Source organism: Botryllus schlosseri, chromosome 2 (assembly GCF_051294905.1).
Source record: "Botryllus schlosseri isolate E-star chromosome 2, Bs_hap1, whole genome shotgun sequence".
Taxonomy (NCBI): domain Eukaryota; kingdom Metazoa; phylum Chordata; class Ascidiacea; order Stolidobranchia; family Styelidae; genus Botryllus; species Botryllus schlosseri.
The window spans coordinates 10,207,256-10,260,697 of record NC_137237.1 but is presented as its reverse complement, the minus strand read 5'-3'; the positions used below and the strand labels follow the sequence as shown (position 1 = coordinate 10,260,697).

The following is a 53,442-nucleotide window of genomic DNA, read 5'->3' as shown; positions in this document are numbered from 1 at the left end:
AGTAACCGGGAAAGTTCACAAACTCTGCAATCGAAATCTGGCTGCATACAAGAAAAAGGTTTCTTTCTTCTTATTCAAATTCAATGGTTATTTATGCGATCCACCACACACATACACTAGTATTGTAATTCATAATCAAAGATATCTTCTCCATATCTTAGGGTGGACTGAAAAAGAGAAAAATTTGAATTTCGAAAAATGCCTTTGATATTTGGTCCCAAATCTCGAATGAATTACTTCTTATCATAATTTCATGTTCCTGCACCCTCTAGTGGCCGTGCAATTTCACCGAACGATCCGAAAACAGCTAATTTTGCCATATCTTGATATACGCTTATGCTAGAGAGCTAGTTTTGGGCTTAAAAGCTGCGGAAGCATCATGTTTCTATCTCACTACCATAGAACTTTCTCTTGAAAATGTACAGAAAAAAAGTTAAAAGCAAATCACTGATTTCTTGGCCGCCATTAAAATGTCGGTTGGTTTTACCAATTTTGCAATGCCAATTTGCATGTTACAATTTGTTACATTGTAGGCTTAGCAACGAAATCTTGTTTGGCGGACCTACGGGGTGATTTATATATCAACCTAGCATAATTTTGATGAGGAAAAGAGAATGATTGAACTTTCATCATATTGCATCATCACAAACCTTTGTCATGAACTTGGTGAAACGGGTATCTTCCTGTTCAACTCTACAACAAACAATGGGCCTAGATTGTTCAAAAAGTGAATCAGTTACAGTAAATCAGATATATAATTTATTTATACCTAATACCTGTATGATTTGTTGAAAATGACGATTTTCATATCAATTGAGACATTGGTAAACTGTTTTATATATTATGCATATTGTACAAGCTGCTGTACTCATCCTTGGAATATTCTGGAACTTTGATAGTCAACCTTAAGTCTCCCAGTAGGAGCGATGATAACTCATTTTTAAAGTGTTCTGGTTTCTGGTGTATATTGGAGTTGAAAATGATCATATAATACTCTGGTGTATTGGTTTCAAAACTGACTTCTCCATGTGCAGTGTCATAGGCCGCTGGCTGTATGAATAGGTCGCTGTATTATACTCTGCTATGTGTATGAATTGAACTGATATTGTCTAGTATAAGTAGGGATTCGGAATTTCATCATGTTGGACTTATAGCAGATTGTGGTTTATCATAGTACAAGTAATTGACATAATGTTAACAAGAAAAAGATTCAAGTCCGTTGTTGCTTGCAATAAGTTGCACAGTGGATAAACTTTTCAAAGTGTTGATGGTTTTCCTTTTGGAATACCGGTACTCCCAACTAAAAGACAAGAGATTGAGGGTATGCTCAACTTTGATCACTTTAGTTGTGATCAAACAACTGTCTCTTAGCTGGGAGTATTCCGGAAGGAAGACCATCAACACTTTGAAAAGTTTATCCACCGCTCAACTTATTGCAAGCACCGACAGACTTGGGATCTTTTTCCTGTTAACAGTATGTCAAATACTTGTACATATGATAAACCACAATCTGCTATAAGTCGAACATGATGAAATTCTGAATCTGTACATATTCTAGACAATGTCAGTTCAATTCACACACATGGCAGAGTATATTACAACGACCTGTTAATACAGCCAGCGGCCTATGATACTACACATGGAGGAGTCAGTTTTAACACCATTATACCAGAGTATTATATGATCAACTCCAAGGTACACCAGAAACCAGAACACTTTCAAAATGAATTATCATCACTCCTACTGGGAGACTTGTGGTTGACTATCAAAGTTCCAGAATATTCCAAAGATGAGTACAACAGCTTGTATAATATGTATAATATATAAAACAGTTTACCAATGTCTCAAATGATATGAAAATCGTCATTTTCAACAAAACATACAGGTATTAGGTATATAGAAATTATATAGCTGATTTACTGTAACTGATTCACTTTTTGAACAATCTACGCTAGGCCTATCGTTTTTTGTAGAGTTGAACAGGAAGATACCCTTTTAACCAAGTTCATATCATAAAGGTTTGTGATGATGTAATATGATGAAAGTTCGTGATTCAATCATTCTCTCTACTAATCAAAATTATGCTGGGTTGATCTATAAATGAACTCGTAGGTCCTCCAATCAATATTTTGTTGTTAAAGCAGCAATGTAATAAATTGTAACATGCAAATTGGCATTGCACACTTGGTAAAACCAACAGACATTTTATTGGAGGCCTAAAAATCAATAATTCGCTTGTAACTTTTCTCTGTACATTTTCAAGACAAAGTTCTATGGAAGTGAAATAGAAACATGTTGCTTCCGCAGCTTTTGAGCCCAAAACTAGCTTTCTAGCATAAGCGAGTAGGAAGATGTGGCAAAATTAGCTATTTTCGGCTCGTTCGGTGAAATTGCACGGCCACTAGAGGGTGCAAGAACCTGAAAGTATGATAGAAGTAATTCATTCGAGATTTGGGACCAAATATCAAAGGCACTTTTTTAAATTCAAATTTTTCTTTTTTTGACTCCACCCTTTATCTATATCTATATATACTCACAGTTGTTCCATTTTGAGTGAGTATCGTATTCCTCGTTCAGTATGATTTCAACATCCAGTAGAACTATCTTGATGGATTGCAGGTGTTGATTGTCATATTCGACCTTGGTTGGTATTAGGCGAGACCTTAAACCATTGTCATTTCATGTTCGACTTGCGTCGGTATTAGACTAGAGCTCAAAAAGTTAATTCCACCCCATATCATTTTAATTGCTTTTGCACACATACTTGCAATGGCCATGGTTTCTTTCTGATTCTCCTGTTACGGTAATCATTCGATCAATCCATCATTGATTGCCATTTTCGCCAATTCAAAATAGCACAGAATTGAAATAGAATGAAAAGATAGCAAGGGGCCGAAACAATTCTATCAATCTAAAACCTCCGATTTCTTTTTTATATCAATTACAATAATTTGACTGCGTTGCCGTTCATTTTTCCAGTTAACGGAGGGAAGAATCAACGCTTTCCAGGAAATCGAAGAGAGTAGAAAGAGAAAAGCTCCAACGAAACCTAAACTGCACACCGATGAGGATACGCTACTCTGTCGACATTGCAGCACGCCGATTTGCTATGTATCGAATATTGTCAAGTAAGTCATTTAACGGGCACTGCACTCTACATATGACATGGTCTTAAATTGAAGTTGAAGGTGCATCATCCTCAGAAATCCACGGTGTTCGGACTGCAGCTACACAATTTTCCACGAATTTTACCATTCCCATCTGGTTATCTCTTTGGTCACTTGTTATCGCTTCTTAATGCACTCAAGGCAGAGATGTAGCCAATATTTCAAAGGGACTCTGTTTTACGAATCACGGCGGTTTAGCTCTTCTTCTACTTGTAATTCATTTGGCATATACAACATCATATCAACGATGACTGATTTGACCACTTCTGGCTTTAACTGTGGACGACTCTGTAATAATAGTTCACCGTTACCAAATTTGAAACAAATTGGTGTGACTGATTGGCACACAAATTCTTCACAAAATAATTGCACTGAATCGAGTATTGTTCCAATGCGTATGTTATATTTCTGACATAACACTAGGTCAGGAGTGACCAACCTTTTTGCAAGTTGTAAATGATGATGCATATTCGGGTGGGCTAATTGTTATTATTTACTTTGTTGCATGCTGTTATTTCTTGACCTCGCATCAGGATTGTCGGTATAGTGGTCAGATATTGGAATCTACCAAACGTACCACAAATAAATTTCTTTCGTGAGGAGCACACGGTTCCAAGTTTGTATTTCTATATGGGGCGAATCATTTTCCTCCGCTGCTCGCATCTGTACTATGCGGCTCAGATTGTAAAGAACGCTACTATGTTAAACTCGGAAAATGAAGTCGCATTGAATCGCTCATAGCGCAAAGAAAATTTTAAGATCAATTAAATCTCTAAAAAATTCGGATTCACTTCGGGAATTCAATTTTCATGTCGACAGCCTCCAGCACATACTAGTTGAATAACGCACAAATTTCCTTCCACGGCAGCAGGTTGCTCAAGCCTGCACTAGGTGAATAAAACCTTATTCGAGTCAACGATAGGAAGAAATATTACACTTAACCCGTTGTAGTTTCAACTAAACCGTGGTTCAAAATGTATACATTGGTTTCAGGATCAATGGCAACCATCACACTATCGATGACAATAACTTCCAAACCATGTACAAGTCCAATTCGCACAAGAAAAGCGGTGAGGAATTGTCAAAGACAGGCATGACCCACGTCAACAGAATATGTTGCGTCGAATGCCCGCAAGACTGGGGAAACGAAGTGGAGTGGAAGGGTAGATTGATTCCGATACTGGGAGTCAAAGGATTCAAAATCAAGGATCGCAGGGGGAAAATACATAGCCCAAGTCAATGGTGCAGGACCGGATTGAACATCGCCTCGGTCAAAGCGACGGTGGAAGTGGAACAATTTCTTGAAAAGTTTCCGAGGAGAACTGAAGACCTCAAATCGTCTGCAATTTGTGAAGGTTGATTTATAGAATCAAAAGTTCGTACAAGTTCGTTATATTCTAGCTTGTGTGCGGCCCAGAGATTTTTAACAGTAACATCACAGTTCCCTTGTCCGAATCAAATATTCCTACTCACGAAGAAGATTCAAACATGAATGAACGATGTCTATTTTTTACACTTGCTAGCACCTGATTTCGTTTAGCGCTTATTTGTAGATGCTTTGTATCGTACTGTAAACGCCTGATCGTAAACTAGTGCAAAAGCCATTATGAAATCTCATTAATGTGTCAGGGTCGTATTCAAAGCAGACAATTATGTTTGTTTACTCTAATTTATGTGACCAATCAAAATTCCAGATTCTAAAATCAAATGAATGATTGCGTTGTATGACTATTTTAGATTTTATCACTTGGCCTATAATACCCAATATGTCATATTGTGGCCCGCGAATCTATTGATGTTCTGAATGTGGCCCGCGAGGTAAAAACAATTGCCCACCCTTAGTCTTGCGTAGCATTTGTGTAATTTTAGGTTTTCAAAAGAATTATGCATTTCGTTACCCGCCAGTTTATGTCACTCGTCATTTTCCATTGCGATTTCGTTACTCAAGTTCTTCCCAGTAGTAGAGTGTAACTTGCTGATCGGTAATAAACATCTTATTCCATGCAAATAATAATAATTTTACAGGAATAATCAAGCGTAGTCAAGGTCACTGCGTTGAATCACGCTGTAATAATTCAGATAGTTCACAAAGCAGCAGATCGCCTGAACAGTGTTTGGGCATATGATTCAAGTCATTGCATTTTGCAAGATTATTAAATCACACATTAAACCACCATTACTTCCGAATCGAATATCGAGATGATTGTATCTTCAACGGGGCGTTGTAAGGCTCATATATATTAGGGTTACTATGTTTTGGAATCGGGAAAGGAGGACGTTTTTTTACCAAATCAGAAAAAGTTAGTTGAACAAGACTGAAAACAGCCGGACGTTCGTGTTACCGATTTCACGTCATTTAGGCCGATTATCAGTTGAACCTGTCCATTATTCTAGCAGTAAAAGCTGTAAAGGAGGACGATTTGCCAAAATGGACGACATTTAGGCGTCCTCGGAGGACATTTTCGAAAACCCGAAAAAGGAGGAAAAATCCTCCTGAAGGTTACATGTAGTGTCAGAAATATAGATGATAGATGATAGAATACGAACGTTTGAACAAATTACTACGACGCAATATCCGACACAATCCACCATCCATACGACAGAGTGTAGTGTAAGCCTGCACCAATTGTTGACGAGTGATATAAATGTATAAAATTACAGTAAGCCTATATTATTCATACAAGAGGTTCGTTAATGTGAATAGCGAGGACACTGCTAAGACTTCTGGTCTACGATAGTAAGCTTAAATCACTTTGTTTGTTGTCAATTTATTTGTGACATACCGTATGAGGTTCAGTAAATCCAGACTGCGCAATTTTTCGCAACTGGTTGCTCGAACAGCTCATATCAGCGTGTCGATCGTGTCAACGCCGATTTTAGATGACTTGTGATTGACTCGAAAATTTTGCTTCGAGTCACGAGTCAATCAACGTTTTTGATATGCCAAGTCAAGTCATTTTTGCAAAGTGGCGCGAGTAAATTCACGCCAATCGATCAATCAATTTATTATTAACAATGTCATCATTCCAATACACCACAAGACTGCGATCCAATGAAAAGATCAGAGTCATCTGACAAAGTTGACTCAAGTCTGACTCGAGTCATGACTCGAGGCGTCCCAACACAGTCTCTGAATATACGTTGGCGACTACCATTTTTCGTATTTGGCGAGAGTTGCATTCAGTCGAGAATTATCGATAGAAACGTGACTTTAACATTTGAATTCGAATAAGTGATAATGCTGCGTTACTGAGAAGTTCGACAAGAATTTCGCATAGTCGGTCGATTTTCCAGTTATCAGCAATATGAATCGTCCTTGGATTTATAACTTTTATATGCAATAAATTCTTCACTATCGTATTTATGTCGGTGAGACAGAGGAATATTTTACTCGACGAAATGTGGCGATATAGCGTAGTGGTATAATCCACAGCTGCAACAATAGGTTGTGGGTTCGAGTCCGACCGAGGTCGACTCCAGAACTGAAGGTTTGTTGAAGGTTTATCTTGGCTCCTTCTCGCCATTTCATCCGCGTAAGCGCTGTCTTAAAAGGTCTAGAAGTGGGCCGTGCTACAAGTCGGCAGCTACGGAATGAAAAATAAGGAATATCTGTCTGGTGCAAATCACCCAATGTAGTCGACAAACACCATGAATACCACAAACAACAACTCGACGAAATTGTCCATCACGCCATTCCGCTTTCCAATCGCAAGTTGGCGCAAGTAGATTACTGTTTCGCATTCTCAACTGTTCGGCATCTCTATTGAGGGGTCCTACCTTTTCAAATTCATCTCACTCAGCTCTATCGGTAAATCTGATTACATCAGCAGATAGGGGATAAAAATTGATAGCAATATGTATGCAATTCCCGATCATACGGACCGATTCAATAATGAATTCTTGAAAGTTTTCGCGCTTCGCGCGTCTAGGCCAGAATAGGTGGCCCACTAAACGAACACCCAATATTGATGACAAGAAGCGGCAAAGAGCGGGCAGACAAGGGAGGTCTGGGGGGCGAAGCCCCCCAGAAGTCCGGTTTATCACCCTATGGGGGGCCCAAAACCAACGTTTTGAGGGGGCTGACGAAGTGCTGTTACGGCCCTGGTAGTAACGATAAGCGCCTACTAAGCCGGGGACCGGGTTCGATTCCCATCGGAGGTTCATCTGGGCTCCTCTTCCCCCGCTGTCGCCGTTCTTACGGCGACAAAAAAAGCCCAGAAAAAAAGACCCGAAGAAAGAAAGTACTCACAGGGAATGGAAAGAACTAGTAGAAAGGACCGCGGCTTCAAGAAAGATCAAAATCGAAAAGAACTGTGACGGGCACTCTAGGCCGAGGTGGATGTTAGAGTAAAGGATCGCTACTGATGCGTGTCGTTCGACATCCTCCTATCTGTTCGTTACATCGCATTGTGTCTTATCGCATTGTACATTGTGTGTAACTTGTTCAGATGAAAATTATAACCCAATGATTGTTGCTGTGTTGTTGTTGTTGTTGTTGTTGTTGTTGTTGTTGTTTTTGTTGTTGTTGTTGTTGTTGTTGTTGTCGTTGTTGTTGTTGTTGTTGTAGAAACAACGTCAGTGGCAGTGGAACGCGAACTCGCACACGTATAGTAGTATTGGGGGAGGTGATAACTCAATGAAAGGTCATCACTCGGGTAATTCGATCACGCTTTTGGGGTTTGGCCGGCGAAGGTGTGACTATTTTTCTAGTCCCCCTCACCAGAGCATGGGGCTGAAAAGTGACAAGACGCAGGATGATGACCAGAGATGTTTTAACCCTGATACCTTGGTAGTATCTTACTACACCACAATCGTAGTTAGGCTAAGAGTTTTGCCCGGTGCATTGGAAACGTAAGTATCCATTCGAGATTTTATGCCGCCCTGCCACTATGTCGTAGCGTCGTAGGCCAGTGGCCAATGTGCTCGGCCAACCCAAATGTGTATTATATGACAAGATATAGCTACTAAATTACGGTAATAAAAGAAGTCGTGGTACGAATTACCATAAGCATTTATCGTCCCGTACTGCTGTACTCTGAGTCAAAAGAGAAGCAGAAAATACGTTGACGGGCCGAGCCAAAAGTTTACATTGTGTTAGTGCGATGAATAAATTGTATTTCTAGATTCTGAATTACATTGCGAAAACAAGCTGGTATAAGTGGGTGGTTTAATATAGGGTTACCATATTTTTGTGGCACGAATTCCGGAGGCTCGTTAGCGCCCCCTAGCGGATTCACAAAATCCGGTTACACCAGCAAAGCTTTGCCTATCGACTAGAGGTGGTCACGATCCGGCTCAGGAATATGTGGTTGTGTGTCGTAAGTTGTGACCAGGGCCGAAGCCACATGTTTTCAGCCCCTCCCGCCCAAATAAACACTGATCTTGGGCTCGCCGTAGGATAAACGATGCAACTTCTGGAGGCTTACTATGTGCATCTGGTCGTTAAATGATTTGAATGAATTCTGTCAATAATATTGGTTCTTCCATATATTACTATATAATTTTGATCCTCTCTCCGCCCACATGATTAGAGTTAGCGGTAGAGCTGGTGGAGAGAGCGTAATTATACATCATCAAGTCACGTTCATGTCACACCGATAAGATTATTACAGCCTAATGCTGGTGCGCATTGCGCACCACTGAGCCAAATAAACACCGCACACCCGGTGGTGTGCAACCTTTTATGGTCGCGACTCCATTCCAGTTTGAAAATGTTCTGTAGCCCAGTTCAAAACTTGATAAGCTGATTACTAATAAAACGTCGGAACCTTTGCCCAGACTTACTCACGGCATATTTTGGAAACTGATTACGTTCAACATCTTCGTGAACCCCAGCATAAAGGCAAACGACCCCCTGGATTAGAACCGCTATCTTTGAATAAAGCATCTAAACGGCCTAAACCGACTCTATAGGGATATACCGTTCCGTACCGATTAAAATTAGATTTATTTCTTTAAATGACGGGTATTTTATTTATTTTTGATCGCAATTTGTGCGAGGGTGGTAGTCCCTATATTAAAATCAACACATGTGATACTAAATCGCGCGCAGAGCGAAGAAAAATTTCATGTGGCATAAATCTGCCCAAAATAATATAGTTTATATTGATATACGAAAAAAAAATGAGCTTATTTCAAGCCTTCAAAATTGCGGACATTTTGGGATATTTTAGAAATTCCTCCCGGACGCAGTTTTAACAGTGAAATTCCGGACATGTCCGGAAAATTCCGGACGTATGGCAACCCTAGTTTAATATTATTTAAAAAAAGATTATTTATGAAGTGTCATTATACAACACAATGATAATCATGAAACATTTCAACTCGTTTCCAATCAGAATAATCCCAGAGACTTTTTTCTATTAAGACACCAAATGTGTTTAGGATATTACAAAGCTGGTCATGGTCGATGCATCCGGAGCAGTGTATAACTTTGTAATGTAGCTTTGTTGTTTTCGGCATTCCCCCTCCACCTTTCTTTTCTGACATTCCAGGTCGCCGTCTATGGGTGACGATGAACGCGAATCACATGAACTTATTAATTTGTTTTACAAAATAGGGATTTGGAAACGTATGACGTAACAAATTACAGGAAAGACCGTGTAATTCGTAATGTAACAATGGCAACAAACTAAGTTGAACCATACTAATGGAAAGAGTTACTTTCTACTTTTTATTTTAATTGCTACGTCAGACTTCGCTAAATAGGCTTCATTTTGAATCTGGATTACGCATACGACATAGGCTTGCGTAAGCTACAGAATTGCGGTACATAATTAAACACAAACAGGCTTAAAAAACTCATTTCCGGTCCAGTTTATACAGCATGGTTCACGCATTAACGTTCAAAAGTAGGTTTTATGTTCCAAATTGAAATTAACTAATTGCGGGTAGATCAGAATCGTGTCGTAAAATGCCGAGGTCTGTACTAGATAAGCACAAGCCAAAGACTATGATGTCGCCTACTTATGTTTACAAACAAATATGGCATTCATTATCTAAACATAGCATAACCGCATATTTTCTGTCCGAGAGACAATAAGTTCGTTGAATGATACGCTGAATGCTTTCGATGCCCGGACTAGCCTTCACGAATGTCTTCCGAGTAAGCAACAAAGTTTACTCGACTAAAGATGCTTCGGAACGTTGACAATCACGGTTACGTATTGACGAAGAACATGTGTTGAGTATTGTCACGGGGGCGCCATTATGACTCCTCCAGAAGTAGCCATCCATCTCACGGTTAGGTACATCTAATACGGTGATCCTAAACATTTGTCGTTGTACAAATCGATCACCCACAGTCACACAAACCGAAATTGGCGCTTCGTAGTAAGTACAGCAAACTCGAGGGCTCGAAGAAACAAACTAATATAAACGGTCATGTGAAACGGAAAACACGTTGTCAAATTGTTGGCGCCCACATTCCATCTCCATCGAGATTTTATGAATTTCCAAAACTACTTTTGTCTCGCGCGCTTCTCCGTTTGAGAGCAAGCCTGCCTGGTAGCATAAAACGTCCCACGTAATGGATATGAATCATCTGTCATCGTGACCAGTATGCATCACTGTAACCTAACGCGAATCAACTTTTCCACCCAATTCTCCTTAGACTATTGGTAATTGGCAAAGTACAACCCTTTTTCTGTGGTATAATGAAATGTAAACATTTCAAATCAGCACACTGGATCTAGGATTAATTGAACCTATACTATTTGGTGATAGTTTGAAATACAACTGTCTCAGCGAGTAGCTACATGTTTAGCAACTCCTACTTTAGTAATGTTCTGAGAATCGTAAGGCGATGAATCGTTCAAGAAGGCTGTAGCTCAACTCCGCATGATCCATCCGATGTAGGACTATTTCAAACGATTACAGTAAATACTGCAGACATTCATCCAGCAACTCCCTATATGCTATTTATCAAGTGTCACATCAAGCTAAATGAGGTCACCAAACGAGTTACAATCCAAAGTTTAGATTGTAAACGATTGCAATCTGCACAATTTGCTCGTTATAATAGCAAGACTAAATTTACGTCCAACCAACATGCACCGTTAGCGGAAAAAGTGCGCGTTACCACCCCAAAACGTGGTACGCGTAAACAGCGCCTACATCATTCCTGGGACGTATTCTCATATCCAATGGTGTATTTGGTTCGTTTTCACTTCATCTACCAGTGTGAGAGCGACATGTAATAGAAAGTGTCGTGTACCTCATTTGCACCATACCTACGGTGGACAACGGTGGAATACACGATTTTAGTAAACGGTAGGCTATATACATTCGGTTGTAAACTTGCAAACAAGCTTTCGGGCGTGTACTTCATTCAGATGATGATAATGATCATGATCAAATATACATGATTGCAAAGATCCCTGCCCTTGACTTTACTCTGAACCTATATTTCGATGGGGGTGTTTACGATTAGGCCTACATGATATAACTATAGTTCGACAGAAATGAACACACATTGTTTCTGGATGTAAAGATTGTACTGTAAAATGTTTGAATAAAGCAACGTTAATTTGCGCGGAAGAGGAATGATTTGATTGCAGATTATGATAGTCACGATATTAAGTCCCTCGTGGTACATAATTTACATATTGTAACGAACATTACATTTTTTCGCTCTTAGCATATCAGCTGACTCTCATCGGGAGGGAGCGACCGTCAGTAAATGCGTTATAGAGAACGGAGCATATAGTAATGAACATATAGGCTAGTACCAGTTCCACGCGTCACGATGATGTAGATAACCATGACATCACTTATGTGTCAAAACACACCACGTGATGAACCGCAAAGGGAAAGCGATGCGTTTAGATAACACAAAACGCCACAGATTTGTTTTATAAAACAACAGTTTTGTTACTGTAGAAAGATGTTGGAAATATTCCAAGGAGAAGAGCATTTGCTAATTGTTTCTGCAATTACGGCAATGAGTAGACAGTAGACGAAGGTGGGACAATTCGACTTTCGGATGCTGACATCCGGTATGGGTGACACGTACGCTACTTGAGCTATAACTCATCAGAGTCATCACTTAACCAACTTTTCGAATTCCACTTTCAGTTAATAGTTTCTACATCTTCGATAGAATCACAGTGCCTGATTATTGATGCAATGGGGTATTCTGTGCTATCAAGAAATAGCAATCTAATGACAAAGTGTGGGGACATTTCCGGTATTGCTTTGGAAGATTTCCACATCTAACTGTCAATCTTTTACAGGAGGATATGCGTTGCGTATGCATGAGCGTGAAGGGGAATGTGGCTTGCTCACACTTCGCCGATAGACAGTTAACCAAATATATGTACACCAAAAAGCTTTCGATATACATCTATCTTTTTGAGGTTACTGATCAATTTTCTGAACCTGAAAAGTCATGATGTCTTACTTGGATTTTCTATTTTAATTGATCGTATATGTCATTTAAGATATCACGAATGCTTTGTCTCGCGATTAGTTTGCTTTGTTTCTACATACAATACATTGTTAATCCTGTTAGTTTATTATTGTTATTTTACTCATATATGATTCAAACTGTATTAGATCTCGATCCCTTGATTACATTCCACAACCTTATTCATCCACACGCCTGTTTTGGATTAGATCCTTGCAGAATTTGTGCTGGGATTACGTGAATTTCATTTGCTCATGCATGGGGCACAATATCAGTAAACATTACAATGCAATGAATGATAAGTGAATTTACGGCTTCACCTTCAACGATGTTATGACGTCTGTCAAGCGTTCTGCTGCATCCGTTTTGCTTCCATATTCTGCTCGTAGTTCAGGCAGATTGACTAATAAAATGGTGTTTCTTAAAAATACATTCGTTGACGGAGGAGTTTAATGCCATAAGGGCAAAGCAACATCCACAAAAAGCAATACCTTATTTTGTCGTTGAACACTAACCGACTATAGCGGGTGCCGACTGCCGATATTAGAGAACAAACTTAAGCACTTGTCCATTGCGACATCTCCCCTAATCAGTCCAACTTGAGCAACAAAATTTCTGGCTTCGTGAAAAATACGGCGACCGTGTGATAACACCCAGTATTTGCCGTTGTGAATGGAGCTTAGTCGTCGAAGACGCGTGTCGCGTTATTCGATACGGATTAGCGAAGAAAACACTTTACGGTAAATAGAGAAAGAATGGGTTGAAACAGGGGTCAGCCCCCGATTGAATTTAAGTGATAGGGGTTGCGCTATGGACAGCGCGGACTCGCGGTGATTAATCTGCTGTCCCCTCGCGAGGAATTGTTACTTAATGGGGGCAAAACAAATCGTGATAGGCAATGTGATATCCAAAGCACCTCATTATGGAAAAGTGCAGGAATGTGTATAAATCAAATATATATTCCGCAGTAAGAATGCCTTGCTTTCAACCCCGCCCATTCGCGAGGGGTAACCTTCTGCAACCATTCGTTACATCGCAAGCGTAACATAAGGAGTCCATTCCTACCTCTTATACGGGTATGGACGTGGGGAATATGGAGGAGTCTCTGAAGGTCAAGACAAAATAGTTGTAAAGCCGCCCTCATCTATGAAATCCCTTTATCGCAACTTTCCACTTAGCGAAATTTACGCGTTAATCTGTTTGCTCTAACGATGTAACAAAAGAGGGTAGCAATACGATCCTACGTGGATGAAAATGGCCGAAGTAGTCACAGACCGGGGTTGTACATCGGTCACGCGTAAATGTAGTAACAACAATGCTACGTCACTCGTCCATACCACACCGATCGGTCTGTTGATGACAAAACGAAGATTTGGAAATCCTATTAATGGGGCGTGCAAAATTGATTAGACCATGTACCGTTTCGTCGAAAAATAAAGCGAGACTACTAATTTGCGGGAACCTCCCACTTGGTTGGTTTGCGGTTGCAATCTCTTGCATTCGCTGTTGCTGGGATTTAAGCTCTTGATAACATGATTACTCCTTACTGGAGAGGTTCTCATAGGATCCCTACTCGTGCTAATCCAGTATTATACCGCAAAATATCGGTATCTCAGTTTTTTTGCAAAACATTAGATAAGGCCTTGTCGCGCGAAACGCGTTGATTCCCGGAGTGTGTATCAGAAATTGTTACACGGTACACCGGGTTTGTGGTTCTGAGTAAAGACTCCGGCCGACTTTGCAAGCATGGATTTAACGCAATATTGTACCATAAGGTTATGTCAATCAAAATATGAATCCACCTTCTTCTGTATACTTGTAATAGTATAGCGTCGCGTTGTGCTTTCCATTTTACTGTGGTTTTATACAACAGTTTTGGTCAGTGGATTTTAATGTATTTTAATGGTAATATTAAGAATGCTTAGATTTACGGAGTAACGAAACCTCTGGATAATAAACACACGTGTTCTTTATAGTGCATCTTTGAACGACAGCTCGGGCGGAATTTTTCCGTGTATAATTAGGCCTATATAGGCTTGGTTAAATTTGAATTTCGCAGACACGACCTTTTATAATGGTTGATCGAAGTTTGTGGATTTCTGCTCCATGGATTTTGTGCTGCACAGGGAATGCATTTTGCACTTCAGAAAGGGTATTCTTGATTTCCACCAACTCAGTGAACATATAGGATTCGTATCAACAGACAAAGTTTTTACACTTAAACTATAGGACGTCATAATTTTATTTAATGTCATATAGCACTGATTGGGTGTACATCGATTTACCCGAGCGGTCAGTACCAATCCCTAATCAGTACCGAAGGCGATGGCATATAGGCCTACGGACCATAACAGACACATGATGCAGCAAAACATCTTCTATCAAATTTTCTAATATTATACGGAATCATTTACTTGGCGAGATAAGGTGAGTGGTGCAATCCACAGATGCAACACCAATGAGTTGCGTGTTCGAGTCCGACCGAGGTCGACTCCAGAATTCCTACCTAAGTGGCTAGGCTCCTCTTAACCATTTCATCCGTGAAAGCGGTGTCTTACAAAATGCCGAAGGCCGTGCTACACGTCGGCAGATATACGGAATCAAAATTGAGGAATATCGGCCTGGTGTGAATGACCATAGTATAGTTGACAAACACCATCAATACCACAAACATAATTGATCATTAACGATCTTCTCAGTATTCTTTTTAATGCTCCGTTTCAAAGTTTAAAAAATTCCCAATTCGAAAGACATTAATTAGGTTGTCTTTGGTGATGAGTAAAGACCATACGTTGGTCCCCAGCAATGTTGTTTTCGTAAGGAGACAACTATGTCGTCAACGAGTTGTTTTGGACGGGATAATGCCCATTTGTTACGTGAGAATGATGCAAAATGCACCTAATATAATGCGTCCGATTTCGCATTCTGCACAATGATTCGTGCAAGGACGCGTTGTCCTTATCTCAGTTAGTAGGAAAATAAACATTGGGAATGCGATCACTATCTTGGCGATCGTCATTGTAAAACGTAACACCAACAGAATCCAAGATACGGCAAACAGGCCGAAAACAATAAATTGTAGAAGTATGACGGATTTTGACACGCTACATTGTTGTATCAGTTAAACATAAGGTAGGGTCACAGTGACCACAATAGCGAAGCCCCTTGATCGTGATACGTTGTGGACAAACGACCTGATATTAGACATAATTATTGGTTCGGTAAATAATTACTTGTAGCTGGAACAAGGAGGGATTGAGTGCGGAAGTGTCGTGTCGCAGCACGTTGCCAGTAAAATATTCCCAATAAACAGGTTGTGTGGGAAACGGAACACATGTCTCGAGTATGATGTCACTATCTACACAAATTCAACCGCGATATGATGACTTAACTTACCTTGGTGAGCAAATGCGTAGCTCCCATTCTTACTCATGTCGAAGGCTTTCTCGCGAACGGAAACTTATTAATATTGACGCTAATATCGAAAAAATTGGGTCCATAGATTAATATTAAATCCCGCTCAATCGCATGACGCAACACTTGCTAAATAAGAATGAGGTAAGACTCCCAGAGAGACTATTAGCGACCTTTACGCAACCCCATCTCGATATTGTCATATCCTCTACAAGCAAGCGCACACTCACCAAAACAAAGAATACCTGTATGAAGTAGTGTAATTTTAATATCTATCACTAAGTATATTTAATCATTTTGGTATCCAGAATAAACGTGGGCTCGAGAAAAAAACATCGCAATAATACAATCGTCACAATAAATTGGACATGACTATATCTTGTAAATGAGTGTATAAGAGTACCCAACACATCCACGAGAATTTCTCACAGTTGATGGTACAAGCTTTCGCGATAAATATATTTAATACATAATGTCAAAATGTCAAATGTACGTGCAGCTCATTCATTCAAGTCTACTGTGGCGGAGGCCAGTGTTATGATGCTGAGTGATTTGTTATTGAGGATGCCACATACGTTGGTATCATTAGCAGTATTTTGACATGCGTATTTCCATTACACTTCGTACTTAACAACAATGGACAATGGGCATTGCGTAGCCCACTACATAACTCGCCGCCTCCATCGATATATATCATACCCGTATGATCTGTTACAAAGGTCAGGAATGTTGCCGAATGGTACTCGGACGCTCCGATATGCGAATTCAGCAAACACGCTCCCTCACATTACACAAAGCTGCGTTCAAGTACACAGTATAGTGGGGACAAGTCACAACTCGAACTCTATTACAAGCGTAACTCAGAACGGCGATGATCACGGGTAGATTGTTTGGGAGTGCAGCCAGAAGTAATTATTATCGAGTTATCTATTTGAAAATACTGTACATACGTCACGTTTCGAAATGAAACGTCGTAATCGCAAGGACTTTAAGCTATAGCCTGCATCTAGATTCTAGAACATGCATTGTGCGTATGATAACCATGTCCGTAACAACACTTCGTCAGCCACCCCCCCCCCACCCACCCCCATATAGTGATAAATTAAACCCCCTCTTTTTCATGTTATTGTTATCGGTGATGAGCGAACTATTGTTGTTTAGTTGAATTTGGTCAATGAAATTGGTGTTTTTGAAAGGTCTTGGTAAGTTCATAAACTTTTGGAAGTTAGCTGAAGGTTTACAACGATAGTGGTCAAGATCACCAATGAAAATTTATACAAATCAAGTTAATCATTTTAATCGAGCACATGCGTGTTACTACCTTACTGGGCACCCGCATTAGTGAGCCTATTGTAGTCCATGAGCTGAAATATTATTTTTTGTTGTTGACCATTATTTTTAAGACCGCCTCAGTCGTTTCGAAAACCGGTCCCCAAAGCAAAAAGGTTGCCAACTTCTAGCTTTCAAGACGAGCCTTCCCATATATGGTTAATTCAGTTTATCCAACGAAAGATCTATACAGCTCTATGATTATCTTCTCAAAATACGCCATACCACCACACTGTGTCGTGCTTTATTGGGGGTTCCTGTTCCCGTCTATAAGCTGCACTTCACACTATTTATCCATTATACACTCAAATCCTTCCATACAATAGCAAACCTACACCATAATCACTGCACAGATCCTCCAAAGTCTAAGTACTCCACATTCAGGCAAACGCCACCACTGAAACGTACCTAAACCAGGCATTTATTAAATAATATTTACATCAAAAGGGTCACACCATAGTCTTGTAGAAATCAAAACTCATAACGAGATGTAACAGCGTAAGGACAAGTAAAGTTTAAGGGATAAGACGACACTCAAAACATTACGATAGTCTAAGCTTGAAATTTGAAAATGCGTCTATGATTGCTAACATTATTTCAAACAGATGCAGGTAACAAACAGAAAGGAGAAGAAAAGTAAGCCTTTATATAATAAAGATCCCGAAAAATGCTTCTGTCACTCAAACACGACACTGCAAGTCCATATGGCTTTAGAGTTAGACGATTCTCTATTAATTTCATTATAGGTTTCGAAATAGGTTAACTTTACGACGTGTATTTGTGTGTGTGCTTTTGGGGAGTCGTGGCATAATGTGAAAATGTCAAACAAAAATTGGTGACTACAGGCCGAGAGGTCGATATAATCTTGACCGAGCGCAGTCCGACTGAGCTACACACAACTTGCCGAAAATATCCGAAAATATCATGTCATATAAATCTATTAGATATTGTGACATAACTGGCAAGAGATTCGGAGACAATCAACTTTTCGAATGAGATATGGTGGTAAGTTTATATCTTGGCGATCGAGCACAGAAAAAATGGCTGAATTCCCTTAGCATTCAGCGTTTCGAAGATTTATAATACTCGTGGAAATCCGTCGTCCACTTCTCCCAATTGTTTACCAACATAAGAGATATATGTATGTTCCAAACACCCACCAATTTGCAATAAACGAAATTATGTGACATTGTAACGGTCCAGCGAAACCTACGAATTTTGACGAATTATACCCGTGGAACATTAACTTATAGAGTATACGACAGTGGGGAACATGTGGTTGCGAACTAAAATAACGAACTATGAATTAGATGAGCTAGTCGTACATCATCAGAGAATTAGGGAGATATGTTGATATTCCAACTAAACATGTACATATACGAATCATCGAGCTGCATTGAAAAAGAATGAAAAACTGGCAAAACCGAACGATATTAGGGATCCACTTATCGCAAATATGTTATGTTTAGTCATTGGCCCGACATAACCCAACAGATAGACTCGATTTCATCAACACCGCGCAGACGACCCTTTCTTTGGATAATGAGCGCTGGCGTAAGATTGATGTTGCTGCATATCACGATACAAACTAGTTGGTGCGAGCGCAGCGACGTTACTACTCGCATACCCGCCCGATATCACCGCGCGATAATTTTCCGCGACCGATCTGGGTCTTTCGCTAAATGTCGCAGCAGAAAAAAAGTTAGTTTCGGATGGAATCTGCATATTTGTATTCGAGCTGTCCATGGGCTGTTGTTGCTGACAGACCAGCGGATATTGTCCGTACATCGGTGAGGAGTTCATATCGATATTAGGACGTGGCGTTACGCTGTCGCTGTAAGTATGCGCGTGGTATCCGGTTTGGTAAGGTTCATTTGGAATAGTACCGTTGTAGATGTTAGCCTCGCTGGTCCTGGCAGTTGGGCTAAAACTATCTTGGCGAGACGAACTGCCGAGTGACGAAGGCTCGATTGGTTGGATCGGACCTGGGGCATCTACAGCGCAAGCAGATTGCTCGCTGTGCGGGGACGAGTTTGACATGTCGCCTATTATGCGTTCTGTTTCTGGCGATGAAATTGCAGAGTGTTCCGTCATGTCGTCAATACCTTCACCGGATTGATACGTCATAATATTGTGATTGGTGTCGGTAGTCGCGAAGAAATTTGCTTTCGGAGAATTGCCGGATACACTGCCGCCCTTGCTGCGATTAGTTTGCTTGGAAGAGGGTGAAGATGCGGAACTGGATGACTGCGCCACATTGCTATATCCGTCAGGATGATGTGCGCTTGATAACGCTTGGCGTCGTTGCGTCTTTTTACCTTTTCCTTGACCTTTGGGCTTTCGCTTTCTTGTCTGTATGCTGTCTTTTTTCATGGATTGGGGCCGCGGGACCTGAAATTTCAAAATTCATTTTGAATGGATTTGTTCAGTATTATTATTATAGATTATAAAAAAGAAGTGGCGCTTGTCACCGCGAACGGTCTGATCACCGCGTGCAAGGTTTGTAGTGAGCAACTGCGTCATTTCAACGATAAAATCAGGAGTAATACAAATCGAAATGTTAAATTATTCGGAGCAATAAATGACATGAGTACAAGAATTCTGTCACGGACGTATAAGAAGTTGCGTGTTAACTAAAATGTTATAAGTTAATGAAAGATTTAATCATTCACAATACTGTTATAGTATCTGTCTGTGATGAACGTATTAACAAAACGATAAACGAAAATGATCAACGGTATGAGGCACAAAACAGAAATCATTAGGGCCATTTAAAGTCATTAAAGTCATATTTTTTACTATGCATCAGTAAGTTAGTTCTGATATCAATTTTAACGCAAAAACAGCATCCATATGAGGTGTATTAAGAAAGTTATGAAGTCGTATAAAGTCATGGTTGGCTGGTTAGGTCATAAATCAGCTTTTAAAGTTATATAGTCATATTTTTGAGTTATAAAGTCACATCATTGTATACTTTAAATTAAAAGTACCAATTTAAGCGGTGAGTTAAGCACTAAGAAACTAAGGCAGTTATTCGTAGGGGTATCGCTGGTTGTATACTGCTGAATATTATGTCGAGAGACTTCCACAAGTGAAAGAAATAATCAATGCATAGGAAGGTGAAGGAGTTGTTGTAAAGAGCGTCAAAAATTCAATCAACGATCCAATGTTGACTAGTCAGTTAACAGAAATATGCCTCGACTGTAAAAATATTTCAAACTTGATACTCAAAATGGAAAGTTGGTCGTACACCATCAAAGAGGTCCATGCTGATCTAAATGCCCTTGACTTCGGAAAAGATCCGCTTGAGCTCAAAAATTGCATTAATAAGTGATTGGACAAAAACAACGTGAAACAAATTATGGAGCTACAAAGACAAGACATTTCACAAGCGCTTTATGCAAAATTGCAGAAATGTCAACCCACGTCAGCGTCTATGGAGCGCTCATTTTCCTTACTGAAGTCATTTTACGTCCAAATCACAACTTCAAAGACTCTATTATTCCACACTACATGAAACTACAACAGTGGTTTAAAATAAAAATGCATGCGTTTTACTGTTATGTTGCGGATGTTTTACTCTTTAGTTCAGTGAGTGACGTTGTTCGCATGTAAAAATATACGATTTTCACATAAAGTCATATCAAAATGGCCCTAGAAATCCCACAGTATGATCACCAAGTAACTAAATATATACAGTTCCATAATCCAACTTTCTACCTTCACGCCACTCCTAGAAGTGCCGTAAGTTGATTATATGTCATGTTCTTGAAAACAGGCTTGTCGTCAATCCCAGCAAACTTACCCCATGCAGCTTCTGGTATAGACCGCACGCGTTACATACAGGACTGCCATCGGGACTTCGCCGCCAGAGTGTTGTTACTCCAGTTCTGCAATTGCTGCATATTTGACCGCTCCGGCTATTATTCTGAGAGCAAACACAAAATCCATTTAAGTCTCGCGACAATGTGGACGAAGTGATTTTTATACACGTACCAGTTTTCCTCGCGATTTTTGCGGCATCCGCATCTGCCCTGATCCGGGATACACGCAATTGGTGCAGCAGTATCGCCCCATGCCGTCCGTGCGGAGATAGCACACAGCGACAGATGACCCGCAAAGTGCGCAACAGTGTCGTCCGTCTGAAATTGAACTACAATTATCAACCGCGAAATAACGCAATGACAATCCATAACTTGGGCGCAAATCGCCTCGAACAAAATGCATAGCAGGTTCACGTAGATAAAGCAAGTAGTTTTGAGATGTCGCCATGCAAAGGTGGCCATAGTCGCCATCCTCGGCACTCAAGTAGAAGTAGAAGTAATGTCGTAAATTTCTACTCAAGTATAAGTAAAAGAAGCGACCAAGTAAATCAAGTTGAGTATTCTGGGCCTAGTTTTGCCTAAAAACTGCAAAGTACTGAGCAGAAGTAAAATTAGTCTTAACCACGTGAGTAAGTAGCCTAGTGCAAGTAAGCAAATCCTTTTTGAGTACTCCGAAAACAGTAGAAGTATTTCGTTACCGGGCCCCTTGTCGCAATTTGACACGACATAGTTGTGGATAAGGGTTGAAAAGAAATCTAGAGTAGACAAATCATCATCACCAATAATGCATTTTTGTTTGACAACAGTAAATCAATCCTCAATGTCCATCCATCGACCTAACGGCTGCTATGGCTTAATTCGTCGACATTATTGAGTTGTTATACACCGGGCTTGATTACTCCAGAGTGTCTACGCATAGGTCTGGGCAAAATCGAGTACCTGAGTTATTCGATTCTGAATCACGTATTACGATTCGGGTCGAGTCGTGGAGTCGAGTATCACTCATTATGACGTCCCAAAATAGTGTACTATGTCAAAGTTCAAATATGTACCTTTTATAGCACCACAAAGAACATAACGCCTGTTATCCGTCAATCCGTCACATTAAAGATACTTCGGTATTTTTTCGACCATACCGATTTCATTGGACTTTTTGACTATGTTGTGAGATGATCATGAATTCGGAAATGTGGTATTTCCAGTAACGTACCTTTATACTATGTCTCGTATGCTGCGACACGGCCAATCAGTTGCGAGGAGCGCATAATTTCAGTACTCGAAAAAAATCTTCTTTTACTATTCGACTCGAATCATTACAATTAATACTCGAATCATTGTGCCCAGCCCTATCTACGCGCAGGCCTACTTCAACAGTCAAAATAGATTTTCACCGAATCAAGTTCAAACGCGTATACTGACTGCAACCTTTCGCTGTTTGGTCGCCATTTTGACCTGAGCGGTATGAACAGTCAGCACGAACGTCGTACGCGCTTAACGCACTGACTCTCCCACTTCAATTTGTCGGTATTTACGCTATCACGCGTTTCGAGTGACGAGAACTTTTACACGTTTCGAAGCAAATTAGCCATTTTACAAACGTTAACACATATTCTAAACACGATTTGTGTGTGGTGGTGTATTTATCCTTCGGCAGAACATTTGACAGGCCCGTCAAGACAAGAATTGGTAATGGTGTATCTGATATGTTCTCCGTATAAATCACTCAGTTGTCAAAGACCGCAAACAATTACGCGAACGAGTATTTTGACTAAGCAGGAAGCAAGAGAGGAGTGAAGAAACAGTAGTATTACAACAGGTCCGCTTTGCACCTCCATTAGCAGGTTTAGTCGAAGTTTGATACATTCCTACGGGATAACGCAGGATTACAGTCAGGACTTCGGAAGCAAAGACTCGTATGCTATTTTTCATTGCCGGAAGCATAGCAACACTCCCCTAATTGGATCGGACATAGCAAAGGAAACAGCTGTGCTGCCGACAACGTCTTTTCCACTACGTTTCACGCAATCTATTATAACATCCTCGTAATTGCAACCTAGGTTGAGAAATCCGTGTGGCTGAACAGTGAACATGAACCTGTATACATAGGGTACACAACACATTCAACATTCACCGCATAGCTTTATGCAATATGAGTTACGTTGCAAAGCCTGCCATAGCATTGCGCCATTGCCTCACTTTGAAACACAACAGTAAAGAGCCCAAATGGATTTCACACATTGAAAAAGTCTGCATTCATTGTTTGATAATGGTAATAGTTGTCGAGCATCCGATCTATTGCCTATGCTGGATGTTGAGTTTTATGCAAAATAGATATCGTAACAATATAATCGCTATTCTCGAAGATAGGATGCTACCTATGGTTGAAATGTTACGCTTGAAACAGTCAAGCAATAGCCTATATCTGGAAACATGTACTCTGAAATGGGATATAAACATGTAGTTCGGTTGTCTAAAGCTTGTTGTGCGAAGGAGTTATAGATTAGTCAGAGCATACAGTGATGGCTGACATAGTAATTTACAGCAAGAGCCTCTCCATGTTAGCTTTCGGTAATAGATTGCACCAAAAGGTGTTCGGGGCGTGGAAAGAGTACTCTTTATTTGCTCTGCTACCTCTCTAATTATGATTTATACGAGCGCCATCAAGTTGCCTCGATCTTTGTTGTTGGAATTAGCTTATATTTTGTTCTGCGGTGACTTAAATTTGTGGACGTTTGTAAATAGATGTAACGTAGGTGAAGAACTTGTCAACTACTCTACGGCCCCTCCTTTGCTAAATATAAAATGACAGTAGGCAAGAATAATTGCAAACCATTCAATAGTTAGTATCTGAATGGCAAACACATGGGTTCCCAAGCTGGGAAGAATTTCACCATTTGGTTATACGGAGCCACGTGCGCAGGATAGATCTATTTTATAGCCCCAGCATTGAGCCAGCGCATGTGGGCGATATAACCTTTTAGTTCTTCGGGGGGAGTGCGTCGGCTAGAGTATCGGCCGAATGAGTCCACTTAGACCAAAAAGGTTTTAAATCAGTGAACTAACGACATACATTAAATGCAACCAGTCACTTGATTTATCACGGAAATATTCCCTCAATACTTATCGTTACCAATGATTCGTTGATGGTCACAAGTGAGCAAACGACTACTTTTGAGAGGTTGATTACTTGTAATCTATCGCAAACGCTAATGGCATTACCACGAAAAATCCTAATCGAATATGATTCTCACTAACCCCATATATTAATTCAAATATTTCGCGCGGTACAATGTAAGTCAATTGACCTCAAACTATGACCTGAGTGTTTCAACTTCATTCTGATATTTGCCATTATTTCATACGTGTGTAATGTCATTGATCGTGGTGCAAAACGCCGGCGATAAGTGCCAAATCGTTTTGTTTAAACGACGACGACGACCACAACAACAATAGCTACAAATAAATATGCTGACTGAGTATAAGCGTATTGAATGCTGGCCCTATCGTTAGGCCTCAAAATATGTAGCATTTGCTGATCAGTATGCATATCGATGTATCATAAAAATTCAGTGGGCATTATCAGCATTATTGCTTGAACATTTTATATTAATGCACGACCATTGGTGTTGTAGGCGTGGAAGGTAACAATACGCCAGTCGTCATCTCCCATAACCAACAGTGTATCTTGCAATCAAACTAATTTCCGTTTTGGTTAGCGTGTAAACGAAAAATACATACCTGGATATCCGTATGGAATCGATGCCGGGATGGACATCGCAAATCTGGAATAATCGAGAGCCCCGTAGCCGCCGGGGTGGCCGTTCCATCCTTCCGATGATCCAGAATACGTTCCCGGGTGGGACAGACTCGACATATCCGGATGCTCGGCACCCGGAATAATTCCGTTAGCCACAGCCGTTTGAGAGCTGGAGTAGGCTGTTATCGGCAATGGGTAAGGGTTGAAATGAGGATGACTAGCTGCTTGTCCTGGAACGGGGGAAGTAACCGGGTATCCGGCACTGTAAAATCCGGGGTAGGCGCTATCTCGAGACAACGACGCCAGTTGAGTGTGTGATGATCGAATACTGCTTTCCCTTCTAACCAGTTCGGCATTATAAGAATAGCTAGTATCATCGGAAATGTTCGCAGATGTCGCGTTCTCACTCGCCATCGGAGAATAGCGGGATGCCTGATACGGACCGGCGCTGGAACAGCTCACAGTATTGACCTCATACGACGACGGTCTTTGCTCCGTTGCAACCTGATTAGCTGTTGGCAGATAATGAAACAAGTCAGGACAAAGCAAGGCCCATGTGCGCGTTGTGTGATTACTTAGCGGCAAATATTGAACTACATCATTCGTCGTATCTGATTCGACTGGATATCAGCCATCGATTTAGATTCCAGGGGAATATGACGCTTTTATGCGATCTATTAAATTCGCTGCAAGTGAACAAGTAGCATCATTCACCGGACAGGCCAACAATGACGGATTCACAACGCGAAATCTTGTATTACATTCCATCGTTGTGATTTCATAATCCGCAATGTACATTTATTACTTTCACCCGGGATGACTTCTAGTAATGGGAGTTGATATCGTGTGATACTAGTATATCACGGTAACGCATAGTCGCATACCCCTCCTACAAAATAAATGCATACACTGAAGACATGGACCGATTATAAACATTATATTGCTTCGTATGGAAGCCTACGCATTTGGGTTCAATCGATACGATCGTAGGTCCCGATTCAATAATAAATTCCAACCAAGCAATCGTGTCATCAGATTGCATTTACTGAAATGAGCCATGGCTATAGACTTGTCCCTTCATTTAGGGCACATTTCATTTTGTAATACTAACGTAATACTTACGATATCACATCGCTGGATTCAGTCAGATTATTTTATTGAGTACGTATCTAGATACGTATTTACTGAAAATATGCATCTCATGTATAGCAACTAGTCATGGTACATTTAACATCATTGTTGGTTAGCCGATGCTGCATCACAAACCAATCACATATTGTTAATTATTGCGATGAGAATAATAAAATAAAAATACTCAAATCTCCTGAATCATACCCTTGCTTTTGAGTTGATATTATTTGACTGCCGATTTCCTTACGTATGTGGATTACTGAATATCAACTTATAATATAACAGGATTGAATAGGACGCTGTTTATTGATTGTTGTCCTTGGTGTTTTTGCGGCATATACACCGACTCATGACTTGACATACACACGATCTGTGCATGTGCAGTGCATACCATGAGTGTATGATGTGCATATGTCGCTGGACGAGGATGGTGCAGAAATAACCGTGTAAGGCTTTCTAAGTCTTACACCACCACCACCCATCCATGCTATCCCGGTAATGCTGAGGTCCAAGCGGGGAAGTCATGGGTACCAGTGTTACTAATCATGTCTTTGGTCTGACCCGCCCGGGTATCGAAACCGCAACCTACCGATTAAGAATTACTCTATCTTGCGTGAAATAATATAATAATATTAATAATGCCTATACAGTTTCTGGGATCTGGATATTTTGATTGACAAGTAAATACTCTCGGACACCATACTTATAATTAGTATTAAAGTTACATATTACTCATACCGACCGAAGCATTTCATTTGATGGATCAAAAAATGATCTATTCTCACCGCTGACAGCAATGCTTGATATCGCTCCGGTAGGAATATGACCAGCGATGTCTGCGGCCCGGTCCACCTCAACTCCCGAATCCGGACTTCCGGATTTTTTCTCTGTTCCTCTCGACGCAAAGGTTTGTGAGGGGTCAGCTAGGGAAGACTCTTTGGAGTAACGACTCGATCCACGGTACAAGTCGTAAGGTATTTTCGCTTCCAGCGAGGCAGGGTTGTACTGCGAAGGTATGCCTTGTGACACCCTGAATACGATGCAAGATAAAATGGCTGAGTTCTAGCTTACATTCGTTACAATGCCCATACGGACGCAACAATAGTCCGGCAGAAATATCCAATGTCTTTTCTTGGTAATCATTTATGTAATTACGTTCAAAAATATGGTTGTATTAGTAATGCATGGTTAGCGATTTTTTAAACATCAATTTTGATTTAGCAATTGTTTTAACCAGCAAAGCGTCCATGACCATATTGTGCTGAAGTGCAGTCCGTACAAATTTTTAATTTATATTATACGCTAACTTGCTCGGTAAATATAAAATATTTGAAGAATAATTTAACTCATCTTCTCAGGGTCATCCGATCCGCATAAGCGGTATCTTACAGTTGGCTAACGAAAGTGGGTTGTGCTATAGGTAAGACACTCAAGAACCACAATAGCAAATATCGACCTGATATATAATGACCCTGAATGCCGAAACACAATGATTATAAAAACATCAATAACTCACCTGTTTGCGGGATTGGAATTCGCACATTCGTTACTATCTCCCACATTATTATTACTTCCCGGGGATGTTGGCGAGCCGATACTCCCGCCTCCCGCGCGCTGCAAATACATACTTTGATCTAATCCCACGCGTTCTTGATTGTGATACATGTACATTTGTCTTGAATATCCGAGATGCGAAGAGATCGGGGGAGCCGGCGGCTGTGACTGCGTTGCGTCTTCATCTTCCATATACATATTTCTGATGGCTACTTCTCAGTAACAGATTTTCTAGAGAACCGATAAATTTGGTATGGTTATGTGGTCATGCGAACGATAGCGGATGCTGAAAAAATGATCAGGCGTCGCGAAAAAGTCCATTGCATCTCCCGTCGAATTACAGTTTCGATATCGACACGAAATACAAAATGGCGCAGTATCGCGTATACATATACTGCATGTGCTTTTACACAGGGTTACTGACAAAGTATAGAGCACTGTTATAAAATCGAGCAATGTGCAACGATTCATTTGCTGTGGTATTACAGAGGATATCCACGAATAAAACACGAATATGCATCTCCACTTATACGAACTTCAAAGTTCCCAGCAGGATATTTGCTAGTGTCAGGTTCATAAAAGATACTTTCATTTAATCCTGTGAGTGAATCGCTTATCGCAATGTCGCAGGCAGTAGTTTGTTCACACCGTGCAGACTTTGAATTAGTAAAGTTAAACAATTGCGAACAAAGGAGTAAGGCAGGTTTCTTATCAGCTAATGTCGGCATTATGTCGATAGCGTTAATACCCGACTTTCTCACTACAACTAATACAACTTCACGCGTGCCTTCTGATAGATTCGAGATAACGCGTTCTGATAAACTTCATACAGTCAACAATCAGGTGTAAAATTTGTTTCGAACGCCTCGGCTCTAAGTCGAGGAAACCTGTTCCGCGCATAGACGCTAGTCCCATAACTTCTCATGAAAACAATGGCACTGATGACAGAATTCCAAATATAATATCGACTAATAATCTCCAAGTTCTTATATCAAATAAATTATTTCATCTACACTTTCCATTGAAATGTACTCCGGAGATATTGCTGCGTGACCTGACGAAGGTCACACACACACTAAACGTCTGGCCGACTGGGCGAGAGAAATCGCATTGCGCCATTTGGGAGTTCTCCGAATACTTGAGCGTTGGCTTGGTCATAACGGCGCCATCTATTGGACCGATTCTCATGCGGCCTCGTCTGCTTGTTCGATACACGAGAAATCATTTTTCGTACACGCGAAATTACGGAGACACCTAGCAAAAAGCCATTCGCATGAGTCAAAGTTCATAAGGTCAGAACTATTAAGTAAAGGTTCGCAAGTGAGAAATCACAGGGATATGTGTTCCTCGGGAAATGGAAAGCGATGGTTTTCGTTTCGTGTAGCGTTGGGCGTCACCAATCGCTTGCCATCATCGTCTTCATCAAAATGGTAGACTACTGTATGCGTTTGCAATGAATGAATTAAAGTCAAGTTCTGGGTACATGATGCTCCTCGGAAGATACACTAGCCTATTTGTTGACAAATCTTACTATAAACATATTGCCCGATCGGAAGTTGACAACTAGACTGGTTGGTACGATCTATTTGTTGATGCGCTCGTAAGCAGGTTAATCTGGTTGGCAATTAGCGCGGTCAAAGATAACATGGTAACCTTGATTGAACGGCTGGAGGGTGTTTGCGGATATTTATTAGTGCCACTCTTCCTAGGATCTAACAAGGTCACAAACTTACTCGAATTTAGAGACCTAAGGTGTGCATTGTGTACCCTTCGAATCACGTCCAACTTAAGCCGATTTTCGACTAATTAGCCTGAAATCGTAATGGTGCCTAGAGCCGCCCGGTATGACGGAGCGAAATATGCGAGCTGGGTAATTGATGGCGTTTGTAAAAGTGATCGAAACAAGTCTAAGCTAACACTAACGCCAGTAAAGTCCTGTTCAAACGTGGCGAAAACTTCAAGAAAACGTTAACTTTAGTTAATTTATCCGCGAAAAAACAGCAGGTGTGCCAAACATTCACGGGGATTTCGCTGCAAAGCACGGAATACTTGAGGCACAAGACATAGCTTTGCGTATAGCTTAGAAATTGCACTGATCTTAGTACACGCAAGCAATCAAAAGTATTTTAAATTTGTTGCATAACAAAATAAATTGTTAATTGGTACACGGAGTAACAATATGCATTCAGAAAACCTATCCAATCTAATCAGTAAACCTTGATGAGAGCGCGCAATAATCGTGTGTCTATGTATAATGTATAATGTATATATTATATACTCGAATACGTAGCTACACTGGGGGAAGTAATTGGTTAACAAAATGGCCTCTGCAATTACGTATTGATGCCTTATCTGTCTCGAACTAACTTTTTAAAAAGCGTTCAAATTTTGCATTCTATAGTCATGCCCACTGTCCAGTCAAGGTTTCTGTATGTAGCCTATACGCTGTTATTCCACCGCGCGTGGGAAAAGACCTGCCATTTGCAGAATCAGTTGTTAACCCGATTTTACGTATTTTCTGATAAACGAGCAAATAAACGAGTGACGCAATACACCGGTGGTATACAAGAAAATAATCGAAGTCGACCAAAAGTCCTCGAAACATATTCCCACTCACGATCAGGTCGGTCAGAGACATGACGAAGATACTCCGGCTTGTTTTCGGCAAACTTACGGGCATGACAAACACGACTATATCGAGAGTCGCGGCCTGTCTCCACAGCGCGTCGGTGTCTAGTAACCGGGGCACTGCTGGCGAGCTCACAGCTACATTTACCGTATGCACACAATAAGTGACTTGTTTGACCTCTTTATCATCGCCGGTTTGGTGCAATCAGTGACACGTTGAAGTCTTTTAAGTTGTAGCACTAGGGAAGTAAACTCAAAACTTCGGAAAATAGTATCAGTCTCCTGTCATATCTCGCTAAACTGTATACATAAGACATTTGTGACTGACTTGTATATACGTTTCCGAACAACGCGTCAAAGCAAATGAAACATTGGAACACTGCAAGCAATTTATATCTTCAATGGTATTGTTTTATCATATCGTTTTAGCTTTGTGGATTGTGCAACCCGATCATTGCCGGATGTAAGTCTGCAAGTCTGGTGGTGCTGACTCGCTAATTATCACCTGTATAAAGTTCAACAACACATAACGTATTCAGACGCTACATTTACAACTGTCCGGGATAAAGACATGGCAGAATCGCCGACTGTCGAATTGGCTTTATCAAACATTAATTAATATATCCCTTATGTTTCTGATGGGGCCACTGAGCAAATTGTTGTTCACTGAAACAATTGAGTTTTCTCGCGCACTTCCTGTCAATCAAACTAAAACACATAACCGTTATCTGACGCGCACGGTCGGGAAAGCTAACAGTGAAACATAAATGAACAAACAAGAACACGAAAATGTTTAAAAACTGTTTTCGAGTCAATGATTTACGGCCCTACTCCAGCAGTTTATCGACGTGCCTTTTTGTCTGTTTAGCGCTCGCGATCCGGCAGGATCACAGCGAAATCGTGTATTCTCAACATCCGCCCGCGAGCGACTTCGCATCGTTTTGCCCGCCAAAGCAATCACGATACAACAGAAGGTTCCGGCGCTAGCTCCGCCCTGATCTTTTTAATCCGCGTAAACAGCACAGACGAGGTGAAGGCACGGCGGCGAAGGAATTCCTTGAGTAGCCGGAAGCGAAATCGGGGTAGGGCTGGTTACGTGGCGGGTTACATTACAGTCGTGGTAAATATGACATTGTTTTCACGCAGGTGGGAATACTTGTAACCACTTGAAACATATTCATGAACCAAGTTTTGAGGTAAGTCGTCAGCCATGTGACATCATACGAAACCCTCGTTATGTTCAGGTGCTAACGGAATTGCCACTTTCCAAACTATATACGTTCGGAAATATCTGCGATCGCGTTTTCGCTGTCGGTGTCCCTTGACTCATTGCGATTTCCTGTCCGGCGCCGCAATTTGCGCGTTGTTGATACCAATTACCGGTAAACGAAAGCAACTTTGCAATTTACCTGCAGCGATATACTCACTATAATGTGTGTGCATCATTATCAAACATACCACTATTTCAATGTTGTACAAGCTGATAAGATATTATATATACACATTAGAAATAGAGACTGTCGATATTTTATGAGCAGTTGCGGCTTACCTCAAATTTACTCATGTCATATTTGAATTTGTATCTTTAAAGCAACGTAATCCGCGCGTATGGAATTGTGGCTAGAACAAAATATATGCCTATGGAAAGGGGATTAAAGTGTTTATCGTTGGTCGTGAGAGTAGTAATAATTTCGTAAATGTCTACTCAAGTAATATTTTAAGTAGCAGCTTCTACGTAAGTACAAAAGTAATTATTTTCAGTGGAAGTAATCTTTTTAGATAGTGCAACTAGTCAAATGATACTTGAGTACTCCGAAGAAGAAGATAAAGTACTTCGATACTGACCACGAGACCACCTCTTACCTATACTGGGCCGATTGTGATTTCTTTGCATTGCGTTCGAGAAGAAAGCGCATTTTTATTATACTGGCCGGGATAATTTTCAATACGCACCCTGCATCCGTTACTTCATGAGTACAAGATCTAATAATAAATCGTAGCCGTGGCGTTACTGCGGTTATCGCGTAACATTGGAGTGAAAAGTTCTACTATGACTAATACGGGACATCATCGGAAATGCGCGTATAATAGCGATAATGTGTGTATGACTATGCGGTACGCATTTGCGCCTGTAATATCTGCGTGGAGCATAGATTACAGTTTACAGCAATCCACACGCCGAACATCGCGCAGACAATGCTTCGGGAATGTGACAACCTGTGATAAATTAGATAATGACATCTCCCACGATCTAGTCCCGGCCAACTTTGCTCCGCAAATAGATTTGCCGTGTTTGTCCACAAGCTGTCTCCGTGTCACTCAAAAATGCATCTATATTCCTCTGCGCAAATACAGTCACGATGGTAGAGTGAGCGTTTCGAACGGGACGATATTGTTCCAGCAATTAAAGAACGCCTTATCACAAAGTCATCCCGGCAAAGCTTGTTATCCGGCATTAACTCAAACAAGTAACACGGTTTATTTTTGCGTTATGCTACTCGAGCCCTTTCGAAAATTCCTGACAACACGGCAATTACTTTGCAGTTTGTATCGAGACTACTTGACAAGCGGTTCCGCCCTGAGTGAAACGATTTCCGTTTGTGGGGCGACTATTCAAAGTAATGCCTACAGAGTGTCTGAAATATCTACTTGTAATTAAAACGCATTTATATGTCACCGAATACTGGGATGCGTATTCTGGGATCACGCGGATGCTATGTATATTGGAAGCACACTCGTACTGCCTGTGTTTCGATTATCGCCGTGTCGCAATGCTCGTCTGTGGGCTCGGCAAAATCGAGTATTTATCAATATGGACTTTGAGGTATACTCTTTACAAACTTACGCATATCATTGTGGAAATGCGTATGGTCCGTGTGTTGTTTTGTGTTGTTTTTTGTGGTATTCGTGGTGTTTCTTGACTACTACGGTCACGGCCATTTACACCAGGCCAATTTTCTTCATTTTTATTCGATGGCTGCCGACTTGTAGCACGGCCCACTTCTAGGCTTTTGTAAGACACCGCTTACACGGATGGGATGACGAGAAGGGGCATATGGTCCGTGTGTCGTAACCTATGTACTTTGTGCATGATAGGAGTGGTTCTTTGGCATCTATACCTTTTATCACGATACTTGCGGTAGTGCGTAGCATTTCAAGGTTATGTCAGACCGATGCTCAGATTTTTCAAATTTTCAACAATACCGTGATGTAGCGGATTCATTGTGACATACTGAATACAGACGACATCAAAATTAACAAGTCGAAAATCTGGAGGGGCAAATTCGACTTTCACTCCTCATTGGCTACGCCAGTATACCACACACATCTTTTCTGACAAGCGCTACTATAATTCAATATGCATTGCACTATCATTAAATCAATATCTCAATGCCAAGTTTGTCTTCACACGACCCACGCTGAATGTACCCTGCTGAGATATATCCATTTACCACGGACTGTGGTGCGCAGCGGTGATGGCACCCGAGCTAAGTTTACAAATCTTAAAGAGTGTACCTTCGCACACTCGTTGAATGCTCCTAACTACCCTATCAATTGTAGAAAGATATGAGAGATAGGAACATTTGAACACTACGGTCACCTATGATAGCGCAATTTCTCAAGCCATAAACGCATATATTTATACATAATATATATCAGTGAACTGTAGTTTACATCTGCCTAGCACTCACACACAAAATAATACAGACCCTGCGCGACACATTTTTTCACTATTAAGTCTCATCATTTCTGAAAACTACTAAAATACTTCGATTCCACATTTTCAGAATTCATCCATATTATTGTTTAAAAATGTATTCGGAAAGCACTTTCCCTGATGTCCATATAGTATTTGGGCAATTAGAAAACCGTGAAGTCTGTCATGTTATCACAGCTTTCTAGGTCATCAGTGAGGTTTGCGTACGATATACTGCATATCAGTAAAGTTCCCTTTTCATGGTCGTGGCCCAATTCAAATTTGAAATATTCGTTGGCCTCCTAAACTTTTACTCGAAATAATGAACCCGAATTCTGCATTTGTGACGAAACGGCATATGAAATACCTTGGGTGTATAGGTTTCCAATTCTTTTACAATCGAATTTAAGCCCGCTGTTATGCTACCTGCGTGCTATTTCATCCTAAGCGTCGTTAACCTTTTTGAATGACAGTTGTATGGAAGATTTGAATTGGGAAACGGCCCGACACCGCGATATCGATTATGCAGAAACTTAGATTATGTACAATACATGGCAACCGGGGTAAAACCACAGTGAAAATTCGGGAGGGCAAAAAAATTCCAAAGAATGACACAACGCCAGATATCAATCATGGCGTAATGAAAAGGTCAACTAACAATTGAGTAATTCTAGGCCGCCTTTCACTGTTTGCGAAGCACTGTCCGAGTGTCCGTCTTCGCTATATAGCCTATTACTTTGCATCTTTCAGTGGCAGGTTTTGAATCACGGATAAGATTCATTTGCGTCAGCGGTACTATGCAACCATAGTGTCCTATAGGACAATAAAGAATGCAACAATTGGAGTGCTTTCATAAATGGATTGCATGATTCTGACTGCTATATAGCGAGTAACATTTGCATTCAAAATGGCGGCTTCATAGCGACTTGCAATTGCATAGCGAAGGAAAACAAGTTTTGTTTAACGAGCGCTGGCAGCAGCAGCAGGCATTACTCCACTGTTACATAAATACAATTTTCTAATTCACGCGACATTTTCGACCCCCCCCCCTTCCCCCTACTACAGTACTAGTCTAGCCTCAACATTCTGTCTGGCGGCGGGAAAGCACAATTCGGAATCCCGAAACAGCACTGCATGGGATTCATCGCGTCTACGATATTGTGGTTATCAAAATGCGAACGTTGCAGCCGACCAAATACAGTGCTGTCTCGGAATATCCTGCGTAATTGGGATACATCCGCAAATACAAGTAGAAAAAATGCACACCGACCTTGCTTTTCGTGATGGCATATTGATGGAGTATTGTGACAGGAGCCTTTGAGACATAAGATTTATCTCGTCCCTCAAAAGGAATGACGCGGTGGAAAGGTATTATCGCATTAAATTTCTATGCGAATTCGTATAAACGTAGAAATTCCTTTACACGCAGCTTGGATATTCATCATGCTTAGTTTTCTGCTGGGGATAAATGTAGTTTTTATCCTGTCACGCATCGGCAATGGTAGCGAGCTTAGAAGGTCATCGTAGTTAACTTCAACAACGTAGCGGTGAAAAGAATACTAAAGTCATCAACCCACTTTGTCTTCGTTTTTTACACTTGTAGATAAAGTATCACCTTAAAACTCATAAGTTTGTGTTGCTGGGAACTTTACATAAATACAAATAAATTATATGATTGATGTAACTCGTGGGCGCGAAAATACTCTGGAATCCGAGCTCGTCGCCCTGAGTTCGCGAAAAGTAAAGTTAGGGTCAAAAGGCGAATAACAAATGCGCGATCACAAATGTAGAGCGGAATGTTTTACATGAAAATAATTAAAACTGATCGAAGGTGGAGCAGCGCCGTGCACTCGCCTTTGCGATTCCGTTGTAATTAGCATAGAGGGATTTTTCACTGGAGTAAATAGCGCAGATCAAATATCCAACGGTGCGCCGTCCACTGCTCGTATCACTGTTCCCGGGCATGTTTTGCGTTTACTTTATACAAAATACATACATGTCAATGATGACATTATTTAGACCCCGGTAAAACTATACCGACAATACGCAGATGTGCGAAACGTGATGGAAGGCAATTTTCCTAAAACACAAATAACAGAACGCCGATTGGTTACCAAGCAAGGGTCTTTTAGTAATCAATATTGACTGCACTTTCCATACCATTATCTGTCCCGAAAATCGGTTACATCGTTTTTATCTGGTTTAACGTTGTTACAATCTGTGCTTCGTGACTACCGGCGAAGATTTCTAGTTGGTATTAACGCCTATAAATAAACCTAACGCGCCAAAATACTACAATGACATAGATTTATCGCTGGTATCCGATCATTTGTCATTCTCGAAAGATAGAAGTGTATTGTGTATACATTGCGTCACCAATTGACGGAAGAAACAGCTCACTATTTCGCGTTTTGTCTCCATTGGACATCGCGACACCGATGTACCTCACGAGCGAGCAGTAATACCAATACGAATTGAACCTGATCATGATCACTCTGAGGAGTGGTCGGAAGCTAATAGGTGGATACAGCAGCACACAAACTTAAATATCTCAATATTACAATCCCAACGCGAATTTTGCTCCGGTTTTCCCTACCCTGCTATGACCGTTACTTTGAAGTAGACCGATATCGCCACGGAAAATAGGGCCATTATTAGAGAGGACGAAGGCCTACCACGGAAGGTCGCTACACGTTCTACGCCACTTTGCCGTGGTGAGTTCCGAAGTCCTAACTATTTTCATCTAACCGGGAGAAAAGTGATGGATTCTTTCTGGTACATGATATTATATTTTATATTTTATATTTAGGCAAGAAAAGCGGTCGCCAATACAGGTGGAGTGAGTGAGCGAACAACAACATTGGTCCTGGACAAAGGATATTAATCTACTACACATATGATCTAAATCCCTTATATTTCGCAATAAACAGTCTGCAAGCAGAGCGAGGATACAAGCGCGATGACACACTTCCAAATACTATTCCTCGCTGGCAGGTCTGCTATTTTTCAAAGATGAAAACCCGGATCGATAACTGCTTCTGAAAGTGACACGGCTTCGGTCAATTATGTCGCGCGGTCCCACGCCGTGTGCGGCGATATTGAGCGCAGATGAAGGGGCTACTTTTCTCACGTCTGTCAACGTGTCGGGGGTTTTAACAGCGCACCAAAATGCTCTCGAAATAATGGAGAATCATCGAGCGTCTGTTTGGTTCAAATCAGGGATACATCACTCCGAAATGGTTGTAACGCGGCCTGGGCTACGTGATGAATGAGAGTAACACGTAGATTTGACAATAACCAGTATGTCTGCTGCTGTTTTGTACGAATCATACTCGAGACGTATTCCCATTCTGTGTATTTCTCACGTTTCATTTCGCTAGATGCAGAATAAACTTGGCTGAGTCTGGCGTGATCATTTGTAATTTCCGTGCTACCCTAGATGTTGATCGTAACATAAACGAAGCGTCAACACCAATATGACTGAGCCTATTGGCCTCATTGTAGCATATTTGAAGGAAACAAAATGTTGTATCTGTGCGTGTTCGACAAAATTGTTTACCGAACAAGTCACAAAGTGAAATACATATATTAGTTACAAGAAGTGCTTTCCGTCATCTCAGCTGCATACTTGTGATCGGGAATTATTGTTTGCCTGTGCTTTGTCTACCGATTACGATACAAGTTATAAAATTGCATCTGTACGTTATTGAAATACAGAGAGTTGTAAGAGGTATTCAAAATAGTCAATGGTGGTACTCGAGTAGAATTTGAAATAATGATGCAAATTTGAAAATGAGTACACGCCAAAATAGCGAATTAAAAGATATATACAAAAATATATGAGTAAAAAACGAAATATTTGCCAAATACGGCTATGAATAGACAGAAAAAGTCTTTTGGAACTGTGCGTTTTAGTTAGTTAGCCGTTTTCCAATATCTTCTGATTGTTTTGTATAATTACGAGATATATCCTGTCGACTAATGCAGAATAGGAGATACTAATAAGTGTAAGTTCGTAAAAAATGCCGTTATCGTGATTGTACTGGTCACTGATTATGATACTTTTCCTTATAGGAATGATGCATTTTTCATGCAAGCACTACTTGGGTAATTAAAATATTTTTCAATAACGTACAACCAAAATCAATTAAAAAACTGAACATGCAAAGTAACCCTGCTAAATTACTCAAGTAAAGTTTGTTTTGAATATATATATATATATATATGCACAAGAAACATTTAAAAACATAATTCCCCAGGATTTACGTATTTAGTTTTGGCACTACTTACATTACTTATTCGAATCTTATTTTCTAAAGTCACGCCGTGTCATGCTTGGATTCAAGTAACCGATTTATATCTTGCGGCTGGGGTGTAAATGATTGTAGCAATCGAAATACAGGGGGAAATCCTACATCGTACATATCCCAATATCTCCACCACACGGTATAAAACTCCGAGGTCAATCAAGTTGCAAAAACTCGCGAGCAAAGAGTGTGCATCAGTGTTGGGATGACTCGAGTCTACTTTTTCGTATGACTTGACTTGACTCGAGTCACTTTGGAAAAATGACTTGACTTGACCTGACTTGAAGCTACAAAAATGTGCATTGACTCGTGACTCGGAGCAAAATTTACGAGTCAATTTCAAGTCATCAAGTAAACGGTGTCGAATAAATCACTGTATCTTGTGTATGTTCGGATTATTCGAGATACGATGGTGTCACTTGTGAGAGCAACTAGTCATTCACTGATTATACGATACACTGATCCTCGATTGGTGGTAGATCACAAATAAATTGACCGCAAACGAAACAATCACAGCTTACGTTGTCGTAGTAGTAGTAGTAGAATAACAATCTAAATAGCAATGTGTCTCTGTTTCTTAGACGGATCAATGCTTACGTTGCGCAGTGCTCACCTTTACCAACCCTTATCTATGATTTAAATCGAACAAATATAGTTTGTGCATTTATATTCTCACGGATGTGTAGATGGATAGTGTAGGCTATTTTGCCATATCAATTTGTTTCAACTTCTCGAAGCTTCGTATTAGGTCCTATATTTTGGATGATAACAACTGACTGTAGCATGTAGCTGTTCGCACAAGTATACAGTGTACACTTACGTATTTTATTAACAGTTCAACGTGTGCGTGAGGGATACAACGTCTTTTTGCATGTATCTTGAACTAGATATTCGGTATTTGATTCAAGATACATGATCAATTAATCTGTCTTTCACACGGCAAGCAAAATGTAATGACTTTGAATCATCGCTCAAAAACCCAAATTAACTTGAATTGTGACTTGACTCGTGACTTGACTCGACTTGACTCGAGTCACCTCCAAAAAACGAGTGACTTGACTTGACTCGAGTCACCTTTGAAAATCGATTGACTTGACTTGACTCGAGTCAAAATCTGCAATGACTCGAGATGACTCGTGACTCGAAGGTAGTGACTTGATCCCAACACTGGTGTGTGTATGACAGGTTCATATTTTAGGGTACTTGAATGCCGAGAAAATGTTCGTTGTCAGCACAAGCGCGCGAGTCTAAGCACAGCGTCAAGCCTAAGCACTAGGAATGGTGCGAACCCCTAAAACAGGGCCGGCCAACCCGTGGCCCACGGGTCACATGTGGCCCTCGAGAAGGTTTTGAGTGGCCCGCGAGGTAATTTCCGAAATTTCTAATATCATTAAAAATGGATTGCACAGATTGTGAACTTGCGGCCAACAAAAAATTGATTAGTCTGGCCTCAACACTTGGGATGTGATGAATAAAATATCAGTTTCGACTCATTGACAGATCCATCAACTATTCACATATTGGTATATCTTCGTACACTACAATAGAGCAGAATAATTTGCTATAGATTTATCGAAGGTAAAAATTTTCTGCAAGCTTAGCGCAATATGTTGTCACTCGATTTCTTGTTTTTAATATCGTTGCCCTTTTGTGAAAATGGAAGAACACCGTACGTATCAGATTGTCGTTCAACATATGCGACCTTGCGTTTGCGCTCGCAGTAAGACCGTCGACTATGAAACCTAGGCACGAAATGATTGACGCATGTTGGTCGCAGCTTTCGATATCGATATGTCCATGCGCCGAATAGCCCAGTCCTCGCAAACTTAGCCCAGGGGTATACTGCAGGCCCGTAACACAGTCAAGTGACAATATTATTGACCTATGAACTTCAAAAAATTTTCGCGATTCGCGCGGAAAGTGGCCCGCGCAAAAGTTAGTCAATCGAATGTGGCCCTCTGGCTGAAAAGGTTGGCCAGCCCTGCCCTAAAAGGTTCAGGTTCGTGTGAGCATCTTCCGTCGCTTTGCCCACAATTTCGACGATGACTTCCAAGGGAATATAAGCTTACGCATCAACGGTCTAGGCCAGACCGGACAATGTACTGGGCGTCTGACTATTGCTACATTGATATTGAGCAGAGTGTAAAACGGGTTTCTATACTTGCTGCCGATATCACCCCATAAACGAGTTATACATGTAGGCCTATGTATAATACAATGTACATGTACTGCAGTAACCAACACCCCAATCACACGGATTTGGATTTTATGGCACAATATAAACATATCAAATCAAGATGGATCTCGTACGCCTGCTAGATCTTTTTTTCACTAGGCAACCATGTATATCAATTTCACTTATAGTTTGAATAAGCATCATGCGCTGACTTCCCAGATGTAGTGTACTATTTCGTTCTTGATGTAGTGTGATTGTGGGCCAATCTCACAGCAGAGAGTCACTAAATATTCACGAATGGAAAGCTGAATATGTCGATCAAACTTTTGTAACAAAGCAAGTAAAATTTTTAAAAATTGGCAAGGTGCATGCTCGTTTAGTGTTGATTTTTTTAGGCTGCTACCTCCATACATAGATTGATCCGAAGTTGAAATTCCAATAATTTCAACCGAGGTTGTTATTATGACTTGAAAAATTGTAATATATGAAGAAGGTTAAAAGTGCAGAACCTACTAAGGTTCGTTTGTGAACGTGAACTTCTAAATTTCCCAGGCTCACACACAGAACGCGAACGTGATTCTCATGTTCACACCATCCCTAGTCCCTACTAAGCATCATGTCCGAATACAATACAAAATGGTTAAAGGAAAAGGTGATCATACAGACAGCGTTGCTACCCAAGTACAAGTAGAAGGGACCACTTGAATTTTTAGAATAGTAGAAGAAGTGTTTTGCAAGGTATCTGAAAAATATTTCCAGCGGCAGTATAGGTAGTGAAATATCCGTAAAGTATTCAAGTAAGCAGTTTCGAAAGGTGCATATGATGGAGGATTCACGAAATCGTTTCGTACCTGTACATTTCGTCTATTTAGTACTAAAAGTACGTGTCATTTCTTTAAAAATAGGCATTTCAGTGCCTGCCATAACCTCTCCGCGACACACCAAGACATCTGGAGTTTCGGCCCACATGCGACTTCACGAAGTGTGTTTACCAAATAAAGCTTTGGTCGAAAATGACATCCGCATGTTGGCTGAAACCATTAGATTAATATATATACATATATACAGGGTTGCCATACCGTCCTTATTTCTAAGATTTGTCCTTATTTTGAAGGGCCAGATTCGAGAAAGCAGATGATAAGTATCGCATTTCCATAATAATACTATCGTTTTCATCCTATGATGTGGACGAATGCTTATGCTATCGAAAATTGGATACCTGCTGGTATGCATCAATATGAATCAAGCTCGTCACCTTTTGCAGAGCTTAATTTGCACCTTTTTACAATCCATGTGAACGAATTAGGATCGTTTTCACAACTACTTACTAACTTGAGTACTTTTGAAGTCAGTAAATTCGACTTCTACTTCAAGTAGTTTTAAGTTGCTTATGAAAGAAGTACTTCTACTCGTACTTGAGTAGCTTTTTCGTCGCTACTTCTACTTCTACTTGATTAGCTATCTTGACTACTTTGACCACCTCTGGCCGGGACATACCAAGATCTAAAACACAAGATAAGGCCGACATGTGACGTGCACTGCAGTAAGGACCTGGGCTTTTCGGGGTGGACCCTACAGATTTCGGTTTGAAATTACCTGACAATGTCGGCGGAAAGTCCTGTTCTCTTTCACTTCAACTAGCCCAGGGGTTCTCAGACCTTTCTTGGCCGTGGCCCCTTTTCCGGTTTGAATATGCGCTGTGGCCCACCTCTTATATTGGAGTCATAATCCTGTTCAATGCGTGGTAATCGACTGCGCCGATATGCCTATTTCTCTATAATATGCACATTTTTCTCTTTTACTGATAATATTCAAATGTAGATCTTTCGGCCCATTCAATCGCGCGAAGCGCGACAAAAATTTTCAAGTCGAATAAATATCCTCCAACAAACGACCAACGAAATAATCTTGGGCCCTTCGAGGTCCTGCAATCGAGGGTATGGCTGCTGCAGTTACGGCCTTGCTAGATCATAGGCTGAAACTCTTGTGTATATTTTGATCGTCCGCTGGTCCATTCGCATTGCGAAACACAATGATCAAATTCCCGCATCAACTCTGTGATTGGGATTTTAGTTCCACTATTGTGGGAAATAATATAATCATTCTGGGTCAGCTTCAAACAATTCATTGGTGAATGGGGTACTGCAGGGAAGTAGGGAAATATTTTTTTAATATGCATGCAGTAACACATCTTGTACCAAACCTACTGAAGTTGCGATGTCAGAATATTCGATCCAATTATACAATCAATTCATGTGATTCTTACATTATGTACCATGATATCAGGGCGGACATTTTAAACCGAATCCAAATATTAATGCGCTCCGCTAAATCCCCAATCCATTACAATTCGTTGCGGTGGTGCGGTATACCTCCACCAGGAGTTGCGAATAATTTGCAATTACGGCTATTTTATCTTACAATAATACGACTTGCCTTAGTAGCCTACAGTAAATCTATACATCAATTACTCTTCATTCCGAGTTTATTGCACACCCCTTTCAACGGCATACGACATATGCCCCAGCTCCTGCGAGAATACTTGGTCACTTCAGCATTACCTTCCAGTTATTATATACTCGAAATTATTTTAGTTGCTGTTAGCCGTACGTTGCCATAGCCAGTGGAAAACGCCACCGTTTCTCCCTCCCGTTTTGGACTTGTACATGCTGACTCCATACTTGACTCTACGTCTCATCAGAGTTGGGTGAAACGTAAGCCCACGTATAATTCGATTAACATAACAAATATAACTACATTTACATTAATTCTAAGATTTTCTAAATAGCTTTGTGGCCCACCTCAGACGCTCCTGTGGCCCACCCTTTGAGAACCCCTGAACTAGCCACATCATATTTTATCAGTTCTAACGAGTGACCTTCCGTTCCTGAATCTGCACAGTAACAGCAAGTAGCAAACAAGAGCCGCCGTAAAATCACAATAATTCGAGGTATAAATGATACACAAGAGGAAAATGCATAAGTCATGAGAGATCACATTGAAAAGGGACAATCAGAAAAATGACAAGATAGGCACATGAACGCAAGGAAAAACGCCGCAGACCGTTCACTTCTCGATCGGCTGATAGTCGTAGTTGGTGGGCAAGAGTTTCGCCCTGAACGCGTTGCCAGATCTTTTGATTCTGACATAAATCACGTACAACCCGCCGAAAAGAATCACCAACAACGGGCATCCGATACCAATAAAGATCATGCACAGCACGAGAGTGGAAAACTGGTCCGTGGGCGGATCTCCAAATCCGACGGTGGAAGTCCAGCTCGTGAAATTGCTGGCGACATAAAATCCGTCTTCCGGTTGCCCGAAAGAGAATATCACAGACTCGACTTTAAGCGCCGCCAATTTCTCCGAGCCGAAGTACGACGCAAGAAGTCTATTTGCGCGAATGCCTGAAACGAAACATGCAGATTGCAGACGGTCGCGCAACGTGACTATCGAATTGGTAAACCCACGCCAATGCTAATCTTGGGTTTGGGATTTGATGGTAAGCTGAAATACACCACGGAGAGGTTCAAGGCTAAAGCAATACAATTCAATATAATATTTTAAAATTGGGCTACAGTAAAATGGCCATTCGTTGATAAACCATTTTTGGGTGTCTATGCCACGCCCACACGGTAGATAACCATGAGCTGAGCAAGGGCTATCGTAGCCTCATCATAGAATTCTTTCACTGATGCGTGATGCCCCAGTAAAAACAGATGACCTTCGACCGGCAATGGCATTCAGATCAATAATGAATCGTACTGTTCAACTGATGAGAAGTCTTTAAAATTAGGTGACTGATGATTAACTACCGACCTTTAACTTGATCCGAAGTCTCATTCAGTGCGGTAAGCGAGGTCGATTTGACGTCAGTCACCGAACTGCGAGTGTGTTCCGAAGTGGTGTAACCGACCTGGAAATAAAGACAATCGAGTCAAATCGGAGTAGAGGAAGTCACCAGTGCTCAGGCAAGCTATTTCAGGTTGAAACGGTTCAAAACCGCAAACGCGAGGCAAATATCTGAAAGAGAGGCGAAAAATTACAAGCACTTACTTACTGGTTAATTCTGATTATGGGTATGGAAAATCTCCTAGTGGGAGAGAGAGAGTATTTCAGTTTCATTCATGGTACAACAGTCCGTGTTTTCTCCCTGGCGGCTGACTTTTTGGTGGACAGACATCAGAGAATCGTGCCCGGGACCTCTGGTTTGCAAGACCAGCGGAAGCAGTCCAAAAACGCGAGCACAGCAAAAAAAACTTACGGCTCTCCACTTTTGAAAAGTAGACACGGCGCTTTTCTTCCATAGGATTTCATCTGTGGTGAACGCGGCGGGCGCATATTCGTCATCGATGGATTTCGTAGACAGTTTCGACGTATTGGTCTCAACACCAAGCAACAGCGCCTCAATAGCAAATCTGAAAAAGAACATACCAGCAAGTGTGGTTGCTGGAGATTGACCGACGTCGTAATTCCACGATCATACCGAGCTGTGATCCATCATTTAGCTCAACAAGATATATTATTCTAACCAGAGGTAGTTAAAGTAGTCACTGATGATACTCTGGTAGAAGGTGGGCTAAAACAAGCAAGTGCAAAGTTTGACCGACTAGTTGAGGGCATTCGATGAGACTTAATATTCCTGCAGACTTGCCCTTGAAGTTAATTTGGGAATGCAGAATTGCCAATGATACAACACTCAAACAATCTTCCATGCTACACAAAGGCCTATCAGCTACAGCTTAGTAGGCGTGGTGCCTCTTGCGATGAAAATGCGGCGAATAGAACATCTAGTTACTCTCTACCGGAAAAAGTTAGATAAGTGACAATGATATTTAAATAATGCATCCGTTTATAAAATAATACTGAAAAAATATAAAGAAAGGTCGGAATTAGACATTATAATGTTAAACAGAAAAAGTTTTTCTCGAACATGCAGCTCGGTAGAAGTCACTACTCTTTAATCTGTAACATGTGGGTGAAAACAGCCGGACAATCTGCGCAACAAGAAAAGACACATTCCTTCCATCTCGCAAAATCAAGAAAATGGCAACAGCATGAAAAACAGGATAAATACCTAGATCCCGCTTGTTTTGTAAGAAGCGAATCCAAATTTATCTCCCATCCAGAAGAGTTGGCATTAAACGGCAGTGATGGCAGTATGCTCGCCTGGCCTCGACATCCATAAGGTGTAAATTTCATTGAAATGGAGCTGTTCGGAGAAAATGACACCTCACCAACACCTTTACCCTGTAAGGGACGATTAACGGCGAAAATGACTTACAACCCATCTATGGATTTCCATATTAATGTACAGAGCAATAATCACCATCGCACAATGTAAATTGGCGAGGTATTGCGATGTACCGGTAGCCTAACGAATCTTACCAAGAGCTGAGTCGTGTTTTCCAACGTAGTCACATTCCAAATCAGTCGATTCAGCGATATATGCGGCTGGATTTCTGTATTGGCGTTATATACTGCTGTGTCTGTACTATCGTTGTATTGGAGTACCTGAAATGAAGTCACTTAATCGAAAACATAGGAAAAGTCAAAGCTATGAGTCTCTCTTTCTATGCATGTTAATATCTCTGCCGGTCTGCAAAAAGTGTAACACAGCAACAGCTAACAAGGCAAATATTATATCGCAATGACAATGCAGTTGAGAATTGATCATAACTGATGTTTATCGGATAATATGTGTCACTGTCTTGCTGTCTCCAATAGAGGCAAATTTATAAAATCTCCTGACGAAACCATCACATAAAGGTATAGTGCAGTGTAGTGGGCATTTGGGCAGATACAAACATTATACATTCTTCATTTACAAGGTCTGTTTCTGTACCATAGAAAACAATTCTATCACTAGCAATAGCAAAGCACATCAGACCACCAGTCTGTACTTGGATGCTATGACAGGTGAATTTAACGTCTAATGCTATTTAGAACAAGAACATATATTCACTTCGACCTATGTAGAATATTGCTAATTACTATGGTCGAGGGGTACATATTACCACATCCACAACCCCGAAAGCTATCCCATGTTTCTCTGCAGAAAAGTCAGGTCCATAATGAACACTGAATAAAGACCAAGACGGTTGGCTAATATTTATTGATTTGTTGGGCTATCAAGATTTGTGAATGCAGAGATTTATCTGGCAAAATTGGCGCATGAACAAATTTGCTTTCTAGTGCGTTGCTGGACAAGCTACGGATGTAAACTTTAATTCATATTTTGGAATAAAAGGTAGCCTCACAGTGTGCAACGGGTGTTTTACCTCAACAAGATCACAAAGAAAAGTAGGTCGAACCGAGCAGGACATAACTGTACTCACGCGGTTGAGAACGATTACTGTCTCGACATCGGCAACCGCACTCTTTCCAAGACTTGACACCAAACTGACAGCTCCCGCGAAATCGTGCGATGAATTGCTGACGAATCTCGCCCAGTTCACTTGTAAAGAAGCTGTAGCATCTGGTGATCTCAGTAGTAGTATAGTCGGGCTCGAAGGTCCCACAGTTGAAATGACATAATGTAAAGTATCATTCGGTCCCTTAACACCAATGGAATATATTTCAACTCATAATAATTAGTCACATACTGAGTGTATACAATACCTGGGCTCTGCCGTAAATTAAATTTATCGTGCTATTATTTTGACATTCTTTCAAGTCGCATCCTGGGTTGCGGGTGACAGTCACCTGGAATTTGATGTAAAGATGTTTATCATTTTTTCAAAATGGTTACTTTAGAACTCTGATGTATGGAGCTGATAAGTTCATCGGTTCACTTGTGCAGAGCATCATAAAGTTGAGCCATTTGTTTTAACTGAGTTGTACTGACGAAGTGTGTTAAAAAAAAAATTCTGGTGCGATGATGGATAAGATTTTGACTGGAACACTTCAAAGATGGATTATTACAAACAAGACAAGTTTTGATACAGAATTTGAGTATTTGGTTATAGACCTTGCTTGCTATGTAAGCAAAGAAGACACAATTATACTCTGACAGATGAATTCTACAAAATTTAACAACCGAGCACATGTCAGGCCAGTCAGGGTATATTCATCTCCGCAGCATTATACAGTAACAGAACCTATAAAGCAGGACCATTTTAAAATTAGCATGACAGATCAGGCCCGATTAGATGAAAAATGCATTTTCATCAACCAGCATAGTGTACTGAGTCCTACATTTCGTTGATATCTGTACAGGAACGTACCATGGCATTTTCCTACAGAACGATAAAAGTTACGTTTTCTGATTAGGTACCATAATCATTTTAGTAACAAAACTGGTAATCAGTATATGAGAAACATCTGTACACCAGATGGTTGATCGACACATGGTCACTTTGAAATCTACCTATCTGTTCATCGCATTGCATATTGGACGTCTCGTGTGGATAAAATAAGCATCATTTGTATTGGTAACAGTAATCATTGAATTTGTACCTGACTCTTTCCTATGCACTATTATTAAGCATCGAAACATCACAAAATTAGGTTGATGCTACAATAGAAATGAAAACATTCAAGTAACCTAATCTGGTAATAATATTAAACACAGAAACGAAGGTTTAGCAGTTGTTTACGACCACACCACCTTACTAGCAAGACGTGCCCGACATGCAAACCAGACGAATCGCTGAAGAGTCACGGTGATACCAAATGTTCTCTCAATCAAGCAAAATCCATCCGTAACTACGACAAAATCCTTGCGCACCACAGACAAAAAGTGAATTCAGCCATCTACTCTGTACAATCTACAATCCAGTCAACGACCTGCCATAAATCCAACTGCTCCTAATCCAAATCCATACCTTTCTCGTAAGATCCTCCTTTGACGAGAACGCAACGTCCAACCGCCAACAACTCAAAATCAGGCCTAAATTTAGATAACGAAACCACATCTGCAAAAAAGACATCTTTTATTTAAACCATTTGTTAACCGATTCGAGTAAAGACAATTCAGACGGTATATTTCTCATCATTCGAAACAAGAACATCGGAATCTCCAGAGCGACACAACAGAGAATTCAGGCATGAAAAAGGGTGACATCCGACTCAAAGACATCCCAATTTTGACCACAGCGAATACACTACTACGTTGCTAATACACAATTCAGTGCCGAAATACTTCGAAGCCCTCGTGCAAAAAATTGTGAATCAAGTTCCAACGGCAGGACGCCAGAGTTGTAAAAAAAAACAGTAAAAATTACGATACCACCCATTTTCAGCTTGTTACGCAACACCAGGTCGTGTGGTCAGCCGTTTACAGTCAAAATCGCCGCGGCGCGTTGTAGACAAAGAAGAAATTAACGATAAAATGAGAAGAGAGCAATTTCGCGACTAAGAGTAATTGAAATTCAAATCCACATAATGTACACAGACGTAATACACAAACTAGGTACGAATGAATTGCCATACGCCGGGAGATCCGTGAGAAACCGCCCACATGCAGTTCAACTGACCTACCGCCGGAGCATTTATTCGATAGATTCCGACAAGACGGGAAAGATATCACAGAGAATTAGGAAGGAGAAATAAAAAATAGAGAGCAGCGGGCGCAATAAAAATTAACAGTCGCGTAGATTAAGTGGTACGTCTCGAGTGACAGCGACTAAGGCTAGGCACAATCATTCGAGAACTCGAGTCCGAATCAGGTGTTAAATTAACCATCCGAGTCGAGTAATGAGAGTCAACATGTTACACCACTTTTTTCATTAAAAATTGTATTATTATCGAGAACTATAGTTTCGGTGCCTTTTTTCCTAAATCCGGAGCCCTGAAACTTAACCGATCGTACTGCATCCAAATCATCCAGCAAGGTACCACACACCTTACGAAAATAACATTTCCGAGAAGCCGTGATCATCCCACAGTATCGTCACAAAGTCCGATAAAGTAGGAATAAAATACCAAATTAATCTTTACGCTGTGCAGCATCCGTATGAACCATACTCTTATGACATTAGGACATACTTGATTCCAAGGCTAATTATTAATTAATACCAGATTCGGAGTTGAACGACACGCGTACTCGATTGTGCCCCGCCTTAAACGTACCCCGGGTACGGCACGCTGTCATAGTGCAGCGCCGCGAGTTCAAAACACTACCAGCGTACAAAAACGAATAGGGTCTAGAGCGGATACTAGTCGACGGAAAAATATATAAGTTACACGAAAAAATTTCAGCTCGCCATCACAGAGAGATAGACACCGCAGCGAGATCTCAAACTACACAAGTGGAGCTTAAAAAACCGGCCAGAGTCAGTCGTCAGTTCGCAGGATCCCGGCCGGCGCGATCATCGTCTCGGGCCGTAATTATTAGAACGCGGGCCTTCCTTCGAGCCGCCCCAGTCTTTCCTCGGCGGGCCCCTGGCCTGCATACGCCCCCCTCTGCCGACGTTGTCTCTGCGCGGGTCCCAGCCCCCGGCGGGGCCGCCACCGCGCCTGCCGTCGCGATTAAGCCCGCGTTGCTTCTTCTCCTCGATGTTAATCCTCTTGTTGTTCTTGAACGTAGTAGGCATCTGACGCAGAACCTCCTCGACAGACTTGGGCTCTTCAAAGATCACAAACCCGAAACTGGGGTTGCTGGTGTGTGAGTGATTGATTCTCACGTCCACAATCTCGCCGTACGGCTGAAAGTGCTCACGGAGATCGCTTTCGGTGATTTCGTAGGGCAAGTTGCCGACAAAAATCTGCTGATTGTCGGGGTAACGGGTGCCGCGCCTGGCGCCCACATCACCACTGCCGTCACCAGATTCATCCCTTGGCGGGGCGGGTTGAGACCGGGGCGCCCGTTGCGGGCCTGGCTTGTGCGGCTGGTCTGTATTCCCGCCACTTTCGTACCTTTCGTAGGCTTGATTCATCTTCACCACAGTGCCCTGCTGGAAATTATGCTGGGCCGGAGTGTTTTTGGATGCCAAAGCAGCCCAGGACGTAGTCTGTGACGATTCCGCGTCTTTGACAGAGACATCAACGCCGTCTTTCGAGTCCATCGCGTTTGAGTCAATCACAGCCTCTTGCACATCATTCGATGTGGGGTAGGCGGGCGAATCAACCCGTGGCTCAGGTTCGGTATGGGATTGGTCCGGAATTGGTTCAAAATGTTGCGAGTCAGACACAACATTAACAGGCGAGGGTGGCGACGGTGATTGGTGAGAATCAGAATTCGCCACGGGGTCCAAGTGCTGGTCCACTTTGTTCGCGATTTGCGGCGACTGGTTCATGGCGTTCATCCTGCTGTCCATGTCGTCGTGGTCCTCCTCTACATCGGACACTTGACCTTCCTCATCGTGTCGCTCAGACGGCGTCTCATCCCGATACACCTCGTCCTCATACCGAAACACGTCATTGTGTACGTAGAACTTATACGGGTTGTCTCCTTGCGGTGCCAGCACAAAAGTCTGCATGAACCGACGCAGAGGCTTGCGATTGTTGGACAGTTCGCCAATGACCTGGACCACCACGCCTTCTCCGATAGTAGAGTGCGCGTCGACCTGGTACACTTTCGTGTGGCACTCTTTGAACTGCAGCGACAAGATCTTCTTGTGGATTGCAGTCTGGCCGACCACTTCCTCTTCCGGCTCGCCGTGGCAGAAACCGCCATGCACGTACGAGGAGTTGCTGCCGTAGAATCTGTGCAGTATCTCGGGGGCCTTGTTGAGGAGGGAGTAGTACTGGCGCACGAACTCCCGCCCGACTTGAGAAGGGCTCGGACTTTGGTGATTCATTCTTACCATCGCTCGGAGATAAGTCGCCGGTCGGAAAAATCAGGGGATGCTACTGCGCAGAGCCGAGGTTAATTTATAGTTGTGGTTGATCTAGGAAAACATGGAAAGAGTGCACATTACGGAACGGAAACGTCGGCAGTTATTAACCCTGGGTGGAATTGTGCAACTTCCTGCATAATCACTTGGTTATTCTATGCAAGGAACCCCTCTTTCGCGCACAACTTATTGCCGAAAACAACCATTGTTTCCAGTCTGCAGTAGGATATCCGAACTTGTTAGAAACGGTTTGCTAAAGGCCAGTGTTACCAGTGAATTTGGCACTTGACGACCCCTAATCCTAACCCGAATACATTATTACATACATGCAAAGTGCCGAATACACCAAAGTACCGTATTTCACAATCCACACTGTTTCAGTGAAAGGTAAATTTTCGAATTTAGTAATACAATGTTGGTGCATCGTTTTCACAAGAATAATAGTTATTGAATTTCTTACGCTAAATTTACCAAGTACCGATTTCGGCGGCAACTGTTGAAACTACAGCTATTAAAAGTGCATTGTACTTGTTTATATCATTTGTCATTCTCATGTCTTGTCTTCAGCGCCTAATACAGGTCATAATAGCCACACAAGTCGAATTGGTGGCAACATCATGCGCAACACTCTATAATGTATTATATGCAAAAAATGAAGAAAACCTTGTCTTGCGCAACTTATTGCAAAAAACAACTATTATTTCCACTTTGTGCCACCAGGACTTTATAACACTAATAATTACGTACCAACAGCCAACAGGCCCCTATGGAATCTCGGTTCATTTTTGGAAATAAATCATGTGTGATGAGAGCTTTTCTGCATAGAGTAATCAAGCAATTAAACAGAAAGTTCTGCGTGACGTTGCCACCAACTCCACTCTGGCCAACAGGTCACCACGACAATTGACCAGGATGATGCAGACAATTCCAGCGTGACAATAAGATATTGGTGGACCATGCAACAGTGCCAGGAACCCGGGCATAGTAATTTGATGTGATAGTATATAGGATGCATAAATTATTCACAAGCGGCCACTCGATTTCCAGCTTACATATCAGTCAGAACTGAGGACAGTATTAACAAAAAATCTATTGCGAGAAGCACGCTAACTATATAACATAGGCTAAAGATTATTATCTAATTGGTGTCCCGATTGGTATACTCTGCCGCCTGCGTACAGTAACAGGTTTAGCAGCTGCCGAATAAAAATTGTCGAGGGAGTTATCGACAACAGAAATTTCATTGAGTCGAACCATAAATAGGCGTCTTGCTCTTCAAATTTATTTCAAAATATATCAAGAACTAAATTATCCATTTAGAACTCATTCGTTTCGAGTCCTTGAGCAGAATTTATCAGCAATATTGAACACATGATCTGTTGAACCCAAGTTGATCATGAAATATCCCGTTACAATACCCACTATTCAGGCATTCAGATGATAACGGAACTCAAGAACACAACAACAAAATACTCAACATAAACTTGATAGTGTTGATCTATTTTGAGTATTTTCTGCATCAATTGGTCAAGATGTTACTACCGACCTCTGCAAATCTAGACCAAATATGCAGCGGCATAAAATGTAATACAAAGTTACAAGGTGCGGATCTTATTTGACAAGCTATTGTTATTCATTGCAGTTCACATGGAGTTCGACGCGATGTAGGTATATACTTCAAGATTTAGGCTACTAGAATCAGCAGTGAAAACAGATTGCTTACTCCCAGCATAACAAATAGTTCTACCAGATTTTTATATAAATCTGAGATAGACATGGCAACACATATTCAGGTTAAAACCGTGAACGTCGCGCCAAATAACCGAAAGTTAGCAACGATAATTTCTACACAAGAACGAAAGTTACTGATGCGCTAAATTCAAGACCCACAGCGGTGCTCCTAATATCCAGACTACAATTAGCGAATGCCGTCTAATTAATCATTATCAACCGATCAATTCAACAAAGAAATTCTGACTGATTGACAATGCGCCAGTAACCAAGAAAAACCGTTCCGCTTCCAGTCCTCTTTTTTCTATCGACCACGCCAGGCGTGCGCGCGTTAAACGAAGCGAGAGGAAGAACGGTAATATGACCTCTAGCGCCACCAGGACAAGAACAAAGCACAAGAAAGAGTGGAGAAGGAGCCATATTGAAGGTTAGGAACTGTAGGACTGTAGGTAGGTCCCTCATCGGTTGCATGACATATGAGCAGAGGTGATAAAAGTAGTCAAGAATGCTACTCAAGTAGAAGTAGCGAAGAAAAATCTACTC

General features: G+C 41.2%; 4 protein-coding genes across 4 annotated transcripts in view; 1 reads left to right on the top strand and 3 right to left on the bottom strand.

The window, feature by feature from the left end:
* The window catches only part of LOC145433446 (ATP-dependent RNA helicase DHX58-like), an 18,569-nt gene extending 13,385 nt beyond the window's left edge, over positions 1 to 5,184 (top strand). The window contains exons 19-21 of the mRNA XM_080310559.1: positions 1 to 58; positions 2,980 to 3,128; positions 4,161 to 5,184. The exon at positions 1 to 58 is cut by the window's left edge and continues 100 nt beyond it. Of these exons, the coding sequence (XP_080166685.1) occupies positions 1 to 58; positions 2,980 to 3,128; positions 4,161 to 4,527 (574 nt within the window). The 3' untranslated portion in view covers positions 4,528 to 5,184. The remainder of the gene's footprint in view (positions 59 to 2,979; positions 3,129 to 4,160) is intronic.
* Positions 5,185 to 17,709: 12,525 nt separating this feature from the next.
* Positions 17,710 to 30,400, bottom strand: LOC145433445 (uncharacterized). Its single transcript, XM_080310558.1, has 6 exons — positions 27,545 to 30,400; positions 26,814 to 27,058; positions 24,879 to 25,409; positions 21,313 to 21,458; positions 21,122 to 21,244; positions 17,710 to 19,707 (listed from the first exon to the last, which is right to left on the bottom strand). Exons 1-6 carry the CDS (start codon positions 27,778 to 27,780, stop codon positions 18,826 to 18,828), a joined length of 2,163 nt encoding a protein of 720 aa, XP_080166684.1. The 5' UTR covers positions 27,781 to 30,400; the 3' UTR covers positions 17,710 to 18,825.
* Positions 30,401 to 43,315: 12,915 nt separating this feature from the next.
* LOC145433444 (glycosylated lysosomal membrane protein B-like) lies at positions 43,316 to 48,983 on the bottom strand. Its single transcript, XM_080310557.1, has 8 exons — positions 48,217 to 48,983; positions 47,012 to 47,095; positions 46,729 to 46,947; positions 45,779 to 45,904; positions 45,468 to 45,640; positions 44,655 to 44,808; positions 44,210 to 44,306; positions 43,316 to 43,797 (listed from the first exon to the last, which is right to left on the bottom strand). The coding sequence occupies exons 1-8, from the start codon at positions 48,319 to 48,321 to the stop codon at positions 43,457 to 43,459; spliced, it is 1,299 nt and encodes a 432-aa protein (XP_080166683.1). The 5' UTR covers positions 48,322 to 48,983; the 3' UTR covers positions 43,316 to 43,456.
* Positions 48,950 to 51,260, bottom strand: LOC145433443 (ras GTPase-activating protein-binding protein 1-like). Its single transcript, XM_080310556.1, has one exon. It carries the CDS (start codon positions 51,139 to 51,141, stop codon positions 49,702 to 49,704), a length of 1,440 nt encoding a protein of 479 aa, XP_080166682.1. The 5' UTR covers positions 51,142 to 51,260; the 3' UTR covers positions 48,950 to 49,701.
* Between the last annotated feature and the right edge of the window lie 2,182 nt (positions 51,261 to 53,442).

Coding starts and splice junctions, on each gene's coding strand:
- LOC145433445 (XM_080310558.1), bottom strand. CDS start 27,780: ATGTATATGGAAGATGAAGACGCAACGCAGTCACAGCCGCCGGCTCCC. Junction 25,410..26,813: donor ATCAAGCATTGCTGTCAGCG/GTGAGAATAGAT, acceptor ATCTGCCAACAG/CTAATCAGGTTGCAACGGAG. Junction 21,459..24,878: donor GATTCCATACGGATATCCAG/GTATGTATTTTT, acceptor GTTCAATTTCAG/ACGGACGACACTGTTGCGCA.
- LOC145433444 (XM_080310557.1), bottom strand. CDS start 48,321: ATGTCTTTTTTGCAGATGTGGTTTCGTTATCTAAATTTAGGCCTGATT. Junction 45,905..46,728: donor CAGTAATCGTTCTCAACCGC/GTGAGTACAGTT, acceptor ACTTCATTTCAG/GTACTCCAATACAACGATAG. Junction 44,809..45,467: donor ACAAAACAAGCGGGATCTAG/GTATTTATCCTG, acceptor GTTCTTTTTCAG/ATTTGCTATTGAGGCGCTGT.
- LOC145433443 (XM_080310556.1), bottom strand. CDS start 51,141: ATGGTAAGAATGAATCACCAAAGTCCGAGCCCTTCTCAAGTCGGGCGG.